This window comes from Pinus tabuliformis, chromosome 7 (assembly GCF_031772625.1).
Source record: "Pinus tabuliformis cultivar Carrire ecotype Pingquan chromosome 7, CPIR1, whole genome shotgun sequence".
Lineage (NCBI taxonomy): Eukaryota > Viridiplantae > Streptophyta > Pinopsida > Pinales > Pinaceae > Pinus > Pinus tabuliformis.
The window spans coordinates 652326898-652398986 of record NC_142293.1 but is presented as its reverse complement, the minus strand read 5'-3'; positions in this window follow the sequence as shown (position 1 = coordinate 652398986).

Below are 72089 nucleotides of genomic sequence, written 5' to 3'. Positions count from 1 at the left end.
GCCGTGCTATACCACACTTCTTACAAAATTCTTCAAATTCCTTGCTGCAAAATTCTCCACCATTATCTGTCCTCGGCACCTTTATCTTCTTCTCTGTCTGATTTTCCACCAGAGCCTTAAATTCTTTAAACCTGTCAAAGACTTCAGATTTCTTCTTAAGGAAATATATCCATGTATTCCTTGAGAAGTCATCTATGAATGATACATAGTACACAGACTTACCCAGTGATGGAACCTTCACAGGTCCAAACACATCACTATGCACAAGCTCTAATATCTGTTTCGTCCTCTTACCACCAGAGGGGAAACTCACTTGATTCTGCTTCCCATACACACAATTTTCACAGAAATCAAAATCCAGAGAGCTATCATTCATACCTTCTACCATACCTTTACTATGAAGTATTCGAAGGCCGTTCTCTCCAATATGTCCAAGCCTTTGATGCCACAACATGGTCTTCTCTCCAGAGACCACTAGATTTTCTACTCCATTTTCAGGAACCATAGAACTATTGCACCCATCAACAACAATGCTACCTTGCAGTTTGTACAGAGTTCCAGTCCGAACTCCCCGCATCAATATCAGTGCTCCTCGAACCATCTTGCAGGTATCTTTCTCGAACACTATCTTTACACCTGCATCATCCAACTTGCTTACAGAAATTAGATTTCTGGCCAATGCAGGAATATGTAGAACACTCGGAAGTGTTCTAACCCTTCCACCTTGTAACTTCAACTTTACTTTTCCCCGACCAATGATTCTAGCCTTCCTATCATCTCCTAAGAAGACATCACCACCATCGTATTTCTCATACTCACATAACCACTCTCTATGGGGAGTGAAGTGAAAGGATGCACTTGAGTCAATCAACCATGCCTCATGATCTACATGTGTACTTGAAGAAGCCAAGTACACATCCCCACCTTCATCTGAGGTGGTTTTCGCCTCTGCAGAAGGAGCATCATCAGATCCCTTTCCTTTATCAGGAGCTTTAGATTTACAATCCCTTCTGAAGTGTCCTTCCTTTTCGCATTTCCAGCACACCACCTTTGTAGGTTTTCCTGGAGATTTAGATCTCCCTCTAGATTTAGATCTCCCACTCGATGACTTATTTTTGTTTCTGTTCTGGGACCGTCCTCGTACAGACAAGGCATCACCATTCTGGTTGTCCATATTCTTCCGTCTCATCTCCTCTGTCAGCAAGGTTGAGACTATTTCATCAAACTGCAAAGCAGTTGCATTGCTACCTATTGCAATAACCAGACTATCCCACGAATCTGGTAGAGAACACAACAGACTGATGCACTTATCTTCATCTGAAATTTTAATATCAATAGATAATAACTGACTTACCACAGTATTAAATGCATTCAGATGCTCTGTCACCGAGTCTCCATCTTTCATCCTCAGGTTATACAGCTTTTTCTGCAGGAAAAATTTATTCACCAGAGACTTAGATTGGTACAAAGTCCCTAACTTGACCCACAAAGCCTTCGCCGTAGCTTCCCCTGATACATTCAACAATACTGATTCTGAGACACACAATCGTATTGTGCTCTTTGCCTTCCGATCCAACTTCTTCCATTCTTCATTGGTCACTCCCAATGGTTTAGTACCTGGATCTACCGCGATCCACTGATCTTTATCCACCAACAGATCCTCCATCTTGAGTTTCCACAACTCAAAATTCTGACCATTGAGCTTCTCAATCTCGATATTTCCACTACTCGCCATCTTCTTTCACCACCAGAATCGATCTCGCAGATCTCCCACTGAACAGGGTCTACCACAAGCCCGAGCGAAATCCCTCAGCAACAAAGGCGTCCCCTTGAAGCCAAAACAGCTCTGATACCAAATGTAGGTTTTAACCCTATGCAGAAATTACCTGCATACGAATTCTTAACAAAGAAAATAAACAATGCGAGAGCATAACCCATAAAACACATATGCACAGAGATTTTTTTCCCTGGATCCCAAAACCGGGACTACCAGCTTGATCTTTCATTATGTTCCTTTCAATGTTACAATACATATTTATACATGCCGAAGCATCCAATACCATGGACCGAAAAACAATCGCGTCCAATACCATGTGTGAAAATCATGCACAAAACCATAGGTAGGTTCGCCCAACCTAATATAGGGTCCAAAAAAAAAATTTCCTGGGGTGCTGCCCCGGACCCCGTAGAGGGGGGCTACCCGCCCCCCCGTTGCGCAATCGGCGCAACGAAGGGGTGCTACCGGCCCCCTCTAACCCCCCGTTTAACTACGTCGGTTAGTCGTGGAAAGAATATAACACAACCCAACAAATAGATCCATCATTGTTGGCATATTTATTATAGACCTGCATGAAGCTCTTGTGGTACCAAAAAGCAGTAGAAGGATTGCAATAGTTGATAGATAACTACACTAGAAAGAATAAGCCAATGTCAGAACAACGTGTGGTACATAAGGTGGATAAAAGTAAGAAAATGACTGGTAGAAAAATCAGATTGACTGCCTAGATTGGAGAATTCAAAATGGACTGGGTAATACTTGATTTGGGGTCTAATGCAAATGTTATTCCGAAGAAGACCTGGGTAAGAATGGGAAGACCAGTGCTGCAGTGGTCCTAGATCCATCTGAGAATCACGAATCAGCAAAAGATTATTCCTATGGGACGCCTACAAGGGGTGACTATGGATATTGAAGGGTCACACACGATAACCGATTTTGAAGTGATCGAAATAGTGGACAACAGTAACCCATACCCATCACTGCTTGGAATTAATTGGGCATTTGATATGAATGTAATCATCAACCTTAAGAAGCACAGTATGACATTTGAAAAAAAATAACTAAGAATTATTGTTCCATTAGAAGTTAAGTTGTCTTATCACCCACCCATGGTTCATGAACCATGGGCGGGTCATAAAACAAATTAAATTCTAACAAACTAATGGGCTTTGACCTTCCTAAATCCCCTTTGACTCCTAACGACCTTCACGCTTCGCTCCTAAAAATACAGAGACTTTACAAAAATAACAAAACTATTTGCTTCTACTATGTCACAGGCCACTATTGACCTTAGTGAGTCATATATGGAGCACAAAAAAGTGGAGGGAGAGATAGAGGGAGGAGAGGAAGGGGACACATGCTTGGTGTCCCCCTTCATCATCAAGAAGAGAAAAAAGAGGAGTTCTACATGGTCGTGCAACAAGAAAAAGTTAGAAAAATCAGCAAGTGTGATGCCTTTAGTCCTTATAGAGGGGGACCTAGACAAGATCGGCGATCTGGTCCATGATGCCATAGAGAATATTTGGGGCCACATCAAAGAATGGTACTACCGAATGTCGGATAAGGTGCAGCAAGCCCTGAGGGAATTGCAGTTCTAAACAGGTATCATTCAAGCAAGCATGGGATAGGCAAGCCTGAAGCAAGTGAACCTGCAATAAGTGAGCGGGTGGGCTTTAGCAGCAAAACTCACTATGGACCTTCGCACGGTGTAGTTACCGAAGGAATCGTTGTGCATCGAGGCATTAGAAGATAGGGTGCGTCTCCTACACATGAAGGATCTAAGTCTAAACCTCGCGGTGCTTCCTATCCAGGTATTACACGAGTTGCATCAAGGGGCATCTAATGAGCTCAGAATTTGGGAAAAATGCGCCCTACTGATAATCAATGAAGTCAAAACCAATAATCAACAGATGTTTAAAGAAAAGGCACAGGACCTCAAGGAAAGGAAGGAAGTGATGGCACATAGCTAATAGTTAGAAGAAGCAATAGCAAAGGCCTGTAGTGAGCTTCCCGAACTCCAGATTCCAACATATGCAGCCTCTACAGAAAAGATTCGGAAGATAGCTATCGTAGTAAAGGATTCAAAGGAGTAAATTGGGAAAGTTATATTTGAGCTACAACTGCACATCTCAGAGCTCCAACTTAAGCTGTAGCCAACCAGCCCTCCAGAAGTCAGAGAACAGCGCGAGGCTACTATTAAAGAAGACATGGCTACCATAGAAGTTGCAATCAAGGGATGCACATAGTTGTTTGAACAAGCCATCGAACTATGGACCTCACTACAGGAGGATCCAATTTTGTAGAATATTGAAGCAGATATTAGAGAAAAGCATAGGTAGTTCGATCAGATCAGGTCGACAGCACGAACCTTAGCACCAGTGCAAAGGCTTAAAAGATTACAAGAGGGAAAGCTCAACTAGAGTGAGATCAATGAGTTGTGTCGAAAGGAAGTCATCAAATCTTCAAGGACACAACCCTAAGCGGATGAGGAAAATTAGTTGATGTTGTCAGTACAGAGAAAGTAGAAGGCGATGTAGCAGGTGTAAAGAACTATGGGCCTTGTAGTCGAAGGCCCAACCACAAAAAAATTGGTCGAGGAAGTTCGTTAGGCCGTTGCGTAGGGAACAATAGACCTGCAAGGTTGAATATTGAATTCAGTGATTTGTAGGCAAATATCAAGGTGCCACCAGCAGAGTGACTCGAGGACGAGTCACGACTTTGTGTTGGGGGCCATTGGGGCATGGTCCCCTCGGGTAAATTTTTCAAATAGTTTTGTTATTTTGTAAAGTCTCCTCATTTTGAGGAGCAGAGCGCAAAGGTCATTAGGAGTCAAAGGGGATTTAAGAAGTTCAAATCCCCTTAGTTTGTTAGAAGCTAAGCTTTTTTATGACCAAGACATGGTTCGCGAACCATGGTATTGTAATGAAAGATGCTTTAAAAATGATTCATTGAGAGTCATAGCAGAGGATCTACTAATTGGATATCTATGTATGGACAAATGATCTAAGTTAGAAGAGTTTTTTTTCTATATTAAGGTGAAGGGGAAGGTTCCTGCAACTATGTGCGCGGATACCTTGGTAAGTCCCCAGCTGAGTGTGTGGCCTCCTACAGCTGTGCACTAGAAAGCAAGAGTCTATAATAGAATATCTTAGCATAATAAAGACTATTTTGGAGAAATATTTTTTCATCTGTGTGTTTATGGTTACTTCTGTATTTACTATGCATTTGCTCTGATTACTGCAATTTATTATGATAAATTCTTATTAGATGCGTGAAAGTGGTAGATCTAGTCAATTACATGATGTGTGAATGTTTAGAACACTTAGATAAGAGTAGATCTATTTTTTGTAAGTTATTGTAATTTCCTTGTTTCAAGGGTTAGGGTTCGTGAAGGCCAGAATAAAGCCCTAGAAGTAACAGAAACCCATCACACAGACCTCTGGATGCAAAAATCTGGTTCTGTCATCCCCCAATACTACCTCTGGTGAGACTACAACTTGCTCTACACAAGGTGTTTCTGAAAGGGCAGGTAGCGTAGGGTTGTTGGGTCCCTATAATACTAGTGATTACCCCATTACTATTGTAGTTATACCCCTTATTTATATTGTTGTGCCCCTATTACCCCCATATTGTTATTTATGTGCCCCATAGAATCCCTCTATTGTTATTTTTGTGGCTTTATATTATTATTGTTAGGTCGGCTAGATTATATTGTGACTCCTTAGAATCCTATATATAGAAAGGAGGTTTTGTCATTTGTATCATCGAAGAATTGTTCATTTATGTAATGTAAATGAGGTTGCCCCCTCGAAGAGGCTGAATTCTAAGGCGTTGATCTATCCTTTCTATCTTTTCTTGAGCTGGTTACATAACATTTGGTATCAGAGCTTTGGATTCTAGGGTTTCGCTGCTACAAACAGGTCATCGTGGAATTTTCACTATAACTTTTTTTCTGTAACGTTTCAGAAGTCGCAAAAATAACCCATTTGAGAAGAAATCGTGCTAAACCTTGGGTTGGAATTTCAGATCTTTTCGCATGATATTTGCAGAGATATGATCTGAGGAAGTTGGTCTTTTTGCAGACTCCTGAATTACATTCAAAAAAGGTGACCTGGGGAAAATTGTCATAACTTTCTCTCTGGGGATCGGATTGAAATTTCATAAGAAGTTACAGAAAGAGGACGGACTGTAGTTTCTTGTATTCATTTTTCAGATCCAAAGGTCGAAACAGTGACTCGTGGCACGTCGTACAAGTTCGCTCTACTGAACTAGTCTATAAGCAAGTCACTGTGGGAGATTTCACATAACTCTTCCTTGGAGAATCCAATTTGGGTCAGAATTGTGGCATTGGAAAGAGGACATAGAGGGCTACTACAGCTCACAAATTCAGAGGTAGATGATTGGAAAGTACAGAGATACATCAGAGGCAATATCGAGCTCCTACAAAGTGAAAAAAGGTGTGTAGATTTTCTTAAATTTTTGCTTAAGCTTGGTTTGAAAATTTATTTTGAAGGAATTCAAAGGGAATAGTAGAGAATTATTATCGGTAACTAATGCCCCGAGGAAAGAAAATGCAAACACCTAGTAAGGAACTTGAAATCTCTAGCATGACTCATGAAGAAGAGGAAGAAATGCAACATGATATATCAAAATTACAAGACCAAGTGCAACAACTGTCCCTTGCACAAAAAGGAATAGAATCTAAGATGGATGGTTTAAAGAAAGGTGTAGAAGTTAATATGGACTGTTTAAAGAAAGGCGTAGAAGCTAAGATGATTGACGTGGAAGCTAAGATGGATGATTTGAAGATATATTTGAAGACAGACATGGACGAATTGAAGATAAATATGAATAAGTTGCTACAAGAAATGGTCCCTAAGGGTGAAAGGGTACTAAAGGAAACTCATGATGAGAACAAAAGAAATGTTAATCATGATTCCATAGACACTAATGTTGGATTGAAGACTCACCATATTCCAAAAATCGATATGAGGAAGTTTGATGGCAAGGATCCCGCCACATGGATATTACAGATGGAGCAGTTCTTCGATCTCAATAATGTGCAAAACACACAAAAGGTACATATGGAAACTATATATTTGGAACCAAATCAGTTTGTATGGTATCAATGGCTTTGCTCTCGTAAACAATTTATAACTTGGGAAATTTTTACGGAAGAATTGATAGCACATTATGAAGATACAAAAAGCAACACTTTTTTTAGCCAATTGATAAGTCTCAAACAAAAGGGTTCAGTAATGGAGCACATTGAGGAGTTCCAAAAATTGAACATAAGGGTAAAAGATATTCTAGAGGAGCATAGGATTGATGTGTTCATAGGGTCTTTAAAGGATAATATCCAACATGATGTTCGCCTTTGGGAACCTGATTCATTAGAGAAGGCATTCAGGTTAGCAAGAAAAATGGAAAGCAAAATTATGGCAACTAGGAAGCATACCATTCACAACTATAAAGATGGAAGTGTTGTTGCCCCTAGTCTTCCACAACCTACAAGGTTGACACCAAAACAATTGGAAGAAAAAAAAGAAAAAGGGCTTTGTTACAATTGTGATAGCAAATACACAAAAGGTCACAAGTGTGCTGAGAAGAAATTATTCTACATAGATTATGAAGAGGAAGAAGAAAAGGGGCAAGAAAGGTCAAAAGAAGAGGATATACTCCAGGAACAAAGCCTAGATGAAGAACAAATAAATCTGACCATATCCTGTAATGCATTGGCGGGAATTACCACTCCTCAAACCATCAAGATAGAAGGACAAATCAAGAAGAAAAAGGTAATAGTGTTGATTGATTCAGGAAGCACCCACAATTTTGTTCATTGTAGAGTAGCAAAAGAATTGAATTGCTTCCTATATCCAGCACCAGAGTGTCAAGTGATGATTGCAAATGGAAGAACAATAAATTGCTCTGGAAAGTGCCATAATATCAAGCTATCCATGGGAGAATATGTATTGACTAGCCCAATGCTTTCCATTCCAATGGGAGGTGTTGATGTTGTACTAGGAGTCCAATGGCTACAATCCTTGGGTATAATATCTTTTAATTTTCAAGAACTTTTCATGAAATTTTATGCGGAAGGAAAGGAAGTTGAATTAAGGGGTATTGCAGGGAAACCAGGAAAGATAATCAGCTCTAATGGCATGACAAAGCTTCTAAAAAAGGAGCAAAGAGGTGTAATTGCACAATTATGTTCGCTAGATGTTTCCACATTGGAATCATCTATTTCTCCAGATCTCCAAAAAGTCCTGGACAATCATTCCAAGGTATTTGAGACTCTGAAGGTCTCCCACCTATGCATGATCATGATCATGCTATTCATCTGATTCCAGGAAGTGTTCCTCCAAACATCAGGCCGTACAGATATCCCTATGTCCAAAAAAGTGAAATTGAACGTATGGTTGTAGAAATGCTAGAGGCTGGTATAATTCAACCGAGTCAAAGTTCTTTCTCAGCTCCAATAGTATTGGTGCACAAGAAGGATGGATCATGGCGCATGTGTCCAGATTATAGGGAGCTCAACAAGCTCACTATTAAAGATAAGTTCCCCATTCCTGTCATTGATGAATTACTGGATGAATTGCATGGATCAATTTACTTCACCAAGTTGGATCTTCATTCGGGATATCATCAAATCAGAATGAAGATTGAAGACATTCTGAAAATGGCATTTAGAACTCATGAGGGTCATTATGAATTTTTGGTCATGCCTTTTGGCCTTACCAATGCACCTTCAACATTTCAAGGTTTGATGAATTCAATTTTCAAACCATTCCTTAGAAAATTTGTGTTAGTATTTTTTGATGATATACTAATCTACAACAAGTCTTGGAAGGATCATGTTGAACATGTTGACAGCGTGCTACAACTATTGGAGGAGAAACAATTATACGCAAAAAGATCCAAATGTTTCTTTGGAGTCTAGGAGGTGGAATACTTGGGTCATATTGTATCTAATGAAGGAGTTAAGGTAGACCCTAGCAAAATTAAAGCCATTAAGGAATGGAAAATCCCCACATCCATAAAGCATCTGCGAGGATTTCTTGGGTTGACAGGGTATTATCGCAGGTTTGTTAAGAATTATGGGAGAATAGAAGCACCTCTAACAACATTATTGAAGAAAGATTCATTTTCATGGACTCAGGAAGCAACAAAGGCCTTTGAACATCTTAAAGAGGCAATGTGCCAAGCACCAGTCTTAGCTACACCGGACTTCACAAAAACCTTTATTGTGGAATGTGATGCTTCAGGAAATGGAATTGGTGCTGTTCTAATGCAAGATGAAAGACCCATTTCTTTTGAAAGTCTTCCAATCAAGGGAAAGTTTTTAAGCAAAGCTATTTATGAGAAGGAAATGTTGGCAATACTCCATGCACTTAAGAAATGGCAACCATACCTAATGGGAAGACACTTCAAGGTAAAAACGGATCATGATAGCCTTAAATACTTTTTAGAACAAAGATTGTCCTCTGAAGAGAAACAAAAGTGGGTCACAAAGATGTTGGGTTATGACTTTGAAATCATCTACAAAAAAGGGAAGCAAAATGTGGTGGCAGATGCACTCTCAAGAAAGGATGAGGATGTGGAAGCATTGTTGTGTGCCATTTCTATTATCCAACCAGATTGGATAAACGAAGCAAGGGAGGAATGAAAGAATGATGAAGAAGTTTGGGCACTTATTCGAAAGCTACAACAAGATTCCAATACTTCTGATACATTTAGCTGGCAAAATGATTCATTATGGTACAAAGATCGCTTATACCTCTGTAAGAATTCCCAGCTAAAACAAAAAATTCTTATGGAATTGCACACTTCTCCCTTAGGAGGGCAGTCAGGATTTTTAAAAACCTACCACAGGGTTAAGAAGGAATTTTTTGGGGATGGCCTAAAATCAGATATTCAAAAGTTTGTGGCAGAATGTTTGGTTTGCCAACAAAATAAAGTTGAAACAATTAAGACACCGGGTCTATTACAACCTTTATCCATTCCAAGCCAACGTTGGGAGGAGGTTTCAATGGATTTTATCACAGGTTTACCCAAGTCCAAGGGAAAGAGTGTCATCATGGTGGTAGTTGACAGACTTACCAAGTATGCACACTTTTGTGCATTATCGCATCCATTTAAAGCCAGTACAGTTTCTACTGCATTTATGGAAACAGTTCAAAAGCTACATGGAAACCCAAAGATTATTGTAAGTGACAGAGATCCCATTTTCACTGGAAATTTTTGGACAAAATTATTTTCTTGTCTTGGTACTCAGTTAGCTCATAGCTCATCTTATCATCCTCAATATGATGGGAAAATTGAGATAGTAAACAAATGTTTGGAAGGATATCTTCGTTGCTTTGTATCTGATAAACAGACACAATGGGTCAAATGGTTTCCTCTGGCTAAATGGTGGTATAACACTTCCTTCCATACAGCAACAAAAATGACCCCATTTATGGCACTTTATGGGTATCAACCACCATCCATCACATCATATTTAAGAGAAAATTCTAAGGTTTAGGGAGTGGAACATCACATCGAACATCAACAACAAGTCCTCCAACTCTTAAAGGATAACCTCGTGTTGGCACAAAATAGAATGAAACAACAGGCAGATCAACATCGCAGTGAAAGAAGTTTTGATGTAGGTGATTGGGTATTCCTACGGCTACAACCATATAAGTAAATGTCCCTAAAGCAAGCTAAGAAGGATAATAAATTATCACCAAAGTATTATGGTCCGTACAAGGTGTTTCAAAAGATTGGTACTATCGCATACAAATTGGAGCTTCTTGCAGCGTCTCGATTGCACCCAGTTTTCCATGTTTCATGTTTAAAGAAGGTTATAGGCGACAAGCTCCCAATTCAAACAATATTGCCAGAACTTGACGAGGAAGGAAAAAATATATTGGAACGGAAGCAGTCACAGAAACAAGAACTAGACAGCTAGGAAATCGATCAATTTCAGAGTATCTTATCAAGTGGAAGAACTTATCCACTGAAGATTCCACATGGGAGGATGAGAATTTTATGCATAAGTATCCAGAACTACTTAAGCGTTGAGGACAACACTTTTTTGAAGGAGAGGGGCATGTTGGGTCCCTATAATACTAGTGATTACCCCATTACTATTGTAGTTATACCCCTTATTTATATTGTTGTGCCCCTATTACCCCCATATTGTTATTTCTGTGCCCCATAGAATCCCTCTATTGTTAATTTTGTGGCTTTATATTATTATTGTTAGGTCGGCTGGATTATATTGTGACTCCTTAGACTCCTATATATAGAAAGGAGGTTTTGTCATTTGTATCATCGAAAAATTGTTCATTTATGTAATGTAAAGGAGGCTACCCCCTCGAAGAGGCTGAATTCTAAGGCGTTGATCTATCTTTTCTATCTTTTCTTGAGCTGGTTACATAACAAGGGTTTTTTTTGTTGGTGCAACTAACTCTAAACCTAGGTCTAGACCCCCTCAAGCCAATAGTAACAGTGTTTTTTTACCTAGCCTTGCCATTTCAAAATAGCCATGGTGTGATGGGGTTCTCATGTTTGGTTGAGCTGGATTTCCAGATGGATGCGAAGTTGAGTAAGGTGGATCTCCGAAATGATAGAACACATAGCCTAGTAACCCTTGAACCAGATTTTGGGTTGTGGTAAAGCTAGATTTTGTGTTGCCACAGATGGCCTATGAATCCTTTCTCATGAATGGTAGGATATATAGTAAAGCCTAGAGGTGGTTTTCTCTCAGTTGGACCTAGTAATCCCGACTTTGGGATACGCAGTAAAGCATGGAGAGTGGGTCTCGGTTTAGGGCCTAGTGATCTAGGTTTGGATTGCGATAAAGCCCAAGAGACTAGGAGATAGAAAAATTCCTCACAGTGTAGGTGGACACATGCAGTGGCATCCATGCTTGTTTGGTCTAGTGATTGGGTGGTGATCACAATAAAGTTGTTATGATGTGTTCATTGTATTGGCCTAGTCATTCGGGATGGATTATGGTAAAGCTTGGTTTCTATTCATGAAGGTGAGGTGGTTTAGCCTCGGTATGGCCTAGTTGAGTTATTTTGGTTTGAGTCCCACATTCATGCTTGGAATATGGCATGGGGGTGATTAGGTGAAGAGAGAATTGGCTCAACCAATCTATGGTCAAGTGTAACATGGTTGTACCATCTCTGGTTGATTCATTGCATTGATTAATGAGAAATTCATTCCATTGATTTTCATGTGTAAATGGATTGGTGTACATATGGGTTTTGATTGTTGATATTTTTATTGTAAATATATTCATATTATGTTGGTTATATGTTCATTTTATGGCATCATCTATGTTTAGGTCTTAGCATGTTTTTACTTGTATTTGAATGGATATTGTATCTATGACCTAATAAGTGATAAGGCAACAAACAATGGTTCATGGTGATTCCCAAATAAGTAAGAGATCAATACACTTAACTTTTTTGTTTACACATGTAGGTTACATGTCGATGATATGTTTGATGAAATTCCTATCATGGATATTAGGGGTATGGTTAAGGCCTTGATCAATTATTTACTTTTGCATCATTGTTTCCTTGTACTTTACTTAATTCTAAGATTTCATTCCATTCTAGGCAGTGGCCTAAGCTCTGCGCCTAAAAAAGTGGCTCAAATCCCAGCGTCGCTGGCACAGAACAGGGAGGTTTCGTTCACAGTCATTGGCATGCAGGCCTATGAGAGCGACTTTAGGTCTCTGGTCACTCCCTTGCCCATAGCATGAAAGCGTCTGAACCTTAAATTGTCCAGAACAGTAGTGGGACCGAGGGATAGGTTGTCTGACTGGCTGACTTGTATCCTAAGGGTTTTGTTGATGACGTTGGATGGTTGTGTGTGATGTTCCATCGTTATCACTTCCTTAAGGTTATCTATGAGGTCGAATTTTATCATAGTACCCTCTCGTCTAATTTTTACCCCAGTTGGCAAGGTTACTTGAGTGGATGTGGGAGGAGGGTGTTACAAAGTGGTATCAGATCATGGTTCAACTCTGAGATTGAATAGGTTGAATGTGTTGGTCATGCATGCATGTCAATTGAATGTGTTGGTCATGCATGCATTTCAGTTTCATGTGTGTCTCTTACACTTATATACTTCTTGCATTTTTTTGATGATGGATTAGGGTTGTAGTATGCTTATCATGGAGAATTTGATGTTGATTTCATGAAGAGTAATTGACATGGGTATGTGATTGACTATATATGATTATTTGTCAGTTACATGTTGATTTTATGTCGTCTACTTACATTCTTGTATGTTAGGCTACATCCCTGATTATTTCGATTAAATGTATCAGTCTTGTAGGTTGATTGCAGGAACTGAACAATTATGTTTGACTACATGCAGTTATGCATATTTGTAGTTGGTTAGTAATTTCTTATGCATATTGTCGATTGCATGTAGTAATATGTACAATGGAGTAATGGTTATTGTCATGCATGAGGTCACATCATGCACTATTGATATGGCCTTGTATCGATGACTGGATGCTAGTTAGAGTGATGTTTATGTGTTGATACATTTATTGTGTATGTCTATATATTGTTATGATTATGTTATACATTTATCACGTTGATTTCATGATCTTGTAGACAAGGTATCCTCCCCAAGATATACTAAGGTACGCCAATTTATTGTGATTTGGTTTATCTGACATATTATGCAGTGCATGAAGAAAGAGATTGAATGGCTAGCAAGGTGGTAGACTACGTAGAATCTCCCTATGCATCAGATGAGTAGTGTGGTGCAGGGCATACTTCTGATTTGGCTGATACATTGAGGAGCTTGAAGGAAGAGATAAGGAGTTGTAAGGCAGATAATGATTGGATCATATAGACACAAGAGAAGCAAGCGAACATTAATGTTATACTTATTTAGAGTTTTTCAAGAATGTAGTGACAAGGACTGCTTCAGATTAGCCATGCACATGAGGATGGGACTAATGGAGCATATGGCAGTAGATCTCCTCATAGACATAGGTCAAATAGATCTGACACAATGAGAGATGGCAGGTTGTTGGACACTCTAGAAAGGAGGGGTGATGAGTAGATATATTATTCTAGTTTTGGTTCTGATATACATCATGATCATAATTGTTATCATCCTTACAAGAGGAATGATAGGGGGCACTTTCCCAGTGAATTCAAGAAAGAAAATCCACTTAGTTTTGATGGAGATGTGAAGAAGTCGAAAGATGTAGGGGTTTGGATACTTGGCATGAACAAATTTTTTGAGTTGCATGAGTACACAGATAACATGAATGCCAAGATAGTTATCTTTAGCTTGAAAGGAAAAGAAGACATCTGGTGGGAAGATGTTAAGAAGGTTAGAGACATCTGGAATAATGACTTGAGCTCGCAAGAATTCAAGAGGCTTTTCAGGAAGAATTACTTCTCAGAAAGGTACTATGACAGTAAGGAAAAATAATTCTATGATCTAAAGATGGGATAAATGACGGATGAAGAGTACACAACCAAGTTTTTGGAGCTATTGAGGTATGCAATGTATATTATTGATGATAAGGCTAAATTTCAATGATATGTCAATTGTTTTCCATTGGAATTTAGAGATAGGATTGAGTATGATGAGCCTCGTCACTTGAGGAAGTTATTGGGAATATCAATGTTAGTTTTGGTAGCATCAAATGTGTTATAGCCTTGAAAATTGGTGGAGAGGCTAATTCACATGAGTTCTAATGAACCCAAAAACCATTTGGTGAAATTCCACCCGAATTGTATTTTATTAAAATAATTAATATTTTTAATTGAGTTCCTAAGTCTAAACTTAGGGAAATTAAAATATTAATGGGTATTAATCAAAATATGGGTGAGAATGATCTAGAAGGTGGATCAATTCATATTTTAATCTTATATGTTGATTAGAGATTTAATCTTGGTTGTTGAAGACTCAACAAGAAAAGTATAAAATGGAGGCTTGGTGTTCATTTGGAAATACACACAAAGAGATTGAGGAAATCGATTTTATGAGGTGAGAATTTCTCGGGAGGGAAATCGATTGGGGAGATATTATAGCTGAGGGGCAATGAGAATTTGGAAGAAGGACTTTCCAAATAATAATGACAGAGAGGTGGAGAAATCTTGCAAAGAGGCAGCGCAATAGCTAGGAAAGTTGACGCAGAGGAAAGAAGCCGAAACTATCGGGAACAAGCGGAACTACTGGGAACTACCAGAACAACCGGGAAAGTTGATGTAGAGGATAAAAGCTGGAACTCCCAGGAATAGCTGAAACTACGGGAAACTACTAGAACAACTTGGAAATCTGACGCAAAGGGTAGAAGTTGGAACTGGCAGGAACAACTGGAACTATAGGGAACTGTTGAACGTTGGGAAAGCTAGCGCAAAGGGTCGAATCCAAACCTTCTGGGAACTGCCAAAATAGCTGAGAAAGCTTATGCATAGGGTAGAAGAGGTGACGCAAAAATAGTTGGGGTCATCTAGCCTTGTGCGAATCGGTAGAAATTCTGTCGAGTGAAGTGAGGTAAAACTCACTTGGATTTTCTACCAGTATTTTGTTTGTAAAGGATTGCTAGATGAGCATCCTATATTTGTATTCAAATATTTCTCCTACATAAAAATGAAACCCTCAAAGCTGTTGCACTGGTTTTGCTGCATTGGGTTTTTCTTGGGACTATTATGTCCAAAAATAAGTGTGCCCTATGTATTTTGTCTTTGCTCCATTTTCTATTTCATGAGATCAAATATTTAATTAGTGTAGGTTGTAGAAGTAATTTGCTTTAGTATTCAGAAGAATAACTTGATAAATGTAATTTAAAAAAAAATCAAGTAGGTGAAGTAGATTCAGATTTGTTGCAGTAGGGGTTCTTTCAGAGTAGGAATTTTCACATGGTATCAGAGGGTTGATTTTGAAATAGGAAGAGAAAATCAGTGATGAAAAGTGAGGCTGAATCCCCTTGGAGGGATTATGTAGTCCTTGCCGAGAAGTTGATCCGAGAAATCTCTCTCTGAGTGAGTTGACAAAGAGGTATGATGATTTCCAAATTGTGAGATTACAGAGCCAGAAGGAGTGACGCAGAGCCTCAGCACAATGCTATAAGGGCACAGTTTCTGTCGGGGTAGAAATCGGTTAGAAATTTAAAGAACGAAGACACATAGTAGGGGAAATTTCTCCTGAGAGAACTTTCCACCAGAAAGTTCAAATTTCTCACTTGCTGGGCAGTTGTGCTAAGCAGTGACTAGAGGATTCAGTTCAACTATTGGTTGAGATGGCATTGCATGGGCTCACAGATCAATACAGGTTGAATGAAGCCTTTGACTATGTCATATGGAGGACTAGAATCTTAGTTGTTCTGGAGGAATACGATTTGGGGGCCTATGTCAAAAGTGTTGTGGTTGTTCCTCCTAACATTGATCAGAAGAAGAAATACAAGGTCAAGCAGGGAAAGGTAAAGAGGTTGATTCTCGATGGAGCTCGAGATCATGTGGTCTCACACTTGCAGGGAAAGGATACACCCCGTGAGATGTGGCAAGCCTTGTCTTATTTGTATGAAGGCTCTTCCAAACAACAGAAGATGTATTTGAAGCAGAATTTGTCGCGAACATTTATGCAGAAGGGAGAAGGGGTGAACCTCTATCTTCAATGTCTTTAGGACACTAGAGACTAGCTTGTTGCAGTGGGGTTCACTCCTCAACCAACTGTGATGGTGAGGATAGCTTTGAATGTAGTCTCGGATGAATGGCTAGATTTTTCCAAAGCATATTGGGCAAAGAAAAACTACCTTCATGGGAGGAGATGTTGGTGGTTCTTGAACAGGAGGATTTAAGGAGGAACCTAGTGAATGTCAACCTTAGTGACGGCAAAGGGAGTAGCTCATAGATGAAGGACGAGGAGGAAAACGCAACTCTAGCATCGAAGGGACAACAAAACAAGAAGAGGAAGAAGTACATTTCGAAGGTGAAATGTTTCATATGTGGCAAGTTGGGTCACTTTTCTTCTCAGTGTCCTTTGAAGCAAAAGGAGAAGGATGCGAAGCATGATCCTACGGTTGTAGCCATGAATATTGATGAGGAAGATTATGCCATGAGTGCCCACCTATCTCCGGGAGGGAGATGGGGCAATATTGAGCTATAGTCGGGAGGACTACATGTGGGCAGGATCCTTGAGGAGTCCACCTCTTGGATCAATTCCTTGTTTTGGGAGCCCAGGATTCAGTAGTAGCGAGATGGACTTTGTGTTAGATGATTCAGTGGATTGTTTGGAGGACAAATGAAATAGTTGGGGACCAGAGACTGATCAGTGCAGGGCAAGGTTGGCAGCAGTGCAATTGGCACAGTGCAGGAGTCAACAACAGTGCAGACTATTCGGAGGGTCAACAACAGTCAGATTCCAACATTCATTGTATTTTGTTGAACATAATTAAGTTCAACTAATTTTGGATGTTTTTCAGTTGCTTCTCTCAGCAACTGAGTTGCACTATGGATGTAGTGTTAAGAGTGGCAATGCTAGTAGCATAGCATATGCAACTTTTGAGAGGGAGATGTAGTATAGATGCAACAATGGTCGTAGTGTCATGGGCAGAAGTACAGTAGTAGCATCAGCATAGTGTTGGTAGCAGCAGCAGTGCAAAAAGGAGGTGCTTTAGAAACAAAGTAGCATGTAGGTGGACATTTTTGCTAAGAGCACTTTCCTCGCTAAGAGGGAGTGTTATTTTTGGTAGCATTGGAAGTGATATAGACTTGAAAATTGGTCGAGAGGCTAAGACACATGGGTTCTAAAGAACCTAAAAACATTTGGTGAAATTCCACCCTAATTTTATTTTATTAAAATAACTAATATTTTTAATGGATTTCCTAAGTCTAAACCTAGGGAAATTAAAATATTAATGGGTATTAATAAAAATATGGGTGAGAATGATATAGAAAGTGGATCAAGTCATGTTTTAATCTTAGTCGTTGATTAGAGACTTAATATCAGTTTTTGAAGACTCAATAGGAAAAGTATAAAATAGAGGCTTGGGGTTCATTTTAAAATACACAGAGAGATTGAGGAAATCGATTTTCTGAGGTGAGAATTTCTCAAGAGGGAAGTCAATTGGGGAGATCTTGCATCTGAGGGGCAGTGAGAATCTGGAAGAAGGACTTTCCGTAGAATACTGATAGAGAGGAAGAGAGATCTTGTAGAGAGGCAGCACAGTAACCGGGAAAGATGATGCAGAGGGAAGAATCCAGAACTATCAGGAACAACTGAAACTACCAGGAACTTCTAGAACAACTAGGAAATTTGATGGAAAGGGAAAAGGAGTTTACGCAAAAATATTTGGGGTTAGCCAGTCTTGTGCTGGATTAGCTGGAATTTTGCCTGGTAAAGTGAGGTAAAACTCACTCAGATTTTCCACCATTATTTTCTCTGTAAATGATAGCTAGATGAGCATCCTTGATTTGTATTCAAATATTTCTCCTACATAATAATAAAACATGTAGAGTTGTTGCACCAGTTTTTCCACATTGGGTTTTTCTAGGGGCTATTGTGTCCAAAAATAAGTGTATCCTATGTATCTTGTTCTTTTCTCCATTTTCTCTTTCATGAGATCAAATATTTGATTAGTGTAGGCAGCAGAAGAAATTTTCTTCACTATTAAGAAGAATAAAATGATGAATGTAATTTAAAAATAAAACCAAGTAGGTGAAGTTGATTCAGGTTTACTGCAGTGGGGGTTCCTTGAGAGTAGGAATTTTCACACTCAAGAATTTCTATGAACAATCAAAGCGTAAGAATGAATCTTAGCATTGATGGAAAGGAAAGGACAAAGGTAGAGGTAAATGGAAGCGTAAGAGAACAAGGCCTCATCATGTAGCACCGCAAAACAGATTTAATGAAGCTAGACAAAGAGATGAGTCACAACAACAACATATAGGTTTTGGTACTTGTTGGTTGGAGTGTTGGAAATGTGGCAAGGAACATCTTAAGAGAGATTGTCCAGAGAATTAGGGTGGTAAGCCTCAGATATACAGTGCACAGGAGGTGCAGACTATTGCAGATATTGGTTAGAGTATTCCATGTATCTATACATAAGTGGGAAACAAATAGGCAGAACACTAGGCATCTACCATTGAGATGGACGGTAAGCTTTGTGATCAAATTATTTCTATTTTGATTGACCCTAGATTTAATTATAGCTATGCTAGTCCTGACCTTGTGGATAAGTGTGGTTTGAGCAAGGAATTGCATGCATAAACTTGGTTAGTGCAGATGGTTATAGGTACAAAGAAGTGATTTCATCATTGGGTAAGAGCTTGCGCATTTGATTTGAACAATAAACCTATAGCAACACATTTGAATGTATTACCATTGGGTTCGTATATTATTTTATTGGGCATGGATTGGTTGTATCTTCATAGAACCAAGGTTAATTGTTATGACAAATCTATTGAGTGTGTTGATGACAATGGGGAACTAAGAGTCTTGCAAGGTAAGAAGAAGCCCACATCGCTTAGGATGGTAACAGCTATGCAAGAAAAGTGTAGCCACGGGAATGGGTGCAAGCTATTTGCAATACACATTTCTAGTGATAAGGGTAAGGAGGTTGAGGATGCAGATGTGTTGAACAAGTACCCATTGTTGTAGCAGTTTAGGGATGTATTCCATGAGGAAATTACAGGGTTTCCACCTCACAGGGAGGCAGACTTTTCAATTGAGTTAGTGCTCGGGGCAGCTCCAACATCGAAAGCACCTTACATGATGAGCACACCTGAGTTGGTTGAGCTGAAATTGCAGCTGAAGGAAATTTTGGACAAGTGATACATTATGCCAAGTGTATCACCTTAGGGTGCACTGATCTTGTTTGTAAGGAAGAAAGATGGTACCCTCAGATTATGCATTGGTTACAAGCAGTTGAACAAAGTGATTATCAATAATAGGTACCCTTTGCCAAGAATTTATGACTTGTTCAATCAATTGAAGAGAGAAACAGTGTTCTTGAAGATTGACTTGAGATCCGGATACCATCAGGTGCACATCAAAGAGGAGGACATATGCAATATTGCATTCAGGACCAAGTCTGGGAATTATGAGTTTGTTGTTGTTCCATTTAGCTTAACCAATGCTCCATCTACATTCATGTGTTTTATGAATATTTTGTTGTGTCTGTATTTGGATAAGTTTCTTATTGTGTTAATTGATGATATACTAGTATATTCTAAAAATGAGGAAGAGCACATCGAGCACTTATCAGCAATATTGCGGTTGTTGAGAGAGCATCGGTCATATGCTAAGCTCATCAAATGTAGTTTCTTTCAGATTTAGGTACACTACTTGGGACATGTTGTCTCCAAAGAGGGAATTGTAGTAGATCCAAAGAAGATAAGGGCCATCATGGAGTGGGTAGCTCCTAAGAGTATGGATGAGGTGATATATTTCATGGTTCTAGCAGGCTATTATAGGAGGTTCATCAGGAACTTCTCACAGATTTCTTATCCTATCACATCATTGTAGAGGAAAGGTAATAAGTTTGAATGGACCGAAGATTGTGGGGATAGCTTTGAGTAGCTTAAGCAGTTGCTGACACATGCACCAGTGCTATAGAGTGTAGATCTAAAAAAAGAATTCATAGTATGTACAAATGCTTGCAAGAGAGGACTTGGTGGAGTCCTTATGCAAGATGGATAGGTGGTATGTTATGAGTCCCAAAAACTAAATGAACACGAGCAAAAATACCCAACACATGATCTTGAGTGATCACATTGGGTTGAGGTATTTGTTTGACCAGCTGAATATAAATGTTAGGCAGGCTAGATGGTTAGCCACGATCAGCGAGTTTGACTTTGAGATCAAGTACATCAAGGGTAAAGAGAACAGGGTGGCAGATGCTCTCAGCAGATGAGTCTAGGTACATCACTTGGAAGCTATGAGCTCCTATGGGACGAACTTACAAGATAGGATCTTACAGTTAGGACAATAGGATTTCAGGTATATGGAGATTGTGCATAGGTTGCAGCAGGGTACAGGTACAGGTGGAAGTACAAGTATAGGTACAAGTGCACAGGGCATGGACTATTATCTTACACTAGAGGGATTGGTCAAGTTCTGAGGCAGGATATATGTACTGGATAGCAGTGAACTCAAGAAGGTGACCTTGAGGGAATTGCATGCAAAACCTTATTCGGGTCACCTAGGTTATCAAAAGACACACACAATGGTGAAGAGATATTACATATTGGTCAAATTTGAAGAGGATGTAGCAGAGTTTGTGGTTACATGTTTCAACTGTCAGAGAGTGAAAGTAGAGTACAAATATCCAGGTGGACTACTATAGTCGGTCGCTATTCCCGAATGGAAATGGGATGGCATTTCCATGGATTTAATCACAGGGTTTCCGAAGACATTGAAGCAGCATGATTCCATCATGGTCAGTGTGGATAGGTTAACAAAGGTTGCACACTTTTTTCCAGTAAAGTCTACATTCTAAACTAGTGATGTGTCACAGGTATCATCTGAGATGTGGTTAGACTACATGGTGTCCCAAAGAAGATTGTGTCAGACAGGGACACAAAGTTCACTTCCAAGTTTTGGAAGGAGTTATTTGTAGGTTTGGGCACTGAGTTGGCCTTCAGAATAGCTTATCATTTGCAGGCAGATGGACAGACAGAGAGGGTCAACAAGATATTAGAGGACATGTTGAGCATGTATGTGATGCATCAACAGAGGAACTGGGAAGATTATATTCTTTTGGTCAAGTTTGCATACAACAACAGTTATCAGGATTCACTAAGGATGCATCCTTTTGAGGCATTATATAGGCAGTGTTGTAACACTCCCATTAGTTGGAGTGATTTAGTAAGCATTATATTGATTAGACCAGATATGTTGGCAGACATAGAACAGGATATGCAGGTGATCAAGAAGAATCTCAAGGCAACACAGGATAGGTAGAAGAGTTATGCAAACATGAACAAGTTGTTCAAGAAGTTCTAGGTTGGGGAATAGGTGTACTTGCGTATCAAACCGAAGAATAGCTCCTTGTGGATTCCATCATGTGCCAAGTTGGCACCACAGTTTTCTGACCCTTCAATATCATTGAGAGGATTAGGCTAGTAGCCTATTGAATTGCACTGCCTCCAACAGTGAAATTCCATGATGTTTTCCATGTCTCACTGCTTAAGAAGGATGTTAAAGATGTTGATCATGTGATTGACTGGTTTGTATTGCAGGTGGAACCAGATGGAGAATTACAGACAAAGCCTCAGTGTATATTGCAGAAAAAGGTGCTCATGCTTCAGAACCGAGCAATAGAACAAGTTTTTTAGAAAATTTTGCGTCCTAAATTGCCTGCATCAATTATCAACCAAGGTTTGTAGATTGGTGAAGTATGATGCACTATATGTGCTTAGTTAATTTTTCTCTTACTTCTTTGTTTTGGTGGTTTTTGTTCTTTGATGTCTAAGAGTATACAATCTATGAGAGATTTAGATGGATCTAATGAATTTTTAAAGAAACAAAAGGTTCCTAATTTAGTCTAATCTCCTAAATATGGACCAAGAATTTGTTAACTAGTTAGAACCTAATAAGAAAACAGAGCATCTATCTTATCTTATCATTAGTCCTAATCCATGGATCTGATTCTTAAAACCAGAAGTGATATTGATGCAGAAGGTAACTCAGTAATTGCATTCATTTAAACATTCAACCATTCAACATTGGAATATGATGGAATAAATCTCCTTGAAATGATTTTTTGGAATGTCAAGTGATGCAACTAAGTAAGGACCTGAAAGTAGAAGCATGTAAAACTAACAATGTACTGAGTAAATTCAATCACTGCATGAATTAGATATTTAACTATTTCAGTTAGAATCATCATTATTTTGAAATGGTTTTTTTAGAACATCTATTAATAAAACTAATTGGAATTCTGTGCTAAGAAAATGAGTAACAAAACATTAAGAAACTAAGCAATTGTGGGTTCTTATTACTTCAATCTTCATCCAGTCATTTTCCCATAAACTATCTCATAAGAACAAGGTTTCACAATTGTGATTTTATCCTTACACTATTGGTTATAAAATAAAATGAAAAATCATCCTAAATTAGAGAAAATAGACTTGTTGAATACAGAGTAATAGAAATTAAACTAAAAACAACAAGTGAAAAACCTCCTTCAGTGCGGGGGCCCTCTGCAACTGATGTGGCTGGAATGCTAGCTATTTAAAGATGCACTTTAAACCACCGTTGACAAAACGAAGTTTGTATTATGAACAAAACTAAATTTGAATATAGAGTATCAGCAAAAAGCCTGTAATTCCTTCTAGATTCTAACTATTTCTCGGTTTCATGCAACCGGTATTTATAAGAAAATAAAAAAACTATTTAAAGAGAAAAACTTGCTATAGGTGGCTAATTCGAATAGTAATAAGACTATTCAACTTCTAATCAGCTACAAGTGGCTTAATTTGAATTGTAATAGGACTGTCCAACTTCTGATCAGCTACAGGTGGCTTGATTCGAATTAACTCTTCAACAGAACCGTTAGAATCTTGATTAGCTACGAAAGAGAAAATCAAGAGTCCTATTGCTTCTAGAAAATGTATTTGACTCCATCTTTGACCATGACTTTAGGCACGCTTTTCTATCGATATGGACCGAGTGAATAGGATAGAATCCATGTGGAAATGATTTTGGAAATGCCCATGTGGCCTAGTTCTTCATTTGATGCCTGTAACCTGCCAAACCATGAGAGTAGCTACAAAATCCACAATTAGCTGCAGAATAGGCTGCGTTTTGTAGCTAATTTGCAAAAATCTGTTAAAATAGCAAGAACATGAAAATAAAATATGGTGGTCATTTTAATGCTTTCCTAAGACAAAACCTATCATTTATCATTGATTGGATCCGTAGTCTTATGAGAAAATGAGAGAAAATGGTGAGAACAAATGTCAAGAGAAGGTAATTTTGAGGTTCAACAAACCCCCACTGCAAAATTATTACATGTCCTCATGAAATTTTCTAAAAATGTGACTTCTTCTTCTCTAATGCATTTGCTCAGACACCTTTGCTAGTACATCCAATTTTCCTCTTTTTTTCTTCTTTGAAAGACTGTCATTCTGGGTTTTCTCATAAGAAGCCTGTACTTGAGGATAATGGCTATTCTATTCAAAATCTTATCCTTTCTTTTCAACTTCCTATTTTTCTTATACCATGGTCCTAGATGCAGAATAGTATTATCATGAATTGCCTTGTCCAATTTATTTTGTTCCTTCAAGGTTTCATTGTCCTGTTTGATATGTCTATTCAATATATCTAATTCATAAATTTCATGTTTGAGAGAGTCAATTATAGGTTCTTGTCGTTTGACAGAAGGTTCTGGGTTCATTGAGGCACTTCTCTTTTCCATTGATTCTATATAATCATATATTTGTTGTTGCACTGGGTTTATGCTTGGAGATCTTCTGCTTGGGCTACCTTCAAAATGATGATCAAGAGAATTTTGAGCACCATGTGAAGAATGGATGTTAACAGGAGATGTTTTTGAGGTTTCCTCTAAGTTTACAAACTCTCTCCCTTTTGACGATGTTTTCTTTACCAAACCTTGGAGTCTAGAGCTTCTTCTAGGTTGTGGATGACTTACGTTCTCCTCCTTTGTGACCTTTTTCTCCTTTCTTATTTTGCCTCTTACTCTGATTTGCTTCGTGATTTCTGTCAGTTCTTCAGAGATTAATTTTTCATCGTTTTTCTGTAATGAAGACTTAGGTTTGTCTTTAATAGTTATATCAATCTTCTTTATTCTGCTTCTTCTAAAATTATCTTCTTTAGGTGACTCTGGTGCTTCTTGGAAATGGTTTCTAAAGATAAAATTATCCTAGGTATCTCCTATCCCTTTTAAATGAAACTCAATCAGTACCTTTATCAACCCATGATGACACATGGTTGTATATATGAACTCGATTTTCTTTTTCACATTTGAGGTCATTTTTCTTAAACTATTTAGTAGGAAGAAAGGGAGATTGATTTCTCTATTTTCTAGGAAATTCATGAGTAAACGGATATGGTAGAAATATGAAAACAAATCTCCCTTCACAAGCGATAAATTTCTGTAATATCAAAAGCATGTTCCTCCACTCACTTTTAAGAGCTGAAATGGGAATTCCTTTTCTAAAAAAAGAGACATCCATACCTCGGTTTCTGAGTATTACTTTCCATGATTCACTATGTAATTATTTTTTTTGAACCATCTTTCGCCATGCCTTGCAAGTTTTGTAGCCTCGGTTATGAATGACTCAGTTACTGCAAAATTAATATCTCCAATTTCTACCTAAGTGCCATCAAAAGATCTAGCAAAGGATTTTGTAATCTCCTTATGAAAACCATCAAATTTCTCAATGTATTTGAGCCATCTAGCCTTCTGCAACATTTCCTTGAGGTCCGGGTATCCTTCCATATACTTCGTTCCTACCAGTTTTGACCTGACAATTAGCCCCATGCCTTCTACTATGCAGAGTTCTTTAACATTCAGAGTTACCCTTCCTGGTTTATGAAATGGACTAACTACAAATACAATGAAAGGAACTGTGGGTTTGTATGAAATAAGTAGATGGCAGGGGTTTTGGAGAAACGTGGACAAGTATGTCACGTCGTAGTCATGACCATTAAAAACAATGAGGGAGTTAATTATGGACCGTTATGTGACAAAACATGGAGGATGTGGCGGATATGCAGTACGATGGAGAGTGCAATCAAATCAAATGATGATTCATCGAGAAAACATATGAATACCCATATTATATGATCTTTATGTTCTAACCTTGATATTTAAAATAAATTTTTGCACTTTACCTCTTAGAACTTAACCTTTTCGTTTGTTGTTTTCTTTGATGTTGATCTACAAATACTCTTTTTAGCATATCGGTCTTCAAAAACAAGACTCTTCAATTCCCTGCAATCATCATTTGTTTGGAATAGCGCTATGGAATGAGTTATAGTTGCAGAGTCAAATTAGCTACGGAATGGAATTAGCTGTAGAACATGATAAAAATGAAGTATGGCTATGGAATATGAATGTGAAATGAAATGGAAATGGAATATAACAGTGAAAGGGAATGAAAGTGAAGTGAGATGAAATGAAATGAAATGAATTTGCAGATTAGGAACTGCAAATGAATGTAGCTTTATGTCACTACTTATTACAGAAAGAAAATAGGCTCTGATTTTCACCCTAAATTTCCTATATAAGTATGCCAATGAACAATTGGTTTTCATACTTATACATTTTATTTATATATATATATATATATATATATATATATGTTTTCATGTTTATATATATATATATATATATATACAAAAGAAAAACTAAGTTACTGGAGAAGAATAATTCTTCTTTACCAACCTCATTCCAATGTTATCTTGGAAAATATTGACAAAATCCTCTCTTGAAATTGGCTTATGATATATTTTTAACCGATGACCATTCACAAGAAGAGGTACCTTTCTTTCATCTATTGTCCTTATTCTCACTTCTCCATTATTAAAGACTTCTTCAATCCCATATGGCCTAAGCCAATGAGTCTGAAACTTCCCTTGAATTCTTTGAATTTTGAATCGAACAAAAGTGCCCAATCCCCTGCTTGAAACTTCTTCTCCTTGATATACTTATCATGTCATTTAGCCCTTTGCTGTTGGACTAAACTGGTTCTTTTAACTACATCTTCCTTGATTTCATCAAGTTCATTGATTTGCTCCAATCTATGTTTCTATGCTTCTGATAAATCTAGTCCCAATTGGACTGCCATCTTGAAGGTTATGATTTGAAACTCTATAGGGAACAGGACTTGCTTCCCATAAACAAGCTTATATGGAGTATGTAATGTTGTGTTCCTCCATGTAGTTTTGTGGGCCCATAATGATTCAGGAAGCCTTTCTGCCCAACCTCTTCTATGTAGATGTACAATTTTAGTGAGAATTCCTTCAATCACCTTATTGGTAGATTCAACTTGACTATTTTCTTGTGGATGGTAAGGAGTATACTTTCTATGTTTTATCTTGTATTCTTCCTCAAGTCTTTCCACCATTTTAGATGTAAATTGAGATCCTTGATCTCTCACAATTTCTCTTGGAACACCAAAATGAGTGAATATGTCCTCAAAAAGAAAATTAACTACAGATTTTTCATTTGAAAAAGGTAATTCTTTAGCCTCCACCCATTTGGTGACATAATCAATGCATACCAAAATTTAATTCTTTTTTTTAGATGGAGAATTAATTGGTCCAAAAAAATCCAAGGCCCATTTTTCAAAAGGTTCAATGAGTACCTGAGTTTGTAGTGGCATTTCATCTGAAGGAGCAGGTTTCGCTGCCCTTTGGCAGTTATCACACCTTTTGACATATTCTTTGGCATCTTTGAAGATGGAGGGCCAATAATATCCTAAATGAAGGATTTTATAGGTTGTCCTTTTGTCAACAAAGTGTCCACCACAAGGTTCATCATGACATGCCTTAAGAATTTCAGGCATTTCATCTTTTCGAACACATCTTCTGATCATGAGATTTGGACCTGTCTTATACAATCCATTAGTAATCCATGAGTAACTTGCACTTTTTTGAATGATTTTTCTTTTATCCTTAGGAAACAAAGGTGAAGGTAATTTTCCTGTGACTATGTAATTAGCAATATATGAAAACCAAGGGGTTTGAGTAGTTACTACAAAAAAATATTCATCAGGAAATTTATCTTCAACTGGAGTGTCATCTTTGATCTTTTGAATTCTAGACAAGAAATTAGCAACTGTGTTTTGTTTTCTAGGTATATCTAGAACAGTGATGTTGAATTCTTGCAGGAGTAATAACCATCTTGTAACTCTACCATTAGTAATAGGTTTATTCATTAAGTAGCTAATTGCAGAGTGATTTGAATGAACAAAGAATTCGTAGCCTGTTATGTAATGTCTAAATTTGTTGATTGCATGAACAACAGCTAAGAATTCCTTTTCAGTTACAGTGTAATTTAACCCAGTGGGAGTCAAATTCTTGCTTGTGTAATATTTGGCATAAGGGATCAAATCGTTTTGTCCTAATACAGCTCCCAGAGTTGTATCTGAAGCATCTGTTGAAATGTGAAAAGGTAGTTTCCAATTTGGACCTCTTAAGATGGGTGCCTCAGAAAGTTTTTCTTTTAAGGTCTCAAATGCCAACTAGCAATCAGGATTCCAATTGAATTCACAATCTTTAGTGAGTAATTTGAAGAGTGGGGATGCTAGTTTAGTGAAATTTTCTATAAACCTTCTATAGTATCCAATGAATCCTAGAAAACTTCTAACATCCTTTTGACAACTTGGAATTGATAATTTAGAGATTACTTCAACTTTAGATTTATCAACCTTAATTCCTTCTCCTGAAATGTGATGTCCTAAAACAATCCCTTCTGTAAACATCATAAAACATTTTTCATGGCTTAATGAAAGCTTTTCTTCCTTACATCTTTTAAGAAATTTTTCCAAATTTTCTAAAGCTTCTCCAAATGTATTCCCATAAATTGTAAATTCATCCATATACACCTCTATACAATCATGTATTAGATCAGAAAAAAAATCCTAGTACTGCTCTTTGGAATGTTGCAGGTGCATTGCACAATCCAAAGGGAGTACTTGGTAGGCATAAGGTCCCCATGGGCAAGTGAAAGTGGTTTTATCTTGATCTTCAGGTGCTACCTGAATCTGATTATAACCACTAAAACCATCCAAAAATGAGAAATACTTCTTACTTGCTAATGTATCTAACACTTGATCTATAAAGGGCAAAGGAAAATGATCTTTTAGGTTAGCTTTATTCAATTCTCGATAATCAACACATACCCTCCATTTACAATTCTTTTAGGCACAATCACTAGAGGAGAAACCCACTGGTTGTCTGAAATTGGGTAAATGAAGTTTACATTCAGCAATTTTTTCAACTCCTCTTTCACAATTTCCCTGAGATTTGGATTCATCCTTCTTTGAGGTTTTCTGATAGGTTTATAATTTTCCTCAATGTAGATGTGATGTATACAAGTCTTAGGACTAAGTCCTTTCATGTCAATGTATTCCCATGCATATGCAGAATTATGTTGTTGTAAATTTTGATTAGCTTTTCCTGTTGTAATTTTTCCAAGTTATTGTTTATGTTCAATGTTTTCCCTGGAAAGATTTCAACTATAGAGCTACCAAATTCTTCCATAGAATAAAGAGACATCTGCCTAGATGACAAATATTCAATATTGGATTTTTCTTGGAATTGATCATGTTCATATTCTAGAGATGATTCAAAATTTTCCATTGTATTTAAGATTTGACTATCTTCACTAATGGTTGAAATAGTAAAGAGAGGCTGAATATCATTTTCATTATCAATCCATTATTTTTCATCTATCTCTATGATTATTCTTTCTGGATGATATAGGGTGAATTTCTTAGTTGAATTACCATCAGAGATATACATATCACCAGATCTATAGCTAATGAAAGCATCATCTATATCTAGCCAAGGTCTTCCTAATATAAGTGGATGTCCTCCTAGATTGTTCTTTGGGGTTAGGATCATAAAATCAATAGGGTACTCCCAAGATTCTAAGGACACTAAAATATCTTCTAATACACCATCTGGTTTGAATATAGATCTATCTTCCAATTGCAGTAATGTAGTAGTATAAAGAAGATTAGGAAGTTTGATTTGTTCCATGGTTTGTTCGCTCATGATGTTTATTGTTGCTCCTAAATCAATCAATGTATTAAGAATTTCAACTCCATTGATATTTTTTTTTACAACTGGACTTCCTAGATCTACATATTTTTGTATGGAAATTTTTCCCATCATTATGTCTGCTATTTTTCCTGCTAGCTGAATTATTTTTATTTCTTTTGTTTTTCTTCCTGGTTTCTTCATGCTCAATTCCTTTATTGTTTTAGCTAGAATTGGAATCCCCTTAATGGCTTGTAACAAAGGGATTTTGATACAGACATTTTTCAATTCATCTAGAAAATCATAATTAGGCAACATAATATGCTTTTCTACCCAACTATCAACTTGAAATCTTTTAGGAAAAGGAGGTGTAGAAGTGGATACTGGTGGTTGCTCTATGCTAGGAGTTGAGTTTATTGGTTCTTTCTGTTTTTCATTTTCAATATTCTAGTTTTGAGGAGATGTTCCTTCAAAACTTTTATTTTTTTGTAGAGAATCTTCCTCAGAATTGTCTTGTTCTTGAATAACTACAAAAGGATTTTTATTTTCTAATATCCTACCATATCTAAGTTGGACATCATTGAGATCTAATGGGGTGATCATATAAGTTGGAAATTTCTGTCCTTCCACCATATAGGTATTTTAAGGATTTTTATTGTTGGGGTTTGGTAATGGTTGGGCAGGTAACTGATTTGGTCTCTATGGAAATGGTAGTGAAAGTTGAGGGTTTTGGTTTTGAAGTTGGGGCTGTTGATTTTGATGAGGAATTTGTTGGGGAGGATAGTTTGGATATGATGGAGAATATTAATAGTATGGAGAGAATCTTCCATAAGGATTTTGCATTCCTTGAGCCCAAGGTTGACTTTGATATTGAGATTGAGGCCAAGGTTGCTACCAAGAATTCCAATTTGGTGGGGGTTGCATATACATTTGGTTATTAAAACCTTGCTTCTGTTGCCCCTGCCAAGATATTCTAGAGACAAAGCAAAGAGATTATGTTGGATTTGAAATTGTTTCCTCTTGAAAAACAGCCTTAAGACTAGGAATTGAAGGACAACTCTTGGTCTCATAGTTTTCTAAACAAACCACACAAGTCTCTATGATTTTTGCATCCAAAGGGCATTCTCTTAAAGCGTTCTTCTTTCTGCATTTGGGACGGAGAATAGCTAAAGAATTAGTCTCGACTTTCTACTTGTTTTGTAACTTAAGGGTGTCTATCTGTTCACTAAGGCTCCCTAGAATATCTATTTTAAATTCATCAAGCATGTTTCTAATTTCTTCCCTACTCACTAATCCAGTTGCAAACTTATTCACTCTAACAAGAGAAGGATCTCTTGGACCTTTCTCGATTTTAGATTTTCCTCTTGAGATATGAATACATAACTCTTCAATGTCACTTAATGGGAGTTGAGAGATATCTCCCTTCCCCATCATGTTAAGGATGTCTATCCACTCATCTCTAATAGCTTTTAATAAAAGAGATTTTAAAGTACCTTGATCTAGGTTATCCATTTTCGCTCTTTTTAAGTTATAGTTGAATCTTTCAATTAAATCCTCCAAATTTTCATCCTCTCTTTGCATCATTTTGAACACTTCATCTTTTTTATTGATAGGCATATCCAAATACTTGTCCAAAAACACTTTCTTCATGTCATTCCATGTTCTAATAGACTGGGTGACTAATCCCATGAACCATTTTAAAGCAACTCCTTTGAATGTTGAAGGAAACAATTTGAGTTTTTGAGAGTCTTGTAAATAATCATAAGTTCTGCACATGACTTCAAATTCAAATAAAAAGGTTTTAGGATCTTCACTTTTTGATCCATGATAATTTTGGAGGACAGAAGGTGAGATATTTTTCATTGTGGCATTTGTTTCTTCATCAACTATAGGGAATCCAAGAGAATTATAAACTTCCCTATTTCCTTTACCACTTCCCTTATTTCCTCTACCTTCTCCTTTATTTCCTCTTCCTCTTCCTCTACCTCCTCCTCCTCCAAATAGTGAAAAATATCCATCCTCTCCTTCTTCTGCCATTATAGTTTCTTCAGAGTTATTATAAGATTCAACCCGCGAGGTTAATTGCTCTTCATCTAGTTCCTCTGTCAATGGTATGTGGAAAGAAGGCTCTACTTCTTCTTCTCCACTTGGTATTCTTAATTCTTCAACTAAAATATGTTGTCCTGTAGAGGTGAAAAAGGCTACTCCTTCTATTGGAGATCCAAGATTTTCTTCCTTTAGGGTTGCCTCAGTAGATGAAGTAGGAGATCCTCTTGATTGAATTTCTGATCTTAGAACCTCGAGAGATATATGAGTTTTGGATGGAGGTGTATCTCTTCTTAGTCTTGGTGGAGCAGGTGGTGTTGTAGGAATTGAACTCTTGCCTCTAGCTATGAATCTATCCCTAGAGTCTCTTTCTCTACACATATCATTTTTTTGAATGTAAGAGATAAATTTACCCAATTACACTTCCTCGACAATGGTGCATATAGTGTCCTAAGTTGCCTGCATGAATTATCAACCAAGGTTTGTAGACTGATGAGTGTGATGCACTATATGTGCTTAGTTAACCTTTCTCTTACTTCTTTGTTTTGTATTTTTATGTTTGTTTTGGGGGTTTTGTTCTTTGATGTCTAAGAATATACAATCTATGAGAGTTTAGGTGCATCTAATGAATTTTTAAATAAAGGAAAGGTTCCTAAGTTAGTCTAATCTCCTAAAGATGGACTAAGAATCTATTAACTAATTAGAACCTTATAAGAAAACAGAGCATCTATATTATCTAATCATTAGTCCTAATCCATGGATCTAATTCTTAAAACCAAAAGTGATATTGATGTAGAAGGTAACTCAGTAATTGCATTCATTTAAACATTCAACCATTCAATCTTGGAATATGATGGAATCAATCTCCTTGAAATGATTTTTCGGAATGTCAAGTGATGCAACTAAGTAAGGACCTGAAAGTAGAAGCATGTAAAACTAACAATGTACTGAGTAAATTCAGTCACTGCATGAATTAGATATTTAACTATTTCAGTTAGAATCATCATTATTTTGAAATGGTTTTTTTCAGAACATCTATTAATACAGCTAATTGACAATTTTGTGCTAAGAAAATGAGTAACGAAACAGTAAGAAACTAAGCAATTTTGAGTTCTTATTACTTCAATCTTCATTCAGTCATTTTCCCATAAACTATCTCAGAAGAAAAAGGCTTCATAGTTGTGATTTTATCCTTACACTATTGGTTATAAACTAAAATGAAACATCATCCTAAATAAGGGAAAACAGACTTGTTGAAAACAGAGTAATAGAAATTAAATTGAAAACAACAAGTGAAAAACCTCCTTCAGTACAGGGGCCCTCTACAACTGATGTGGCTGGAACGTTAGCTAGTTAAAGATGCACTTTAAATCACCATTGACAAAACGAAGTTTGTATTATGAACAAAACGAAGTTTGAATATAGAGTATCATCAAAAAGTATGTCATTCCTTCTAGCTTCTAACTACTTCTCGGTTTCATGCAACCTGTATTGATAGGAAAATAACATAGCTGTTTAAAGATAAAAACTTGCTACAGGGGACCTGATTCAACTTTTGATCAGCTACAGGGGGCCTGATTGAAATTAACTCTTCAACAAAATTGTTAGACTCTTGATTAGCTACGAAAGAGAAAATCAAGAATCCTACTGCTTCTAGATGACGTATTTGACTCCATCTTTGACCATGACTTTAGGCATGCTTTTCTATCGATCTGGACCGAGTGAATAGGATAGAATCCATGTGGAGATGATTCTGGAAATGCCCATGTGGCCCAGTTCTTCATTTTACACTTGTAACTTGCCAAACCATGAGAGTAGCTATGGAATCCATAGTTAGTTGCAGAATAGGCTGTGTTTTGTAGCTAATTTGCAAAAATATATTAAAATAGAAAGAAAATGAAAATATAATATGGTGGTCATTTTAATGCTTTCCTAAGACAAAACCTATCATTTATCATTGATTCGATCCATAGTCTTATGATAAAATGAGAGAAAATGGTGAGAACAAATGTCAAGGAGAAGGTAATTCTGAGGTTCAACACAAGTTAAAGTGAAATAGAATCACTTTGGGCCCGATGAAGCTACATGGGATATGGTGGACCAGATGCAGGCTATGTAACCTTCCTTGTTTTTCGGTTGAGGCAAAGCAGCCTTGATAAGCTGGTTTGGTAATTGCTTATGGTGGTTTAGTGATTTCTTATGGTGGTTTGGTAGTTTCTTTATGGTGGTTTGATAGTTGCTTTATGGTGGTCTAGTATTTGCTTATGATGGCTTGGTATATGCTTCATGGTGGTTGAATATTTGCTTTATGTTGGTTTAGTATATGCTTTATGGTGATCGATATATGCTTTATGATGCTTGATATATGTTATATGATGTTTTGTTATATGCTTCATGATGTTTTGATATACGCTATATGGTGGTTGTATATGTTTGATATATGTTTTGGTATATGATTTGGCATATTTTTTGGTATATATAGTTTTGATGATGTTGTTATATATACACCCATGTATGGATGTAAATATTGTAACGAAATGTGTTATAAAGCTCCACTATGTGGTATGGGTGTCATGTTATTACAGTTACGTTATTATGCTATCATGTGGCTATGATATTATGCTATCATGTGGCTATGATATTATGCTATCATGTGGTTATATTATCATGATGTTATGGCGTCATATGGATTGGCACTAAGCAGGATGATCATTGTAAGTACCATAATGAGCTGTGTTATAAAGCTCCATTATGCAGTATGTTGTCATGTTATCTTGATGTTCTTCACTGGAGCAGATCTTTCATTATAAATATTGCATCGAGCTTTGTTATAAAGCTCCATAAGAAGTATGTCTTCTTTCAATAGGTTGTTTAGGTATATGTGTGATTGAACACCAAGGAGGGTGCCCCCCAATGGGGAGGGTTCTGTAATAGCCCTGGTGAAAATTTCATGTAGTAAATGTTAAAAACAATAACCACGGATGATTGGGACACTTATTCCAAGTTGAATGTTGGCAAATACATCCTAAGAGATGTTCATTTGGTTGTTTATGGCTAAGGAAATTGGCAAAGGAAATCGCTAAGGCTTTGGAAACGCAAAATGGCATTTTTGGCATAATTATTTATGAAAATAATGGAAATTAGGAGAAAATGAAGGTAAAAGGTCACAGGTTGCATGTGAGGAGGAAAATGAAGAAAACAGAGGCCTCATTCATAAAAAGGCTTATGAGGATCAGTTTGTAACCTTTTTTGAATCCATTTTTGGAGCACTGTCATTAATCTCTCTCTCTCATACTCTTGGATACTTACAGTTTTTTCTTGGAGCACTTTGGCATTGGAGCAAGAAAGTTAAAGAAGGCAAGAGGGAGCAAAGACCAGGCGAGGAAAGGTAGGATTATATAGCAGGATTCATTGCAGGGATCAACATGCATGTGTATTTTTCTTGCTATATTTGACATGCATAGTATTGCATGTGGTTCGTTTCTATCATGGCATGGGTTTTGCCAGGTGTAACAATGCTTTTTAGCCTAGCCTTTCCATTTCTCAATAGCCATGGTGTGATGGGGTTCTCATGTTTGGTTGAGCTAGATTGTCGGATGGATTTGAAGCTAAGTGAGGTGGATTTCAGAAATGATAGAACACATGGCCTAGTAACCCCTGAACCAGATTGTGGGTTGCGGGAAAGCCTAATTTTGTGTTGCCTCAAATGGCCTAGGAATCCTTGCTAGTAAATGGCTAGATTTATGGTAAAGCCTAGAGGTGGATTGCTCTCCATTGAGCCTAGTAATCCTGTGTTTGGGATATGCAGTAAAGCCTAAAGAGTGGGTCTTGGTTTAGGTCCTAGTGATCCACATTTGGATTGCAGTAAAGCATGAGAGACTAGGAGACAAGAAAATTCCTCACAATGTAGGTGGAGAAATCCGGTTTCATCCATGATTTTTTGGCCTAGAGATCGGGTGGAGATCATGGTAAAGCCTGTTATGATGTGTTCATTGTGTTGGCCTAGTGATCGGGGATGGATTATGGTAATGCCTAGTATCTATTAATAAGGGTGTGGTGGTTTATCCTTGGTATGACCTTGTTGAGTTTTTTTTATTTGAGTCCCACATTCATGCTTGGAATATGGTAGGGGGTGATTGATTGAAGAGAGACTTGGCTCAACCAATCTTTGGTCAGATTGAATGCAGTAGTCCCATCTTTGGTCGGTTCATTCCATTGATTTTCATGTGTAAATGTACTGGTGTATATATGGATTTTGATTGTTGATATGTTTATTGTAATTGTGTTCCTATTATGTTGGTTATATGTTCATTTTATGGCAAGTCTATGTTTGGCTCTTAGCATGCTTTTACTTGTATTTGAATGGATATTGTATCTATGACCTAATAAGTGATAAAGTAGAAAATTACATGAGGAAAAAATGGTTCATGGCGATTCTCAGATAAGTAAAAGATCCCTACACTTAACTCTGTTGTTTACACATGTAGGTTACATGTCAATGATATGTTTGATGAAATTCCTATCATGGATAGTAGGGGTTTGGTTAAGGCCTTGATCAACTATTTAATTTTGCACCATCATTTCCCTGTACTTTGCTTAATTATGAGCTTTCATTCCATTCTGGGTATTGGCCTGGGCTCTAGGCCTGAAAAGTGGCTCAAAGCCCAGAGTCGTTGGCACAAAAATGGAAAGTTTCATCGACAGTCGCTGGCATGCATGCCTATGAGAGAGACTTTAGGTCTCCGTTCACTCCTTTTCCCATAACATGAGAGTGACTGAGCCTTAAATTGTCTAGAATAATAGTGGGACCTAGGGACAGGTTGTCTGAGTGGATGACTTGTCTCCTGAGGGTTCTATTGATGATGTTGGATAGTTTTGTGTTATGTTATGTCGTTTCCACTTCCTTAAGGTTACCTAGGAGGTCGAATCTAAGCATAGTAGGCTCTCGTCTCATGTTTACCCCAATTGGCATGGTTTCTTGGGTGGATGTGGGAGGAGGGTGTTACAAGCAACATTAACACCAACCCCACCAAGTTCATCATGAAATTGTGTAAACTTGCTTAGATACTGTGGAAATGTGTCATTCTTCTACATCTTGATACTTTGAAGTTTATCCTTGAGTTCCAGTTTCATGTGGTCACTACTATTCTCAAACTTCTTACCACATCAGGAACAAAGTTTATTTTCCATGGAGATTCTAGAAAATATGATCTCATACTCTATCCAAAATTATTCTTCTCACCTTGGCTACATGTTTCTTCCATTAAGCAAGGTTTTGGGCATTACATGCTTGTGGTTTTGCAGCTTCTGACTTGATGTATTCTAGCAACCCATTTTCATCCAATACTACCTCCATGTGATCCTTCCATGCAACAAAATTAGAGGTGACTTCCAAGACATACTCTAGCGTTAATACATTGAAGGTCATCTTCTCAACTCTAAAGAAATCCTACTACACTGATCTTCAAATTTGAGCCTCTGAGAAACAACTTTGAATTTCCTACTTTAATGTGAATCCAAATATGATACCATGTAAAAATTAGGTTGTATATTTGCAACTTATCATGAATTTTTAACCAATAGAAACCTACACTACTACTTTACGTACACTAATTCACAATTTAGAACAAAAATCTCAAATATGCAAGAAGAAATAACACACATGCAACAAGTATTTTTATCTAGGAAAAGAAATCTACTAAAAACTCCAATGCATACTTGCACTAATCAACTTAATATAGATGCATTGCAATTTATTTTCTCAATTGAGCTCCCCCTACAAGTGCACAACCTATCTCTTTTCTCAATAAAGACCTCCGACCTAGACTTAGTAAATTTTGCCTCGGCTTGAGCTCTTATTTCCTTGTGTTATTCCTTTAATTATTAGCCCCTATTATTTAGGTAATTCCTCTAATTAAATTCCGCAATTCGTAAGGTTAATCATTTGACTACATGAAATACTTGTACACTCAAGACTAGTCTACAACTAATGTTACACTTCCTTGGAATCTCCACCTCAACTAGGTAACTTAAATTCTCTGCATGCACTAACTATTTTGGGTTGATTGATCAATTAATTGGATGATTATTGAGTTGACTAAAGTCCCTCTACTTAACCAACCTTCCATTAGTGCCTCCAAATGTTGAAACTAGTTTAACTTAAAACAACATGAGATAACTGACCTTGATTGCTACAAATTAGCAATCACACTTGTAGAACTAAAATCTAACTCCTCCAACTCAAATTTACTGAGTAAACTAGGTGACACAATCCATGTCACACAAGTTAACATCATCCAAGCTGTTTGTTGATGTGGAAATTTGAATTTTCTCAATTTAATCAAGGGAAAATTAAATCAAGAATTTCTTTCTGCAATTTTCAACATTGGAAACAATTTCATGTATTAATGCAATGATTGAGACATCGAGCAAGCCAATTTAAAACAAGGTTTAATATATTACCTACATATTAAAGAGGTTGAATTTTTAGTTTCTATGAGCATATCATCACATCTCGAAAAGGGATTAAAGAAATTGCTTGGTTCCAAACATTGCTTTCCATTGGAAACATGGTCACGACATGTAGCTTAAGATGTACTTCAAGAGTGAGGAGTTTGAATTTTGAGCTTATAAAAGCATATCACCACATCAATCAAAGGGATTGACAAATTGATTTGTTTTAAGCAAGGTTTACAATTGGACAACTAGTATAGAGAATTGAAAAATTGATGTGCTTGGGGTTGGGCTGGGTACATCCATACAATTAAATCCTTTGATTTTCTTCATCCACCATCCAATATTTTTTTTACCACGTGGCACTCTGGAATCATGCGGCTCGGGATGTATGTTGCAAGAATCTTGTTCAAGATCATCGAAATGTGGAACGATATGGCCAAAAAATGACTGGTGTCAAGAAAGTAAAACCAAAGGTTATTGAAGCTTCTCCCATGAAAGAATATGTTTTTGATATTATTTTATGATGAGGTTCTCATTGAGAGGCTCCTGACGCCATTAGCAAAGGCTTGGAATATTAGTGCAATCAGAGACTCGAACCTGAGCATGACCTGGTTTGACGATGACATGAGCCACGTGGTAAAAATTTATAGCACAAAAAGGTCTTCCCTGTGGTCACGTGTTATATAAGATTTGTGTGGACAAGTGGATTCTAGATTGTGACAATATGACTTGCCCTCTTTGCAGAGTATGCCTTCATTTTGTGTGGAGGATGAGTTGAGGAGATCAAGGGAACTGCTAATGTCACTTTAACCCTAGCATCAAGAAGAAGATTACTTAATGTAGTTGTAAATATTACTCATAGCCTTAGAATTTAATGGTTTTTTTAATTCATGTACAGTGCAGTAGGGAAAATTAGTTTGTTATGTATGTGAGTAAACCAAATTCAGTATGTAGATGGTTTGTAACCCACACCAAGCATTTCTTTAAGTTTCCTCTAGGATCGCAAGTTTCCCATGCATCTATGTATAATATAGTAAATCATGATGTGGAAATACCAATACAAGAGTTAGCCAATTTCTTGAATTTGAGTATATGCACCCGTTGTCATGTCTCATCTTTGTATCTTTAAAGTTTCTCTAGTTTCTTGTGGTTCTTATTCTCCATGAGGCACTTATGTCATTTGTATTTACCTTTCATGGGATTTATAGCTTTAAAACTGGTCTTACCCAGACCACATTTCCAGATCATAGTAAATCACAAATCTTTCCAAATGTAAAGTTGTCTCATTTTAAATGAGTTGAAGAAAGAAATGAAGGTATTCCAATCTTTAACCTTAAACTTGGAAGAGAAGGTGTTGTAATATGTTACCTCTTTTTAAATGGATAGTTGTTTTTATTTTAAATTAGGTTAAAGAAAAGAAATGACAATATTGGTTTCAATCTTCAACTCTATAATATTTTACCTCTTTTCAAATACACATTTGCCTCTTCTTTTAAGTAGTTTAAATAACTAAAAAAGTTGATTCCAATCTTGGACTTCAAACTGGGGTAGCTAAGGCATATTCTGTAATCATTTTCTCCTTAAACTTGAATTACTCAGGCTTATTTTGTAGTCCTTTAACTCCTTTTGGATGCATAATTGTCTTTTTATTTTAAATAGCTTAAACAAAATATATGAAGTTGATTCCAATATTTGACTATAAACTCTCAAACAGTTAAGACATACTCTAATATTTTACCTATTTTTAAATGCACAAATGTCTTTTAATAGAAAAAAAAAAGTGAAATGTGGATTCCAATCTTTAATCTTAAATTTAAACCTCAATAGTTATGGCATGACCTATAATCTTTATATCACCTCACATATTCTTTGGAACACATCAATTAGGCATTTTAAAGAACATGTTAAGAAGCCCGGATTCATGTTGAAGGGATACCACCATCTGGAAGGCATTTTTCAACATGAAATGATTTTCAAAAATCTTATAGCTCTCATTCATTAGTAGTGATGCAAAACTTGCACTCAGTTTGCATTAATAATCACGTATTATGATTTCCATAAACATCATACTTAGAGAAACAATCTAGAGGCTCTATTAGATGGTCATATTTATTATTTATTCATATTATAAGAGTCATGAATAGCCTAGTAGTGCTAGGCTTCTACTAGATGGTCATTTTTTTGTGTACATATTATAAGAGTCATGAATAGTCCAATACCTCTAGGCCCTACTAGATGGTCATATTTTTTGTGAGTACATTTTATAAGAGTCATGTTTTAATTGTTCAATTTAGCTATTGCATCACAAATCTAATAAAATACATAGGCTCTTCAAACAAAATACATAGACTATTAAAAGATTTCAACAACATTAATAAATATTTTTGAAAAATATAAGTTAGTATTTAAAATTATTCATTTATTTAAAATATTTAGTATTTAAAATTAATATATTTTTTATTTTAAAATTTATGTAGTACTATAATTAGTGTTATAATAATTTTATTATTATACCTCTAGTATAAGGCATTTAGTTCTACTTAGTTCATCTTTGACAAAAAAATTAGGATGCTTATCCATAGTTTAACAATATAAATTCATTTTTTATTGTTTTTACGCCGTAAGGCGTTCCCTCTGAAAAATAGTCCCCTAGTTTCTATCGTGTCAATATGTGGAGCATAGATCATCACTGTTAGATGATTAGAAAATTCTGGGTCATTAGATGATTAGAAACGGTTATTAGAAACAGTTATAGATCCACACTGATAATCGATCCATTGTCATCAGCCCATTTCCATTTTCCTCTTCGCCCAAGGGCACCCACACCGATCATTGATTCATGATCTTCAACCCATTTCCATTTTCCTCTTCGTGCAAGGCCGACCACTGAGTTCTAGAGTGAAAATAACCCAGGCCTGCCAGAGAAAAAGCCAGGGTCGGGTATTGGTAAGGTGCAAACTGAAACAGGCTAGTCAGGTTCATGTGCACTAATCAGTTACTTTGTTTTCTTGCCTTCAAAGGTTAGCTTGCTTGTTGGAAGTAGAAGTCATAGGCTTGACCCCGCTTGATTTCTTATGCGTCAATCCCTCGCAAATTGATTATTCTGATTAGTTTGGGTCCTTTGATCTAGTTTCTTGTTTGTTCTGGTCGAAGTTTTATTAGGTTGCTGGTTCGAGATGCACTAGGTTTTTGATGGGCCCAGATTGAATTCGGTGGCTTTGATATGGTCCCAGGATTGGTGGAGATAGTCCCAGGTTTGATCCAGGATTGGTGGAGATGGTCCAAGGTTTGATACGGCGGATCACTTATGATTATGGTTAGCTATGCTCCCAGGTTTGCTTGCTATGCTCCAAGGTTTGATCAAGCACGATTGGGTTGAGATGGAAATGGTTAACCTCGGTCGTTGGTTCAATACTGAAATGGGTTGATCCCTTGCAGATTTCTTCTGAAAATGGTTAGCTCAAAACAGGCCAGTCAGAGGTCATGCTCATTGGTGAATTACTTTGCTTTTATTCTGCTTCTCTTCTTCACTCCCGCAGTGCTACATAGGGTTGTTTCTCAAACAAAACAAAACACTGAGAAATTACTACAAAATGTATCCCCAACCCCATCCTTGTTAATTGCTCTCTCCGTAGCCCGCAAATCAGAAAATTTTGTTGTCCTCATCTTCCTTTGTGTAATCCATTCCTGAGCAAATAAGTGACTACTTTTCCCAAACAAAAAAACACTGACAAATTACCTCATAAAATGTATCCCAACCCCATCCTTTTCAATTTCTCTCTCCGTAGCCTACAAACCAGAAATTTTATTATCCTCTTCCTTTGTGTAATCCATTCTTGAGAAAATAAGTGTCCAATAGTCAGAGCAGCTAGTAATCAAAGCCAATCAGGGAAGCTAGTCATCAAAGCCAATCATAGTCATTGAACAAGTCACCATTAGACATTTTCTAGAAATAAGTCAATTCTATCAATTCTGAGATGCTCTGCAACAACTTCAAATTGAGCAAAGGATTTTGTCAATTCTGAGATGCTCTTTAACAACTTCAAATTGAGGAGAGGACAGGACATGTATTTGAAGGATGGAATAATTTGAATATTTTGTAATATAGAGTTTTTATATTAGAAATTAGTAAAATTTATTAAATTTTCTAAAATTTAAGAAATATTTCTATTCTTTTTAAAAATTGAATTTCTAACTCTAATCTATTTATGATCTAACTAAAAAATATAGCTTAGTTGAGGTTGAGTATCAACATTGATTGTTGGAAATCACAAATGGACCCAAGCATTTAAAATATATTCATCATTTACAAATTAAAAGAACAACATATAACTCAAGATAAACAAAATAAGTTACTACATATGATACAGTTCAATATAAAAAAAATATTAAGAACATGTCACTACATATAAACTCATAAGATACCAAGTTGAATAATTACATGAATTATAAGTGGCAAATGGAGGAGGTTGTTTAAAGATTCACTGAAAGCACGGATTTTGGGTTACTCCCATATAACTCATTATTTATGGAAAATGTTATGAATATGATCAATGGTATAAATATAACACTAACATGAAGTTGAAAATGGTACAATTAATACTAACATGAAGTTAAAAATGGTATGGATTCAGTTTCTACAAAAGCCTCTTTTTCTAAGAAATCATCAATTTGGACATATTAGAGACTTCACAAGATGATTACCTCTTTGATGCAGTCCCTCCAATGTTTTTTTTGCATATGTTTGCTAGTTCATTATTATTGAAATTTATTTATTTGTAAGGTAATTAGTAACTTACATTTCTATTAGTTACTAATTTTTTGTTTTTAGTTTTATTTTTTTATTTAACTTTTTGACTTTTTTTCTATTTTCATTAATTATATTTTTTCACAATATTTTGAATTTGACATGACTTATTACTAAATTAAAAAGATATTTTAAAAATTATTTGATTAATTTTACAAGTATTTAATATATTTAAATTATTGTTAATTTCTAACTTTAAATAATTGCCCAATTAGGCAATTATCATTATAAAATTTTAGTAATATATAACTTCATAATTTTAGGGATAAAAATACATATATGAAAGTTCTCATGTAAACCGGAAGAGATGTTATCATACAAGTGTGTTAGTGTAGGGTCAATTTGTTTGCTTCTCCAAAGGAGAAAATTTATCTACTCTGGTTAGTTTATGACTTTAACTACCTAAAAGTATGTGACTTTTCTACAAAATGTTTTTTACCTTAGTATGTTTATGGCATAGGTCAAAATTTGTGTGAGTCAATGTGAAGTATGTTTAAGTCGATCGTTAGTGGAAATCATTTGGGTAAAAATGATTTCCAATCCAATGTATTTATACGTACATATCTCCATCGGAGGTGAAAAGTTGTGACTAAAACAGGACAGCCACGATTTACTGTAATGTAACTTTCACATTGCTGCCGCATTCACAGAATTTCATGGTGCACCTTGATTCATGCAAATATTCCTGAGGCTATGAGAAATTTATTTTTGTATATTACAAATTTTGTGTATCTAATGAATATAGAGACATATCAATTGTTAACTTCGCTCAAGAAATTTGTCAAATTTACATGATGTACAATCGACATAAGCCCAAACAAGTTAGAGTGGGTTAAACTTTTCCATGAGCTATAAAATTGCAACTAATATAACAATTTAAATTTTAAATAAATAAATAAAATTAAACCATTTCTTTTGTAAATTAATTAGTATATTCTTTATTTCTTAAACATTAAAAGAAATAAAATATTCATAGCTATACATTTATTTTAATTACATTGTACATCTTAATCATACTATATAGATGAGTGAACTTGATGTATAAAAATATTTGTAAATGATAATAAAATTTACAAATTTATTTGCAATATATATATATATATATATATATATATATAGGATAAAAGTTAGTAATTTAGATAATTTCTAAAAGTATGTAATTCAATAAAGAAGATCTATTGTAGCGATTAATTTTTTTATAAAAAGAAAAACGAGAAAAAAATATTATTTTTATCACATGGATCCTCAAGGCACTCAAAAGATAGTTCACCAACTAAATCTCCAAATAGCTCTATTATTACTTTAGAACAAAGAGACCAAAAAACCCATTATATTGAAGAGGTGGAAAGCAAAATGGATGAGGTGGAAGATTTGAAAATTCCCATTTTCGTCCTCCTCTTACATACCCAAGAGGATAAACATTCTATGGAAGATATCAAGAAACAAGAAAATCATGAAAATTTGGAGGAAATAAAGATCGAGCCCCAAAATCATGATTTTTCATCACCTTGATATCCACATCATCAAATATTAAACGCAGCACCAAGTGATACTTCATTTTGAAGATCGATGTGAGGAAGTTTGATGGTAACAATACTATAACATGGATATTATGATGGAGTAATACATTGATCTACACCAAGTGACAACCCTACAAAAGGTAAATATTTCATCCATGTTTTTATAATAAGATTAGTTTGTATAGTATCAATAGATTGTGAAAGGAAATATAACGCTACTGTGCCTTAGTCCATTTTTAGAAAGCAATTGATAACACATTAATGGGATATTAAGAGAAATGCATTCAGACATTCCTTTCAATTAGCTCCCAATTACGTGATGGATAACAAAGAAGTTGTACATTTAATTATCAATCTGATGACCGTATAGAACTTGCAAATTGTCATGCTTTGTACATGCTAATGCAATCTATTAAGTGCCAATGAGGTTGTAGTATTAATTAAATATGAAAGACTTGAATGTTAATGTTGTTTTACAAGTCACGGAACCACACTTTGCAAGAACTGAAAGGCTCACACTAACAGGAACTGAAATATCACACTCACACTTGTAGAAATTGAAGTATCACACTTGCAAGAAATTAAATATCACTCTTGTAGGAAATGAAAGGCTAACTATAACTCTCTTACAAAAAGGTAAGGCACTCTTTGTTGGAAAGTAATCACACAAACAAGAAATAAATCTCTCTTCTGAAAAGTAAAAACACAAGTAGGAAATAAATAAGTGACTTAATTAAGATGGTTCATTATTCACAAACCCTGCAATTGAAATGCTCTTAAATTAATAAAATATTGAAATACAACAAACCTAGTTGATATGCTAAATTAAGAATATGGAATATAAAATGCATCTCTTCTGGGATTGACTAACACACATTATGTTAGAAAACAAATTACATAACATAAAAATTTGTAGGTAAGTTGTTAAATGGAAAACATAGTAAATTATAGTGAGTTCCAACAAAACAAGAAAAATGCATAGTTATTTTTTGTAGTATGAATAATTAGGAAACAATGTAAATAACGAGATTAAGTAAATTGACATTGAAATTGAAATTATAAACTATCCTAGCTAAAATACAAGAAGTACTTGACTAAAGACAAGGCTTACCCCCTTAGTTTGAGGCATTGGTTAGACCTGTAATAGAATAATTACATTATCAATGCATCCACACAAAAACATGAATGAAATAAGAACAATAGACTTTTTGTATTAACAGTAATCAAAGTACAAATTCAATAATATCCTTTCCCACCGTCGCTCGAGTAGAGAAGGGATATTTAAAAAATGTCTTGGTTTCTTAATTTAATAAAGGAATCAAGGGACATCCATGAGAATTTTATAGCTCAATATATTCCCTCTTCATTACAACCATATAACCAAAACATGGAAAAGTTGACTCACTAATCCAATGCAACATGTAGGAAATCAAGTCAAAATAGGTATAGACAATTCTTCCCTGTTGGACAAACCAACTTCCTTTGTCCTTTCCTTCACTAGGCAACAACGGGTTGATTCTTAGATTGGGAAATCATGAGTGACATGGGTGCATTTGGTGGTTAACCATGGACGAGTTGTTACAATTTTATATGGAGTTGTAGGATTGTGGATAAGGAGTTGTAGCAATTGCATCATTTGGTCAATACACCATGATCTTGCAACATCAGTACTCAAAATGTGTTGTAGCATAAGGTGTTGTAGCAGCGTTTATCTAGTCACGTTGTAGGATAAGGTGTTGTTGCATAAGGAGTTATATCATCATAATTGGTGTTTTGGAACGGATATAACGAAGGTGAGTTGATGGTGTAGTAGCAACGGAGAGTTATTTCCTCTCGGGGTACCTACTATGAGTTTGTCTATTGTACTTCTCAGGCTCACATTTTTTTTGTATCCCAGAGGAACCCAATAGCCTTCTTGACACATAACAACTAGTAAGCTTCTTGGAGTTTAGGACATGTCCTCCTTGTCATAAATCAGGTCACTTCGGGAGAGATTTGAACCTAGCTTTACCTTGTTTCAACACTTTCACAAATTTCAAATTAACCAATTGAGTTGGCCCCCCGAGGACTTCTAATGATCTCATTGTTAGTTAGCATAAAAAGGTAGAATATGTCTTTAATACATAATAATGAATATTAAAAGTGACATAATCAAAGAAATATTGTACCTTGGTGAAGATTGCCTTGTTGTGAGAAAAATAGGTTATAATATGGTATGAGTATGGGGAAACATTACACAAAAAGTAGTGAATGATTGCTAAAAGGGTCCCAAATTGTATGCCCATAAAATTCCCTCAGTTATCAGTTTTGCATATCACCATGCAACTAGATAGCCAATTTGAGTCAAAGTGGGAGTGACTTCTATGGAAGTTATTCACACTATAGTCAGCCTTCCCTACTTCATCAGCATGGAAATAACCTTTTCTCCTTTGAATCTCCCTCTAGCAAGAAATTTATTTGTTCTTGTCATGTTATAATCTCTTTGGTATCTTGGGGTTGATAGCCAGATCATAGGATAATGGAATTTGAGGCATATCCACTTATTCCCATGTGTTACAGTTTTCCAAAGAGTTGCAATGTTGTGGATAAGGATTTGTAACAATTGTGTTCAATGGTTAGTGTGCCAAGGTGTTCTAGCATAAGGTTTTACACCATCATAAATCTAGTCATGTTATAGTATAAGGTGTTGCAACAATGTAAGAGTTTTGCATCACTGATATACTGAAGATTAACTAATGTTTTAGTAGCAACATAGAGGTGTTGCAACAACACAGAGGTGTTGCAACAACACAGAGGTGTTGCAACAACACAAAGGAGTTACAACACTAAACTCTTTGATCCTTCAATGATGCCTTTAGGGGTACCTTTTATAAGTCTGTCTATAGTATCTCTCATGCTCTCGTTGTTAATAAGCATAAAAATGAGGATTATTTCCTTAATAAATAAGAATAAACATTAAAAGTAACATAATCATAGAAACATTGTAATTTGGTAAAAATATCATTGTTGTGAGAAAAATATATTATAATATTATATGGAGATGGGAAAAGGGTATCAAAAATGTGGGGAATGGATGTTAAAAGGATGCCAATTTTCTTTCCCAACATATTTTGATAGTCAAAAGTATTGCATGTCCCTATGCAACTAGATAGTCAACTTGAATCAAATTGGGAGTAATTTTTGTGGAGTTTGATAATGTTATAAGCAATTTCCCTAGATTCATGGGCATGGAAATAGCCTATTCTCCTCTCAATAACCCTCTAGCAAGAATCCTCTTCCTTATTGGTCATGTTGTAATCTGTTTGATATCTTGGGTTGGAAACCAGGTCATGGGATAATGGAATCTTAGGCCCATCCTCTCATTCCCACAACTATCCATGCACTTGATGTACTGTGCACCCTTTCCAAAGAGACTACAATGTTGTTGGGATTGAATGGACCATTTTGGCACATATCCTCTACGATTTTTTTCTCTACTAAGCACAACCTTCTAAAAATATATTTGCTAATATATATATTTGTGTCCTATAGTGATCAAGGGATTATTTCCTATCAGGAGCCATGAATCCTACATGCCAAGAGGATTTAACTTAACTAAAATATGTAATCCAAATTTCCTTGGGTATATAATATTCTCTCTTTATCCATATATTATAGTTGTATTTTTTCTCTACCACCTTATGAGAGTTTACCCAGTTGACATGATTATTCAAGTAGGACACAAATGCCTTCAATTTGGCATCTCCTAAGAAGTGGTTAGGATTCCAAGTTGAATCATAATACAACAAAATTTTATGTTGGTACAACACATTTCGTTTGTGCAATAATAGTAGGCCTCTAAGAAGGTGTTTGGAGAAGTGATACCATAGGGTTCACTATTCATTACAGCCTTTCTATGAAACATGAAATATTTTTCTTGTAATTACATGTTGTAGATAGGGGAAGGTTCCTCACAAATGATTGTAGAATCCACCAAAAACCCAAGATGAATATTCTGAGTCTCCAATTTATCCACTTGTCTTTAGATCTTGAAGGTTTTCTCAGCTTCTTTTTTCATCCCTTTCTTCCAGTGGTTCCATTTAGCTCTATGGGGCTCTAAGTGTTTTTCCAACTTTTGTTTCAGGCTTTTGATAGCCTAGTAATGTGCTCTAATGGGAAGTATCCCTTATTCATAAGCTACAATCATATTTTTCCACTTTTTATCCTTGTCCTTTCTCCATATATCTTGGATATATGTTTGAAAAAATTTATGGTATTTTTCTTGTCCTCTATTTAAGTGGCTTCCTCTTCCAAATCATGTCTCTATTCTTCTTTTTGGACAAATATTTCTTGAATAAATACTCTCTCTCTCTATGTATTTCTCCTTAGACTAGTTCACCTACTCTAAGAGTTGGTTCATTTTCATCAAGGATCCATGTTTTGTGAGAAAGGAAATATGACCCCTAAAAACATTTTGTGCCCTTCAATATGTGCCCTTGTTGCAGCTCCTTATTTTCCTTTCCAACATCTTATTTCTTCACAGGATAAATGAATGAGATGGTCTCAAGAAGGATGTACTTACAGGATTTTGTTTTCTTTTAGCCTTCTAGAATTTTCCCAAGAATTTTACAATAGTAGTGTCCTTTTGAGCTACAACTTTATGCTACAGTTCTACTACTTTCTCTGGCATTGTGGCCTCCCCTCATTTTTTATATTTCTTCTAAGTATCTCCTTGTGCAATAGAGACACATTCCAAATGTTCCATTGTTGATTCTTGTGTCTTAAAAAGAGTTTCTATCCCATGTTCCATTGCCACTATAGGCTCTTGTGTATCATTTGGGATTCTATCATTTTTTTCCACCGTCCTTATTGGTTCACATATTTCAGCAGGGATGGAAATTTCTTCTTCCAAATATTTCCCTATCTATTCTTGTGTGTCAGCTGGGGCTTCATCTTCCTTTTTTGTTGTCCCTATTAGTCCTTATGGTTCAGTAGGGACTTTTGTCTCTTCCTCCATTATTATTCTTGGTTCTTATGTATTAGAAAGGATTTATTTTATTCTTTTTCCATATTTCCCTCCATTCTCCTTATTAGTTATTGTGTGTCAATAAGGATTTATGTGGCCTCTTATTTCTTTGTTTAGTCTATCTAAGTGTAGTCGACTAGGCTAAGTCTTCCTTTTTTAAATAGTTGTTCTCCTTGTTTTATATATGACAAATGTGAGGGTATCTTAGTCATACACCAAATCCTTTTGGTGAGAGATAAATTTCCAATAACTTTGAGGTCACCATCATGGTTTTCTTTAGCCTCTTTTGCTATATTTTTCAACTCTATTAATTCCCCAAGTGTTGCAATAGCTACCCCTACTTCATATGTTTCATATATTGTACTTGTTTCCCTTACTTCTAGTTGTAGGTGTCACAAGTAGGGATTATTTAGGTGTTACACCACCCCCTTTAGCTACTTCTTCAAGAGTTACAACAGGAGGCTTTGACTCTGATCTCCTCATAAGTTCATCCAACGTTTGACCTACCTACTAGAGTGCATGCACCACAAGAAAATTGATTAGATAGTGGTATGAGATGGATTTCTTATGCTAGTAGGATTTTTTAACACTAGTGACCACCTATTATATAATATTATTTTTATGTCCAACAACCCCCCCCCCCCCCCACCCCCAAATTGAAAATTTGCATGGGACCCCTCCATAGTCGCCTTGTGTTGATCTAAGACCTATAGAAAAGATCCCCTTTGAAGGATGCACTCTGATTTAGCCCAAAGGTCTTATATTTACCTAATTGGAGAAATTTTCCCTTAGTAATGTCTTGTTGTATCAAAAAGAAAAGGTTGGGATATTTTACACCCACAGAAAATCACATACTCACAATTTTCTTGACACTAGTAACTCATCAGAGTTTTCATTCCCTACCATCCTCATCATACTCTCTATTCAGTTCTAGGGATAAGAGACTAATAAATCATGGTGTTCCTCAATTATTTAATTTTCCCAATTCCCTGATGTTGAAACTATATCGGAGACTCCTTTGTATCCATCTCTAGGGTCCTTTTATTGAATGGGAGGTGTTAGCAAGAAGTATTGTTCACAAGATAATATATACTCCTCTAAAACCCTAAGATCAACATGGTTATAAAATTCCAATGTCGAGAGACTTCTGATGGGTATTTCCTATGATCCTATTGGCTAATCCTTCAAATTATTGATCCTACAACTATCCAACATTGACTTGAGTATCCTTCCAATTCTCCACCACCTATTTTAGTGAATTTACTCCTACAAGATTTCATAACAGTACGGGTAATATTGTTTGTGATTAAGGCACTCCAATAGGTTTTTCTTTCCAACACACTATCATTTATCCACCATGTGGATTCCAAAATACACCAATCACACATCCCTGATCCTCGCACAAGGTTGATTTTATTGCATCAAATTTAGTGCACCAGACTACCTCCTGACGTCAAAAACTATCTTGCTTGGATTAAAAACCATCTTGATTAAACCAAAGCTTCCCTTGATTGCATTTATGCTACATAAGACAACATTAATCCACCTTGAGTTGTATTATCTCCTTATAAGCCAGGATTTGAGAACCTTCTCTAACTCATTCTAAGATTTGTGTTTGTACTCTTTTGTCCCCTTGTCCATTCTATATGCCCAAAGTTGTTCTCAAGATCAAAATACCACTAGTACATGTTCCATAACTACACTACACTATCAATTGTGAACTAAAATTATTTAGTTATATGCAAGATATGTATTGTGTAACTCATATTGATTGTTTCATGAAGGTATCAAATATAATGAAGTGATAAAATGTCTAAAACATGCAAGGGAAAAGGAAAAACTATAAACATCATCAAATCTAGCCTGATGGACCCTCTTGTGGGAAAAAATTTCTATGGGGATAACAGAGTCTTCAATGGAGGTGATGTATACCCTAACTAGGAAGAGATCTACTACACCTAAGTTATTCATATTTTGATGCATCCAACCAAGACTATGCAGCATGTGTAACATCAAGAAGTTTGAAATATATTGAGAGGCCACCAAACCACCCATTATGCCATGTAATGATATGACCAAGTAAAATGTGGCATAAGTTGACTAGAAGTAGGAAGTTGTTGTTAACAATCAAGGTGAGGTTGTTGCAGTTTTAAAGGTAAAAGTATTCATAAAAATGTATCACCTTAACCCTCCCCAAATCAACATGAATAAATAGTTCCTTGATCATTTATTTTCAATGTATGCCAGATTCATCAATATCATCAAAGGATGGTCATGGGACAATGAATCCTTCAAGGAATGTGACAAAAAGAAATATCACATGTAGCAATTGAGAGCACATTTTTTACACCTTGCAATGATGATCAACTAGTTGTATGGTGAGTTTTACACCTTCCACTTCAAGATCGAATGTTTTCCTTTAGTACCTGAGATAGTCTCAAGAAATCATATGTTTAATTGTTCAAATATATTATCAAATAATCTATTAAAATCCCTTACAAAAGTGAAGGACACCTTAGTAAATCAGAATGCCTCATTTGATATGTCAACATATTTAACAAATTCTCTAAGTGGAACCAATGAATTTCTTGGCTTTAACTGGAAATGAATGCCCTAGTTTCCCCCTATACATATTTACTGACATTTTTTATGGGTAAGCCCTTATCCTAAATTCTTCTATGAAATTTGTGACCACTTCCTAGCCCAAACCCATCAATTTTTGTTTCATTTTTGAACCCCTAGGGTATCAAAAGAAGCAAGAAATTCTCTTGAATGGATAGGAAAATGGTATTGCAAGTAAAATTACACATATCCAAATTTATGAATGCTCAACACCCGCTCACTTGATCCCACAATTGGTCCTAGACCAACTCATGATAAGGGAAATCGCCGACCAAAGCAATGGAAGTTGGGATAACCTCGGTCCTAGCTAGCAACAATAAGACATCATGGTTAGGCTTCCACCACGCTTCCATATTAAAATAGGATATTATGCTCAGACAAAGTTCTGACAAGTGATGAAAGAGGAAAATAGCAATAAGGAGCTAAAAATCCTTACAAATGTTTTCAAGAGGCATGAGCCATAGGATATTATGAAGGAGCATTGCAAGTTTGTGATACTTTCAACCACCTATCAACGCAAGTCCCTCCCTGATGACTCAATGTTCCAATACATCCTTATATATGAAGAAGAAGAAAAAAAAATGAAAGAGACAATGCGAGCTGACATGCCACACATTTGAAATCTCAAGGAAGCATAGAGAGAAAAGTAGAGGAAACAACATTCTTTAGAGATAGAAGCATGTTGGAATGAAAAATACAAGGAAGAAAAATTTAAGGATGAGGCCCTAGAGAAGAAGATACTTAAAGCTAAGATGAGGAGAGAACAATAAATTCATGCTCAAGAAAAATCCTCAATTATTAAACAAATCACTATTGATGTTGAAGAGAAAAATGAGATGGAACGTGCATCTAAAAAGAGTACCAACAAGGGGAATGAACCTGAACATCCCTCGGAATCATTTTGATAAAAGGAAGTAATGGAGGAAAGTCCTATCATGAATATCCTTATTCAAAATCTATTCATCCTATAGGATTTGATTACCTGAGTTTTGTCATTAGATAAACACACATACACACACACACACACACACGTGTGCGCTACACCCCATCCAATCGTCTTAGGGACCTCAACAATGAAGTCATTGAGTTGGAAAAGTATTATTATAATAATTCTAGGAAGTTGGTTATGTGTAGCATCCCTAAAAGAAGAAAAATGAGGGTTGTTAGGGACGAAGTAATTATTTTGGAAGGTCCATAACAAAGAAAAATATGGAGTGTTTCTAGACAAAATGCTAAAAAGGCCATAGTGGACATGGCCTCTATTCTAGGAGCCCTAGCCATGGAAAATAAGGCCACAATGCAAAGTTTTTCGATGGATCTATATCAATTAAATCATACGGTAAGTGTTACAAGAACAACTGAAGGAATAGAAGTTTAAAATGGAAATTGAGAAACAAGAAGGGTTAGAAACACAACTCATGGCACTATCAAAGTATTTTAAGAATCAGTTGGAGTAACAGAAAGTATAGCTCATGTAACGCCCTCCTCCCACATTTTCCCAAGTTAACTGACCTACTAGGGTAACCTCCTATATCACATTTTCCCAAGTTACTATGATATTATTTAACCTCCTATATCACCTTAAGGAAGTGAAATCAACACATCCTAAACCTTACTGACCTCCCTTAGGTGCTATAAGACTCCCAAGGGCTAAAGCACCCTTCTAGGTGCCCAAACCCTAAGTTAAGCCTCCTTTTTAGTGCCCTTATCTCCCATATGTTGGCACAATAATGTCACATTTCAACTGTCACCCTTCACTCACATGCATGATGCCTATAAGGTAGAAATTGTAGTCTTTTTCACCCAGTTATGTGCCTACAACCGTTGGATTTAAGCCACTTTTTCAGGCTAAGATCCAGACCTCCTCCCATAACTTAATGAAACTTTCTAGAACCATGAATGACACAAGGAAAACTCCTTCCATACAAATATTAGAAAATAAATTGACCTAACCATGACAAACATTCTGTCAAACACCTCATGAACAGGAAATCTACAAGTCATAAATACACATCTCAACATAGGGGTCTCATACTTATCTGAGAATCGTCAAAAAGGTCTGATGCCCTCTCATAATAGTTACATTATTATCTATTAGGTCATACATTCATTAATTTAATATCCCTCCCCTTAATAATAAATAATAAATAATCATAAATCATAAATCATAAATGTTAAATAATAAATGAGATTAAAAATATATACAAAGAAAATAAATAAAAATAAAAATAGTAATAGCCATACTAAAGGTCTAAATTAGAATAAATATAAATAAAATAAGAAAAATATCAAAAAGAAGGAAACAAAACAAGAAAGCTAAAAATAAAAAAATAAAGTAAAGAAATAAAACATGAAAGCTAAAAATCAAAAGAAAGTTGCATGTAGACACATGGAGTGTGTGCATGTGCTTCTCCTTCCAATGTTTATTCTATTTAATAGATAGTGAGGAAGATGAGAGGCATTCCTGCATTCCATCTCTCCGAGTTTCTATTTTTCATTCTCTTGGGAGAATGAAAAACAAATAGAAAATTAAATAAACTATAGGTAATTCAATATTTAAATACCCATAGGTCTTAAGGGTTTGAACCCGCTCTGGTACCATATGTAACAGTCCAAAGTAAATATAAAATCAATTTCCTAATTAAAACCATGGACAATGATGGTAGTAGTATTTCCAACTGTTTCAAATCTAAAATAAAGATAATATTTAATGAGCAAGAATCTCTTGTCCAACTTGAAGAAGGGTGAATTTATGATAAAGCAATCAAGTGGTATTGAAATAGGAACTTGACAAGATAAGAAAATATTTGGTGGATGAAAATAATAATTGTTAAGTGATGTATGTATAAGTCAGTATGGATCAACAGACCCTCCTGCAAGTAAATTAAGCATGGATCATGATGTAGTGGAATCGGTAAGCCAAAGGGTAAATTGATGTACAACCAAGGGATTGTAAGTTTGAGATAGATGATTTAAATAATGATTGTATAACTAGTAATATCTTAACAATGAATTTCACCAGAATTTCCTTGGGGAAGGAAGAATATATGATGAGAGATTAAGACTCAAGATGATGAGACTCATGTGAACTTTAACGATGTACTTAGATAATTATACCTATGGTGTAAATGGTCAACTTCCTAGTGAAAGAAGTGGAAATGATTATTGAAAAAGTAATTGGTATCTTCATGAAAACATAACACTAATAACACTGATGAGATAACATAGATCCTAGATGGATGTTAAATAATCTTAGTTCATAGTTGAATGGTTGTAAAGTAAATAAAATTGAGTTTTCTGATGAATCATGATAGAGTATTATTCTATATTTAGTAAGTATTGAGATGTTTCTCATATTGATGATGTTTCATGCTATGATGGTATGAGGGTGATCATGCACATGTGGTTCATATTTATATAGTTGTTACAATAGTGATGATGTATCCTTATGATGAGTGATGATATGCATAGGCATTATGATGTTATGTCAAGGTATATTGACATGTTCATTTACTACGTGATGATACATATTTTTTTTTTCTCATGATGGATATGATATGCATAACATGGCTTAGGAATTATGATGCTATAATATGAGGTCTATTGACATGCGGTTCATTTATTATGTGAAGTCATGATATGTCTTGATATAAATATGTTGATGTTATAACTTATGATGGTATTTCATGAGGTGAAGCATGTGATAGTTGCATACAAATTTATGACATGCATGAGCATGCAGTTCCTTATTATTCATAATGTTGTGATTAACAATGATGAATATTCTCATGATGGCATGCAAGACTTGGTATGTGGATTATTTTCTATGATACTATGATGGTATAGCGAATGCATTGTTTCATGTTGCGCTGTAATGATCAACAGGACTCCACATTGGGCCGTGAGGGCCGATTTATTTGATGATCTCGTGCGAGCCCATACGCATGAGGGAGAATAAGTAACACCATATGGGATGGGGACACAACTCAATCAACACTACATATGCCAGTGGTTCCTTTATCTTGTGTATAGCTCTTGAAGAGCTATGGGACCATCTTGAGGAGGTCAAGTGCCTGATGTTCTAGGCTAGGTGCTTGTTATTGGATTGGGATGCCGAAGTCTATAAGGGATGTAAAGGACTTCGATGCCTGGGGCTATGTGCCGTAGTAGTTGTGGAGGGAGTGGGCCAGCCTTGCGAGATGCCCGAGGTCATTGAGTACCGGACTGGATGCCTCCCTTGGGGTAGATAAGGTCTGAGTCAGGCGCGAGCCTTGGGGCTAGCCTTGGACTGGGATACAGACTGGGTCAGGCTTATGCCTGGTGCCGAAAGAGGAAAAAAGGATAGAAAGTCCTTGAGATTTCCTAGGTGTTGAGGACTTTCGATGCTTGCTGGTTATACTAGTTCAGCAGAGGGTGTTGGCAAGATGAAGTAAATAAAATAATAAATAATTCAACTTAACTTCGGGACAAAGTTCCTTAAAGTGGGGGAGTATGTAATATCCCTCTTTTTAATAATAAATAATAAATAATAATTAATAATATAAATAATAAATAAATCACTTAGTAATAAATAATAAAAATAATAAATCATAAATGTTAAATAATAAATGAGATTAAAAATATATACAAAGAAAATAAATAAAAATAATAAAAATAAAAATAGTAATAAGCATACTAAAGCTCTAAATAAGAATAAATAGAAATAAAACATGAAAACTATCAAAAAGAAGGAAATAAAACAAGAAAGCTAAAAATGAAAAGAAAAGTAAAGAAATAAAACAAGAAATCTAAAAATCAAAATAAAGTTGCATGTAGACACATGGAGTGTGTGCATGTGGTTCCCCTTATAATGTTTATTCTATTTAATACATGGTAAGGAAGATGAGAGGCATTCCTGCATTCCATCTTTCCAAGTTTCTATTTTTCATTCTCTTGGGAGAATGGTGTTCTAAGACCTAGGAGTCACTGGCAGTAGTGCGTTGATTGAGGGCTTGGGGGTGGCCAGTTGTAGCAAATCCTTGCACAATTGAGCCTACAGTTGGGTGGAGAATTGTCCCCAAAACCTTGTTGTCATCTAGCAGACTTCAATCACAGGTAATATAGGTATGTGCTTATTTGTTTGATTATGATTTTAATTATGAAATTGATTTTATATTTACTTTGGACTGTTACAATTAACACTTCATTTATTAACCAAAACATGATGAGATCCATAACTCAAGTTTGTCGTAAACCATGTTTATAACCAACAGAATAAAAATGATATAACAACCATTAAAATCACCTAATAACAAACACATCTACTCATAAAATGAAAGAGGAAAAAGAGCTCTTATTAACACATTGTTGGGAATAGGATCCCCCAAGGATAGTTTTGGGGCTAAATTCCCATGTTTTGGGTCAAATTTTGTAATAAAGTTGTAAAGTCTGTGCATTTTACGGTCGCAGAGCACAAATGTGTCATGAGTCATAAAGGGTTTTTCACCCTTATATTGTAAAGTGTAAATTCGGTTGTAAAGATCTACCCATGGTCTGCGGACCATGGGATTATATAAAAAGAGCTAAGTAAGCTCTAAGAAATCATAAGTTGTAGAAGAAGTAAGAAGTCTTGAGCAATAAGGAGAGAAGTCTAAGTTTTGGGTCTTAGTGTAGGTAGAGGCTCTGCAGCTGAGTGCACAGAGGCCTAGGGTGGAAGTCCACAACTGAGTGCATGGACCCCTGTAGCTGTGTGCACAGGGTGGAGAGAGTCTATAATCATCTGAAGATATCAATAAAGAGAAGAATTTTACAAATTATGTGTCATTGTTTCCTGTTAATGCATCTTGTCATATTGTGTATGAATTTCATTTATAATGATTATGTGATGTGTGAATGTATGTAATTGTGTTGGATTATTGAACGCAAGTAAGGATATATGTTTACGCGGCGCTAACTATGATTGTTCAATAAGATAAGTAAGACACTTAAGCTAGTTTGGGAATCTGCACAATATGATGCCCTAGTAGCGCGAAAGTACTTGAGCCGCAAGTTAGGGCTAGATGAAGGTCAATCGTACCCCTTCGCGGAGGTACCGAAGGGCAGAATAAAGGGCTAGATAGAAAAAGCCCTAGATCTTAATGACTTACATGAAAGCAGGAATAGAAGGAATAAACTAACATCACGACCATCTCAAGGTGTGGAAACTTGGTTCCAGCATCCCCCCATACTACTTCAGGTGAGACTTTGGTTCGCGCTCTGTGGGCTGATGCCGAAAGGACTAGTAGTGTATGTTTTTATTAGCTAACTAACGCTGAACTTGGTTCGAGCCCCACAAAGCCAACAAATGGTTCCATTGTCAGGACTAGAATCTGCATAGGAGATGTGTGATGTCGTATCACTAGAATCCAACTAAGAAAGAGATTGGAGACTGGTTGGATAGGAAGATCCATGAATTCGTGGTGCAGGAGGATAGAAACCCACAACTGACAAAGGAATAGTGGCTGGATAGGTACCTATACACAAAAATCCATGAGAACTTTTTTTGTTCCTTTTCGTTTGAGCTATACGAGTGAATAGCGAAGCTAGCAGATAGCTAAGGAAGGTGGAGACTTGACGGTCCTATTGTCTAGACCCCAGAGTTAGTACAGAGATTGGAAGCCTCTGAGGATAAGATCACCTGCATTTTCGATCATCAGCTCGATTGCATTATAGCAGGATTTGTGACTGAATTCATGGTCGATACCTTAGTTAGCTACAGCGAGGCTAAGTGGTGCTTTTTCAAAGGTCCACGAGGTAAGTACTTGAAGTCTTTGAATACCTGGATTAAGATGTTATTATGTGAAAAACAGGTTATGAATCTACCTTGATGGTTGGAGCTACGCGAAGTGAAAAGACTAACAGGAACGAAGGGAGAAAGGGTACTGAATTTAGTCTATTAATTTCACCTATATTGGGTGATGAAGAGGGAGTAGCGCAGGCTACTTTGCAAAGTGTTATTCAATTAATAAGACAAGGATTCCCACGATTTCCACCTCCAACTTCACCACCATCACCTGTGACTTCACCCATACCACCACTGCCTCCACTGCAGTTCACCATGGAAAATTCAGTGAAGCTACCTTTTTTAAAGGCTTGGTAAATGAGGACCTTGAATAGTTCTAGTTCATCGTGAAAGTTGTATGGGAAGCTCAGGGCGTCACGGATGATCACATGAAGAAGGAAACATTGGTTAGTGCTTTATAGGATCATGCACTAACTTGGTACATTAAATACTCTAACGATAACCCAAACGCTGGAGTGGCAAACATCCAGACTGCTCTAAATAAATAATTCAGTAGGCCTAAATCTGAGGCACAGTCGATTGTGGAGTTTAAGGAAATCACGATGAAACTAGGCGAGACCCCTTGGGAATTAGATCAGAGGTTGAAGTGTAAAATCCACGAAGCTAATATGAACTTAACAGATGGACAACATCATGAGTGCTTCGTGGCTTCGCTCCTGCCACACCTAAGGGTTCCACTATCACAACAGTAGATAACAACTCAGGCAGAGGCCTTGGAGATTTCAATGAGACTGCATGAAACACCGATGCAAGATCTGAATCTCGGGATTCAACAGATCCATGCGCAATTGAAAAATCTTTGCCTTTAAATGCAAAGCTTAAAGTAGGACAAAACAGTTCGACCAAAAGTGCGCGAAGAGGTATGGCGCCTGAAACGCAAGGGTTAAGGGCATGACAAAGACCATTGCCTGATCTTTGGGAACTATATTGCAGGAATGGCACCAACGCCTTTGAGGCTGGAAGCTCAAGCGGGACCAAGCATGGGGCCTGCGTTGTGGTGCACTATATGTTAGGTAGCAGGAAAACATATGACGGATAACTGTGATTTGTTGCAGAAGTTTGAATAAACACCACAGCAACTGTTATGCAACTTCTATAGGTCGGTAGGGCATGATGAGTGCAACTACAGAAGCTATGAATTGATGATGGATAGAACACCCACCTATAGGTTTCAGGAAGAAACACAACCCACTGACCAGAGCGTGGGGATGGAACGAATAGGCTTTCAGGGGCGTAGACAAGGCTGAGGCGGAGGAGGACCTAGCAGAGGTCGAGGACAGCTAATCTGCTACAATTGCAGAGGACCAGGACACTACGCCCGCGATTGCACTAACCCAACGCGTACTTTGTGAAAATATTGCACTCTGTTTGATCATGAGATAGAGGATTGTCCTACACTGATAGCGAGGATACGTGAAAAAGGGGTGCTACCACCTCAATCGACTCAGAACCTGTAGATGATGAGGTCTGGGCCTCACGAAGAGGATTCGAATGTGAAGATAGTGCTCCGAAGTGGAATTGCAATAGTTGATGATAAGGGGAAATATTCCGAAGACAGTGCATGGGTTCACAAAGCTCCGGCGAAGGAGGCTGAATTTGATTTGGAGTGCACATGCAAAACATTCATGGAAGCAATGAAGAGCTTCGCTAAGGCCTCCACCTCAAGGAGCAAGGATAATTTGGATCAGTAGATGGACCCTTCTTTTCTTACAAACTTTCTAGAGACATGCATGAAGTTGTTGCATGATAGAAAGGCTATGAAGGGATCACATGAGCTTATAAATAGATGCACCAGAAACACTATGGGTGAACTGTGCGTGGTACGAAAGATTGGTAAGCACAAAACAAGGACAGGACGAGAGATGAGGCTGACCACGTAGATAGGAGAATACGAAATGGATCAAGTTATTTTGGATATGGGGTCAGATGTGAACATCCTACCAAAGAAAACTTGGGAACAGATAGGAAGACCCGCACTACAATGGTTTTCAATTCAATTAAGGATGGAAAATCAACAGAAGATCATACCCATGGGGCGGCTGCAAGGGGTGACTACAGATATTGAAGGTGCGAGTGCGTTGGCTAACTTTGAAGTGATAGAAGTTGTGGATGACAGCAACCCCTACCCTACACTCCTTGGCATTGATTGGGCTACTGATATGAATGGGGTAATCAACCTAAAGAAGAAAAAGATGATATTTGAGAAGAAATCGCTCTGCATAATAGTATCCCTATATCTTGTTGAAGGATCGCGCTATATTGAGCCAGTCCGCGATTATGAGAGCAATGAAGATTTGGAATGCATATATAAGATAACAACGCGAGACCAAGATTGGGTGAATCCAATAGTGGATGGACAAATTACATGGGATCGCAAGAGTTCCTGCACCTCAAACTCTGATGAAGAATTAGAGCACTCACATAATCGGTTACATGAAGTAACCACACTGAGCTCTAACATGATGACCCGGTTGCTATGTTGTGTGTCATTAGAGATAATAAATCTGCCCACTTAAGATGGCCTGAATGATGTAGATATCTTTTTGGATTCATTTGAGAGGGAGGTACCAGAGAGGCAGCGCTTCCAGGCTTTGGACTGGGCGCTGCACGCTACGCCCGCAAGGTGGTGGGGTACGCAAAAAGGTAGCTTTGAGGATTGGGGAGAATGTAGGAGGATGATGAGAACACGCTTTGGGAAGCCGAAGATATGAATGACAAACAAGTATGATGGAAAGGATGATCTGCGTGCACACTTGGCCAAATGGGATTAGGCTTATGGAGCGAAGCTCCAACCTGAATGGGTGCACTTGTTCTGTCACACCCTAGATGTTATCCCGATGAACTGGTACTTAGAAACAGAGCTCCGCCATGTTACAGGTGAATGGGATATTTTGCATGAAGCATTAATAATGACATTTAGCTTTGAATACGGGTTTGATTGTGTTATAAAACTATTATATATGACAGAGAAATGCAAGACATATAATATGCGGAAAAACATAAATACATAAAACCAGAGAGACACAGATATATGTTTTTCATCCAGTTTGGGCTACGTCCACCTCAAACAACCAGTCCTTCCTTTCTATTATCCAACAAAATGAAGAGACACAACCTACAACAAATCTGTTGTAATATCCTCTGTTTTCTCTCACAATCTCACCTACCTATTTCTCTCTCTGAGAACACATATATTCCACAACCTTAATACAATGCCCTCATACAAAGAGAGGAGTTTCCTTCTAGGGCAAAAAACCATAAACTAAACATAAATTCTACCGTCAGATCATCTGCCTAAAGAATGACCCAGATTGACTAGAAATTACTATACTTTTACAAGGCAATTTTACATATGTTTTGGGGGGACAAGTCTCCCCTACATGGAGGGGTGTATAATCTTCCTGGGGTATACATCTAGCTAAAACAAATATCTCTAAATTAGAATGATAATCATGCCCCACACCCAATAATCTTCCACTTGGAGAATGATTATAGAAACTCCACTGCTGCTTCATTTGTTGGACAATGACTCCTCTTCGGACCTAGTTGTTTCTCATCTTCATCATCATCCTTGAAGACCAATTGAAATTGAGCATATTCTCAGTTTCTCCCTGGTTTTAGCTTTTGTTAGCATATCTGCAAGATTCTGGCTAGTGTGTATCTTTTCCAGTTTCAACTCTCCATCTTCCAACATTGATCGTATGAAATGGTACTTGAGTTGTATGTGTTTAGTCCTAGAATGAAATGTTGAGTTATTTGCAAGATGAATGGCACTTTAGATATCACTATATAACATGTCCATATAATTCTTCTTACCCAATTCATCCATAAAGCTTTGTAACCAAATCATTTCTTCACTAGCCTCTGTAGCAGCAACATACTCTGCTTCTATTGTTGAAAGTGCAACAACACTTTGGATTTTTGAAACCCAACTGATAGCTATTCCACCTACATTAAATACATGTCCTGTAGTGCTCCTCCTATTATCTTTGTCACCTGCCATATCTGCATCAACATATCCATGTAGAAAAATGTTTGAACCACCAAAACATAATGATTGATTTGTGGTACCTCTCAAATATCTGAGAATCCGTTTCACTGCCATCCAATGTTCTTTTCCTGGATTGTTCATGTACCTACTTACAACTCCCATTGTATGTGCAATATCAAGCCTTGTGCAGACCATTGCATACCTTAAGCTTCCAACTGCTGATGGATATGGAACTTTAGACATATAATCCATGTCTTCTTGGGTCTTTGGGCACATCTCCTTACTAAGCTTGAAATGGCTAGCAAAAGGTGTACTAACTAATTTTGCATTGTGCATATTAAATCTTTTCGACACCTTTTTTATGTACTCATTCTGAGACAATGTTAATTTTCGATTTTTCCTGTCTCTAGTTATTCTCATACCAAAGATTTGTTTTGCAGCTCCCAAATCCTTCATTGCAAATGAATTTTCCAATTTTATTTTAAGCACATTTATTTCTTACATGTTAGATCCTACAACAAGCATGTCATCTACCTACAATAATAATATAATATATCTGCCATCATTTTGCTTTTTCAGATAAACACAATGATCAGAGTGACATCTAGTATAACCTTGTTCAGACATAAACTTGTCAAATTTTAGATACCACTGCCTTGGAGCCTGTTTTAAGCCATACAAGCTATTCTTGAACTTGCACACTAGTTTCTCCTTCCCTTTTACCTCATATCCTTGTGGTTGTTGTATATATATCTCTTCCTCCAAATCCCCATGGAGAAAGGTTGTCTTTACATCTAACTACTCAAGATGCAAATCTTCAACTGCTACTAGACTCAAAATTGTTCTGATTGAAGTCATTTTAACAACAGGAGAAAATATTTCATCAAAATCAATACCTTTCTTCTGTGCAAACCCCTTCACCACAAGTCTAGTTTTGTACCTCTGTTTTCCTCCATCTTCTTCCTTCAGCCTATAAACCCATTTATTCTACAATGTACTTTTACCTGCAGACAACCTAACTAAGTCCCAAGTCTAGTTATGCATTAAGGAGTCCATCTCTTCTTCCATGGCTAGCTCCCACTTCTTCTTTCTTTCAACCTGCATTGCTTCTTCATAACATTCAGGTTCACCAGAATCAATTAACAATAAATAATATAATGAAGGAGAGTATCGTTCAGGGGGTATACTTATCCTGGTAGATCTTCTAAAACCACTTTCAGGTGTTTGGGGTGCCTGTTGTTGCTGTGGTGGTTGTTGTTGTTGTGGTTGTTGATTATTATTATTTTCAGGAACCTTTACTTTTTCAGTGATCCCATTAAGAACTGTGTATTCCTTGTTTTCTTTTTTTTGTTTCTTTTCCTGCAATTGATTCTTATACAAGACCTTTTCATTGAATACTACATCTCTGCTCGTAATGATTTTGTGATTTTCATAATCATATAAGCGATAACCAAAATCATTAACACCATATCCAATAAAAGTACATTTCTTTGATTTTGCCTCAAGCTTTGTTTTATTTTCTTTATTAATATGGACAAAGGCCTCACAACCAAAAGGCTTTAAAAAGGAGTAGTTTACCTTTTTACCTGTCCATGCTTCCTCTGGAATACCACCATCCAAGGAACTTTAAGGCCCTCTATTTATTAGATAAATAATAGTATCTACAGCATCTGCCCAAAATTGTAAAGGCAATCATGCATGCAATCTCATGCACCTTTCACACTCCATGATTGTTCTATCCATCCTTTTTGACACACCATTTTCTTGTGGTGTTCTTGGAACTGTCTTCTCTCCGTGAATTCCATGCTCTGAACAGTACCTATCAAACTCTTTGCTGCAATATTCACCTCTATTGTCTGATCTGAGACACTTCAATTTCTTTCCTGTCTCAATCTCGACCAAAGCTTTCCATTTCTTGAAAGTATCAAATACATTAGATTTATTCTGAATACAATAAATCCAATTTTTTCTAGTTGCATCATCAATAAAAGTAACATAATAACGAGAGCCACCAAGAGATGATACCTGAGCAGGTCCCCATACATCTATATGCACAAGCTCTAATTTTACGCCCTTCTTTTCTTTCCCAACTCTGAGAAATATGACTCTCTTCTGTTTTCCATAAATGCAATTCTCACAGAAGTCCAAATCAACATTCTTCAAACCTAGCAACAAATTCCTTGAGTGAAGAATCTTCATTCCCTTCTCACTCATGATGCCTATGATGCCATAATGTTGCATCTACTCATTTGGAAGTTAAAGCATTAACAGAGTTAGAAATACCCAATGTTCCACCAAGTCTCTGGGACGGGAGGCGTGGGTGCGGGGAGACGCACAACGGGGACGTGTGGGAGTACCCTCAAATTTTAGGGAAATTTATGGGGGACAGGGGGATGTCGGGGTATATAATTTTTTTCCTTTTTAATATCTATATATATATATTTCAAATTCATATTCAATAATGAAAGCATAAATAGAATGATACATACATAATTGGATTAAATAATGAAATACATTGATCCATACTCATCATCCTTACTAATACATACATGATTCATCCATAAACCATGAGATTCAATAATGTAATACTCTGATGCATATTCAATATTCATTATTCCCCATTCTCGAATCTACATTGATTTAAAAATTAAATTCATCATTCTAGATTCTAAATTGATTTAAAATTAAAATTCATCATTTATCATTCTAGATCTAATTAGTACTAAGCAAAATAGACTATAATAGATACTGAAATCTAAAGACTGGAATAGTAAATTGATATAACTAAACCTCAAAAAAATGGAGTGATGAGTCTAAAATTCACTCTAAAGTACACAGAGGGCTTGGTGCTCTTGATTAAATACTAATTCCATACCCTTGTACATGACAAATTGAAATGGAAACATTGCACTCCATCGAATCCTGAATTCCTGAAAAATTGATCTAAAGATTGGAATAGTAAATTGATATAATTAAAACTCAAAAACAATGGAGTGATGAGTATAAAAGTCACTTTAAAGTACACAGAGAGCTTGGCTCTCTTGATTAAATACCAATTCCATACCCTTGTACATGAAAAAATGCAACGGAAACATTACACTCCATCGAATCTTGAATTCCTGAAAAACTGTTAAGTCTGTTGGATTTTGAGTGAGATCTAAAATTCTACTTTCTCGATATGAAATCCAATGAGGTCAAAACCACTCTCAAACATCCTATCATAAATCATTGTTTACAAGCAAATTTAAGGGGGGATGCATAGCCCATTTTGAGGGGAGCGTCCCTCTTTTGTGGAGTCGTGTCCCCCACGCTAGGGAAACATCCCCCCTTGTGTCTCCCCGCGTCTCCCCAAAAGGGGGGTGTGGGGAAACGTTTCCCCAGACGTCCCTCTGTCTCGGATGCGTGGGGTGTGAAGGGTACGCGCACCCGACCTTGGGGGACGCGTCCCCATGGAACACTGGAAATACCATTGCATAAATACAATGTACCAACCTTTTCACCTTTTTCTATTACCAGGGCTCCTTTGGTGACCTTCCAAGCTTTATCTGTGAAAGTTGTCACACAACATTCACCGCCTAACTGCCCTATTGAAATCAAGTTTTTCTTCAAATCTGGAATATGCCTTACTTCATTTAGTAGCCATTGGTTTCCATTCCATTGTTTTACAAGAACCTTACCCATTCCAACAATTTTACAGGTTTTATCACCACCCAAATGGACTTGTCCAAAATATCTTTGAACATAGTCATGAAAATATTTTTGATTAGGTGTGGCATGGAATGAGGCCCCTAAATCTACCACCCAGGTATCAGTAATATTTTGAAAGAAAGAATCAAAGCATCTTGTAACACCTCCCCTGTCACATTTGCTTTATGATTATTTTCTTGTTTTGCATCTCCTTCTTTTCCCTTTCGAGATCTATAGTCTTTCATTAGGTGTCCTTTCTTTCCGCATTTCCAGCACACTATCCCCGATCTGGACTTGGATCTGCCTTTCCTTGATTTACTGCAATATCCTGAGCTCTTTCCTATTTCCATTCTTTTTCCCCTAGACTCTGCACTCAAAGCATTACCCGATGTCTCACCGGAGCTTTTCCATCGCATTTCCTCGCTAAGGATAGCACTGACAACATCATCAAACTTTAAAGTACTAGATCCAGAAACAGAGTTACTAATGGCCATTACTAAATATTGCACTCAAAATTGACACCTTGACATTCTGCAATCTATGTGAGTCCATTATCACTCATACTTTCCTCCTTTGCAAGTCTTGAGCCTCAGTTCCTCATATCAAGCCTTGAAAATAAGAGAAAGCCCTCAAAAGTCTCTAAAACTCTAGTTTTGCACTTTCTCTTTGCATTACCTGCGGTCCCGCACCTAATGGTCATGTCTCCTACGCACCTGACTGCTCTGTCTCTGTGTTATGGGTGCAGACCCCTGTAAAAGTTAAAAAGGCACAAGTACATTCTAAAAACTCACTTTCAGTCATTTCTAGAAGCTTCTGGAAGAAATCTTGAGGTGGCAAGTTCGCTCTCTTAAGGTTCATGAATCCCATACCTTAAGGAGCTAACCCCTTGATGTGAGGAGCTTATCCCTTTTAAGGAGGATTCTATCCCTTCATAGATGGACCTGTAATCTCCTCCTCTACACTATAAAATGAAGCATTGGGCTGGTTACTTATGAGGTTAAAAAAGTTGAATATTTTTGAGGTGAAATGCTGCTGGAACTTAGTCTTCTTAGTTGAGTTTTTATGAGGATAGATTACATACCTCTATGATCTCATTTGGAAGAGTGCAAGGCTTGTCAAAGTAAAGGAAATTCTTGTTTCAGACCCCAGGAAGAGCTTTTTCAACATCAAGATTGAAAAGGTTGTAAGGTTCTTCTACTTCAAAGTTAATACAAATAAGTTTGTTTTTCTCAATAAGCTATTGATTCATGGTTTATTTTATGGATTCCTTGATCACCATAATAGACATGATTTATGATATTTTTTATGCAGGTGCTATTTAATATTTGCTTGTTTGTGATTACAGGTCCTCAAAGGTAACTCTTTCGAACGATTGAAGGATGGATACTACGAACAAGCGTTGGATCTAAGGTAGGGTTTTAACACCTTTATAGTATGTATTTATAAATCGTATATGTCTAGAGAAAGATAGATTTATTTGTCTATTTGTTTCTAGACTATCTTTTGATACTAGGGAGATCAGTCTTGTCTGCAAGATTGATTTATCTGTCCAACAAATTGGCGACTCCACTAGGGAACTGAATTTGGTTTTTGGTTTTCCTTTGTCTTTGACTTGAGAAACTTTTTTTCGTTTCTCGTTTTTGATTGATGTATGTTGGCTTGGGTATTTTTTAGGATCTGGATTATTTTTTGTTTTTTTTCAAAGTTTTTAGGGGACCGAACTTTCTCTCTACAGATAGTGCGGGCATCTACACACTTTTCCTTTAGTAAACAGAGCGGGACCGCACCTGTTTTTTCTGGTAGCCTGCGAACCTTGTAAATTTTTTTTAAAAACCTAAAATGTTTTGTTCCAGTTAATTTTAGGTTTCATTTAAGGTTTTTAGTGTCTACCTAGATCTACATTTGTCCTATCAAAAATCTCTTGTGAGTCAGTTCGGATGGTATTTTTGTTTTATATGATTTTCTAGAACTTTTACATGCCTGGAGTGGTTTTCACATGGTCTCTGTAGTGACTCAAAGATCAGAAGCTTGAGAAACCTTAGATTACCCTCGTGTCTTTTCATCTTCTAGATGAGTCTGACTTGGTTGTGAAATCTGTCCTTTGTGAGAAATAGATTTAGTTTTCTCCTTGCAAATATTTGAACAAGCTTTGTTATAAGTTTTGAATTTTGTTTTTACAAAAGAAAACATATCTGGATGTTTTTGGTTGATTTGTTATTCTAAACAAATGAATCCTTAGTTTACTGAACAACTAAGTAAAATGTCCTCAAAAAAAAATGAAGCTTTTTATTCAATTTAGGTTTTTAAATGTTTTTAGATCTCAAGATTAGTTTTTGTAGTTTTGAGTATTTTCTAGAACTTGTAGATCTCTTTTGAAGCAAATTGTTTTTGTAGTTTCGAGTTTTGAAAAGAGAAAGGGATTTTTTGTGAGCATTAATTAGTAGTCTCGTTTTGAGTTCTTATTGAAAAATACAAAAAGATTTTCTTTCCATTTCCATGTTGAAAGAAAGAATTGTTTCTTAAAGAATTGCATTCTCGAACTCTTTCTTTTAGCTAGAATTTCATTAAAAGAAAAACAAATTGCTTATCATTTTAGGTGCATCTTTTTAGTGTTTTTGGAATTGAGTCTTCACACCATCAAAGTTTCATTTCCATACGTATTGACTTAAATAACAACCTATAAAAGCAACGCTTAATTAAAATTGATCTAGTAATATTTTCTATTTCTAGGGCTCTTATCACCAATATAGCTTAGGCTAGTATCTTGGAGTGGGGAGTAATTAACTCTCCAAGATAGTTAAAACAAACAAGCAGCTACCTCTTGCGGTAGGAAATAAATCCAATTGTAATTGATACATTCTGGGAAGCTTCTCTTAAAGGAGTTAATCACGAGATCATATCCGAACCTTTGAGACAATCAAGTCTATTTCATTGGGAAAGATAGAAGATTTGCACGTATTAAAATGGTAAACCTTGGATTAACCATTGTTGAGGAGCCTAGGGTCACTTTTTCGTAAACCTCAGATTGATCATGTCCAGGAGCCTTCAAGGGGATTGAGATTTTTTACTTTGCCCTTGCGCGTAGATCGGATCGTAGAATGTTCCCCCAGTTGTATTTGTTGTTGTTGGTAACCTTAGTGTCCATAAACTTAAGATTATTTCCTAAGGTGACGGTGAAGGACAAGTCTCACTATACCTGGAGCAGACATCAACTAGACTCACTTGGACTCTCTGGGGGGTTCTCTTCACTCGAGATGGTTTTGTGAAGAAACTTGTGCCAGTTTGTTTCATTAAGCAGGTTGTCGGGGTAACTGTTCCAACCGCCCTTTCTGTATTAAACTTCTACGACATTGGATTTCATCGCCAACTAGTGTTTTTAGTACGGAAATTTACTGTCTATGTGTGCTTTGAACTCTTATATTTTTTAGGCGTGTGATTCAGTTGTTTGTTTCTTTAGAGACTTTAGGTGCTTTTATTGAAATTTTCTTTGTTTGTGTGTGATTATTTTCATCCTACACCAAGAGGTCATTATCCTTAATTGATCATGTCATGACGGTCGTCTATGTTTTCCCAATCACCAGAAAAAATTTTATACGGTGGTCCTTCTGTTCCTTTAGGGTACTAGTCACTCTCTGGTACTTTTTCAGGAGCAACTCCTCGACCGACTAAACAACAGTTATCACCTGGTAGTAATGGAACTAAAACGTTGAACGCAAAGAAAATCCTTATGATGTCTGGTAGTATTCCAAATCCTCAACCTCAAGGTAGTTAGTTACCGCATGGGGGGAAATTTTAAGGTAGTCAGTTACCTCCTGAGGGGAAACCTCAGGGTATTTAGTTACCACCTCGTGGGCAACCTCAAGGACAGTACATACCCCAAGGTCAAACCCAGACTCAATATACTCCTCAGGATGCTTATCAACCTCAAGGTTAGTACCCAACTCAAGGTTTCCAACCACCTTTTGGTCAATCATTTTTACAAGGAGCTGGAAATGTTCCGCTTAATTATCAGCCCTATGTTCAACCAGGTTATGGTCCTCCATATGCACAACCTGTTATGATTTCATACCCCGGAATGAACATGGTGTGGAATCCACCTCAAACTCAATAGACTATGCAACCTAATGTGCAGTTGTCTAATCAACCTGGACAACCTTTAGTTTCTATTCCAACCCAACAACCTGTCCAACCTATTGTTCAAACCTCTACACCTAGTTTAGTTCAGCATCCTAGGCCTAGCTCACCTCAAACACCGCCTCAAACTGTTGTTGCAACTACTGCAACTTCTGTTCAACCTACCACACCTATTTCTGGATTATTTATATCTCTGGATTCTACTATCTCTGCATCAGTGCAAACTCCTCAAGTCTATGTGCCACAGTCAGGACCTACAGTTCAGACTATGGTCTAGATGCCTACAGGACAAGCTGGTCCAAGTACGATTGCTACAAGTCAACCGCAATTCACTTATCAACCGTACCAGGGACAATATCAATCAGGTCCTATTGTACAAAACTGCATTTAATAGAATCAACCGTATCCTGGCTATACTTATCAACAGCCTCAACAACCCCAGTTTGGTCCAATTAATCCCGGTTTTCCAATAGGTTATAACATTCCTAATGAAAATCCGATTCCAAGTTATCCTGGATATCCTCCTCCTGTAGCTGGTCTTGTTACTCAAGGTTTTTGAGACCCTAACCATCAGTTACCATTTATTGCAACTTTGGATTTACCTGATTTGTCGCACCTTACGAATGATCCAATTTACTATCTTCCGTATTGGCCGTCAATGGCTAATACGTTGCCCAGTGATATCCCGAAATTCAAGGGTAAGTCAAGAGAGGATCCGTCAAATCACGTTATGACTTATCACCTGTAGTGTGCATCTAATTCTATCATTGATGATTCAATTCGATTGCATCTTTTTCAATGAACTCTTATTGGTCTTGCTTCCAAATGGTACACTGAGTTACCATGAGGCTCTTTTTATAATCTCAATCAGTTAGCCACTTCTTTCTTAACTCATTTTCAGTTGCCTGTCAGATACGACAATGGCGCGGAACTGTTAACTTCACTAAAACAATCCATGTCCACATATATTTCTGATCATATTCATGAATGGCGACGTAGAAGGTGTTTAGTGAAAGTTTTCATTTCGGATCAAATTTTAGCGGAATGGTTCATTAAATCATTGTTACCTAAAATCACTAAAGATGTAGCTAAGGTAGGAGTTTTCAGTGAAGAGCAAGTCATTGCTCAGGTTCAGTACCTTGACCTCGTTTATACGCAGTCAGGTACTTTACACAAAAAAATCCCTGATCTTCCAAAAACTACAGCTCCTTCAGGGTCTCATGCTACTGATGGTATGATTGGTTCAGTTAGCACTAAAATCAAGAAGAAATCTTCCAAGAGTTCTTCTCCTAAAATAACTTTACCTGATTCCCCGAAAGGAGATTCTTCCGATGAAGTTTCTGCCGACGTCCATGTCGTAGATTCATCTATAACCAAATCTGGTAGTAAAAAGAAGGGGAAGAACAAAAATAATCAAAATTAATAAGATAAAACGAATAAAAATGAATCTACTGATGAAAAATAAGAACCTTGCTATCCTTGTTTCATTTGCGACGAGGATCATTTT